This window comes from Lygodium microphyllum, chromosome 3, assembly GCF_053477565.2.
Source record: "Lygodium microphyllum isolate KBCC chromosome 3, Lygodium_microphyllum_v1.1.10, whole genome shotgun sequence".
In the NCBI taxonomy this organism is placed as follows: Eukaryota; Viridiplantae; Streptophyta; class Polypodiopsida; order Schizaeales; family Lygodiaceae; genus Lygodium; species Lygodium microphyllum.
In genome coordinates, this window is record NC_141137.1 from 122010635 (window position 1) to 122082723 (window position 72089).

Here is a 72089-nt window from a genome sequence, read left to right on the forward strand (position 1 = left end):
ATTTGGATACATCTATTAGAAGTTATGGTTGATTTTGTGCAGTAGGGTTTATTCTTACAACCATTTGTTTATTCATTCTCAAAAATTTTTAAAAGATATCAGAATCATGTATACAGCTGAGGATTTCTTTCATAACTTCATTCCAGTCAATATATCTTTAATTCTTCATTCATTTTCTATACTTCGTATAGCTGAAATCAGAGTAGTACTTTGTTTCATCCATCCTTCTTAGCCCTTGTAAATTTGTTTTTGTGGGAAAAATCCTTTGAGCAGGGATGGATTGTAAGAAGCTGGGAAGATATATTTTAGTGTGAAATTGTCAATAACACCTTGGCACACTAACATAGGTATAAAAGGTGTGAGACATAAATTTTGGCATCTTTTGCAATAATACAATTACTATCTCTCACCTCACCTCCTTATTCACGGCTTCCATGACTTCTCTCTCTTCTTTCCTATCATTCTATTCATTCTCTCTCCTCTTTTATCTCTTTTGCTCTTCTTCCTCTCACCTCTCACCTCTCTCCTTGATAGAAAAAGAACTTGATGAGAATATCAAATAAACAATTATGTTGACTTGCTAGATTTTTAAAAGAGCTCTATGAAATACACATAAATATTTGTAGAATCTAAGAACTAAAGTACGTTTATTTATGTAATACACCAAACATGTCTTACTCTTATGTTCATCTAGAACAATGATCTTATCAACAAAACTCTATATAAAAAAGCCAGATATAGATGCACTATATATCATCTAGAAGATCCATCTAAATGGTAAAAAATAAATAGACCAAAGATACTACACATATACCCTAATTAAAAAAGTGTGCACAAAACTCTTACTCATAGATACCTCAATTAGTTAGCATAGATATCTTAGAATCACCTAGAAGTGGAAATCACCCTGTATATGATAATAAATTTAATTGTCCAAAAAGGTCAAGCATCTCTATCAACTTTCCACTCAAGAAAAAAACATTTAGCAATATCATCCCCTTGAGGATATGCCCCAAGGGAGAACCATCTAATGTCATCATCCCCTTAATGTTGCATACAAGGGAGAACCATTTAAGGATATCGTCTGCTTGTGTAGGTGCCTCATGGCAACAATCTTTGGAACTAAAATACTTGTTCTTGGCCATGAGCTACTAGCTCAAATTTTTTTCACAACCAAGAGCTACCACTAGTCATAGCTATGATGGCCTATTTTATTCAAGGAGATGTGGCATGCCTTGTAAGGCATTGTGATAAGTACCAATGTCCTAAGGTGCAAATCAGAAAAGACAATATGGAACTTACAACAAAGTGATTGCCCATCAACCCTTTCAAAAATGGATATAGACTTCATAGAATCCATTATCCTTGTAGCTTAATATGCATAGGCATGATATGTTATTAATGCCACATGGATTACATGACTAAATGGCCATAGGTTAGATCCACTTGCAACAATGATGCAAGGAACATAACCAAGTGAGTGGTAGTGACATGGTATGACAAACCCAAGGTCAAGGATTCCATTCTCATTATTAACAATGAAGACATCATGTATAATGTAAACAAAAGACTATTGCTCCACTTGGCTAGTCACCAAGATGAGCATTGTAATGGAACCACATATTGACTTAGTAGTCAAGGGTTTGAGTGACCCTCCATACAAGTCTTGACACAAGTCCTACCATTCTATTAATAAAAATCCTTTCATGTATAAAAGATTTATTTCTCACTTTAGCTCTACATAATTCATGAAATGATCCAGTAACTCAAAGGCAAATTGCCCCAAATCATTTTTGCTTATAAAGCTTTTACTTAACATTATTACCCATACCTTTTGTCATTGGGATGTATTCAATAAATGCAAAGTTATAGCAAGCTTTTACATCTTTGGAATTAATATAGGTCAACTTAGTAGAAGCATATAATAATATATATTATGGCTATTCTAGACAACAACTAACAAATATAAAGAAAACATATTGATATATAATTTAGATATTGCTTGTATAATTCAAATCTCCATGTGTCCTTTTATTTAATACCACCTTAATAGAATGCTTTTGAGACTTTTCATACAATATAATTAACCATCATCGATATTACAAGAGCCAATATATGAATCGACTAGCCAAATGTGTTATATCTCCATTACGCGACTCTTTACTAATAAAAAGATGTGAAACATTAAAAATTTTAAATTAAGGTGTCAAACAAGTTTTTGTTTAAACGAAAAGTAAAATGTGTAATTGTGCTCACATTTACACATTAGTAAATACTTGCATAAACAATAGAATTTAATCCACAGATTTAAAATATGAGAAAACCTTTTAAAAAATAAAACAAGATGTATAACATTGAAACCACGTGGAAACATTTGCACAAATGTGGTCTCAAAAAACTATTTATTCTACGATTTTACGATACTTATATTGGAAGTGCATTAGACTAATCCCACAAAAAACGAATAAGCCTTTGGTGCAATAAAATATTGACTAGAATAAGAAAATAAGAGTGGTAAAAGAAAACTATTTTCCTTTAGGAAAATGAAGAAAGGGTGAAAAATAATTAGCTTTTGGAGGATACACAACTAACAAAGTAAAAATAAAATTAGCCTTACCTTCTTTTAAAGGGAAAGTTTTAAAAAGTAGAGAAAGCATGTCATACTCTTCTCCCCTCCCACTTCTATATAAACTCTTATATACACTTTGAGCCAACCCAAATCCCTACTACCATATATCCTAGAGCCAAAGACGAGAATATTCGTGCCCTTTAATCAAGCTCTCACAACAATTACCAAAATCAACATCCTCAAGACTTTTAAAGAAAATTGCATCCATCTATTATTATTTTCGTACCAATATCTCTCAAACACTTAAAATCATGCTTTTACAAGGGCACTACAAAACCAAACCATATCAAATCGAGATAACCAAACGATATCAAATGGAGCCACAAAAATTCAAGCATGCTACCAAAGCTTTATTTTACCATGTGCAATGCCAAAACAATTTAAGATATTTTCCTCAGGCACATCCTAAAGACTAGTTTTTACGATCCCAAAACCACAAAGAATTATGCGTGAATCCATTGACAACAAACCTACGACTAAAGCTAGCACACATCCTAAAGCTAAAGTGCAACCAAATGAAGTTATGAAAGCCCAATAAACATATACATTGAACAACCATAAATGCAAAACCCGAGCATTAGAAAACACACAATCAAAAACGAAGATAAAAAGTAAGGGTAAGTTTATACTATCAATAATTAAATGATGCTTTTTATTTATAGAATGACTACTTTTAGTCTTGATTGTGATTGAGGTTTACCCACTCAAAATCTGTGTTTGTAAAAACTAAACAAAAAAGATAATATACTCGCAAGTACTATTGGGATCCCCACACCAAGTCTTAAGCATCTTACAAAATGAAGATCCTACCTTATTTGAGAAATACTAGCTACTCATTTTGCTTTTGACCACTCAAGTATCTGTTAAGACAATAGATCAAGTAGTGAGTATCCCCATGATATTAAACAACTCCAAAGATATAGGAAAGCTTTGTAGACTCAAAGTCCGTAAATCTCCTATGTCATGAAACAAGTATGATCCCATATAACCTAACCTTGTGAGGTTGAAAAGTTCCATCCTAGACACAACAATTTTGGTCACCTTCACAAGAGTGATTATTTCTTCATAAACCATTTTGATAAACATATTAATATTTTTTCAAGTATATTCATGTGCTTAAAGGTTGTGCTAATAAATCCTATATAATGGATTAATCAAAGTCTCATTGTATGATAGTATGCCCTGCTAATTAGATAACTAAAACAAGTCAGTCAAGAAAAATCAAAGATCTCAATTTCATCGATTGAGCATCCATACTTCGATTGACCCAATTAGTCAATTTGCTTTCTTAACACTAGATAAAGCTACAAAAACATAAACCCCCAATTTTTAATGAAATAAAATCAACTTAAGATTTAGAAAAACAGAGTAATTGAGTACCCGTCCTAATGGCTATTGAAGTTTTAAAAATTAAGTTCTCTATCTATGAATCAAGTATAATGTTAATCCACTCTCATCTTTGATTGATTGTAAAGTGACCCTTCTTAGATGGCCTTAGACTGCTCTTAAGGGGACCGTCTTACGCTTCCCCTATGGAGTAGCACCAAAACTCAAATATCTAACTAAATCTATTGTTTCTCAAGGAGAGATTATTTCTCATGGACATAGGATTTTGGCCAACTACTAGAGGACCCTATGCATAATAAAGAAGGCACCTCCCAATTGAGCCACCTAAAAGCCCCAACTTTGATAAAAGATACTCCTCTACTAAGGTATTGATACACTGCATTAAAGGTGAATAAAACCCCCTATTTATGGATATCTAGCAACAAGTAGTTATAGATCTTCCAATGTTCAATGTTCAATCAAAAAGCACATTCCATGAGCGAAAACGTGGAGTGCCCAAAGTGCACAATTAGCATTAACACACCATTCCACTAAATCAAAATGCCCTTCAACAAATGACAAGAGTACCTTGCTTTCCTTATCCTACACACGCTTCAATAAATGACAAGGGATCTCACTTCCCATATCCTTCATCAATGAAGCTTTGATGTGTTTTCTGGAAATAACCACTTGCATGTCATCTCCAATGCTGAGAAGGACGAGTCCTTAAATGCATACCAAGGCAATTGGTCCAAAAAGCAAAAAAAATTAATTTCACTTTCAAGCTATGCAATTGTTGAATAAAGACATCAAACGTTGTTCTAGTTCATGTAGGATATTGTATATCCAATCTAACCACACCAGTTCAAATCTTGATTTTTCTCTTCAACACAAATCTTGTAACAAATTTAGACCCCAAGATTAGCAGCTTTAGACCCCACAACCTTTCAAGACATAATCAAAACAACGTAACAAATTGGAAATTTTCGAAACCTGCACGATGCTGGAAGAAGTGTTTGCCTACAAAGAATGTGACATTTCAGTACAATGTATTGCTGATAAATGGATTAGCACAACTCTCACTATTGTTATGCCTGATAACTCGGTGGCACTCCAGTAGACATGAGGTGGAAGTCATCACTTAGAGAAAGACCGATTCTGTAATAGCGAGTTCAAATGATCGTAAGCCTGTCAGGATAATCAGCATGCCAGTCGAGGAGATCTTTTATATGAAAGTAATGCATTACTTGATCGTTTTGGGCAGCAAGATTCGAAGGACAGATGCACTAGTATCCAAACTCTGGGAGGGTTGCATCTGTATATTTAGTAAATAGAACTTGGTTGCTAATAACAACTCAAAAAGAGCTCAACCTCAAAATGCGGCACCATTATTTATAGGTGCCCATGGCTGCATATAAGCCTCAGATGAATCTGTTTTTGTTTTCACGACTAGTCACGAGCATTCAGTTAAGGAGATGATCTATGTCGTATATGTCTAATAGTAAGGTCAGTAGAAGTAACATGAAGTCTTAGTTCAACTATCACCAACCAGGAGTCAGGACAGTTGAAAGTTCTATTCCCTTCCACCTGACTAACCTTACTGAAGAACATAGTCTTCAGGGCTGTAGTATTCTGCAACTAGCCTGTACACGTATGAGGGATTATGCCCACCACTGCAGACAAAAATGCAAGATTTGCAATCAAATAAGAGCAATTTTAGATCAAAAAAGCCCCCATAAATAATCGAGCATGTCATCATTTACTACCACTGGCTCTAGAAAACGATAAATCATACCATGAGAACATCTGCTAGAAAACTTCAACAGGAGGCCAGTACCAGTCACACTTACGTGTCTGTGATAAACAAGCTAACCAGCTCGGGAGGAATATAATCAAAGTTTGGATTCACTGCATGGATTGAAGGTCCACCAAGTGTCTCATCAAGACAATCTGAGATGTCTCCGAAGTCCAGACACTGTGAAGGCGACTTCAGCTCATTGACAAGAACATACGGGTTGTGTGGATACAACGGGCACAGCTGCATGATAAAACCAGGAAAAGCGAAAAGAAATGAGTAAGGCTTTGCAAAATAAATATATTTTTGTTATGTATTGACACAATGATGGCTATACTCAAGACACATTACAAACTCCACAGGATCTCGCTTCAAATTAGGTACCACCAGTAAAACAAGAGCCTAAAAGAAGTAGGAGTGTCTCGTAAGAATCCCACTTTGCAAAAAAGAAGTTGTAGGCTGTGGAAACAAATGCCGGAATGTTTGGCAGACACAGGACAACCATGTATTACAAAGTGAAGGAGGGCCAAAAGGAATATATGCACAATGCAAGGAAAACAGGTGCTTTATCCTTAGGATAGTGCACATTGATGCAATGTCATAGTTCCTGTGCTTTATCCTTAGGATACTGCACAATGATGCAATGTCATAGCTCCTGTGCAAACCACTTTCAAGTGAATTTACGTAAATAGAATATTCACCATCAGTAGCAGATGGTGCTTAAAACCATCCTAAAGTCGTAAGTATCTAAGTATAATTGATGCTTAAACAAAGAGTGCCAAACCATACAAGGAATTATATGCTTAAAGATCCCTAAACACTCTACTGATAAAAATATTTGAGTGCTATACAACAGCTGTTCCACAAATAGCACCTTAAATGTAATTTCCTGATTTGCAATCATTATGAGCACCCAACAAGCTTCAAAGACATAACATCAAGCCTAAAGACAATCCTGCAAGCAGTAACTCCAACCTTGGATTGTGAAACAAGTCCTTACAAGAATGAAAAAGCAGTTGGGCATATATTGGTGCAATTACATTATTATTTACTGAAGGTCCATGTTTCAATCAAAAAAGGTTCTTAAACAAGAATATATTAACCAAGTCAAAAGCAAGTTAACCTCTGGCAGTTGCAAGTTTGAAACAGGTCCTTAAGGAATGAAAAAACAGTTGGGCACATATGGGTATGATTACATGATTATTTAGTGAAGGTATATGTTTCAATCAAGGAACATTCTAAAACAAGAAAATTATCAAGTCAAAAGCAAGTTAACAAAGTAAGCTGGTCAACCATCACCTTATGCAATCCAGCCAACACAACAAACGGAACAGCATGATGGCGCGCTGCAAGAGCAACCATATGCAAACCAACCGGGGCTATCACTCCACCATTTGCCATGACAGCATGCGCACCAACAATAACCTTCAGGAAAGAAAATGCATCAGCTGTTTAGCTTTCACGATGCAAATGCTCAGAAACTGGGAGCACAAAAGAAGCATCTGTGCGTGAGTACGTTTATATGTGTGCATCAGCATTTCTTTGTTTTGTGTGTGTGTGTTGGGGGGGTTGCATGTGTGGGCGCGCGCACGTGAGAGAGAGAGGGGGGGTGGTGCACGTGTGGGTGCGCACGCACATGAGAGAGAGAGAGAGAGAGAGAGAGAGAGCGACCATGTCGACACGAGATATCATTGCAAATACAGCAGAGTCAGTTATCACAGTTGTTTGAAGATCCATAGCCGCCAATTCTTTAGCAAGGGTGTGACCCTGATACCTTACACAAGCAGGAATGCCTTGTTTGAGAAAAAGTGTGAAACTATTTTCAGTTTAATGCAAAAACTTATTTTACTATATTCCTTACGATTTTCACTTATGAAAGATTCATCACTTTAACAATAGCATCTGAGCAAACCAGGTGCAGCTATATAGGCTCTTACTTGCAAGTTTTTGTTTATATATTGCATTTCCTACCATCTCTTCTTTTGATTGGATCAAAATTAGGGTGGCTTATATCATACTGCTTTGACAGCACAGTCCCTTTACAATTCTTAGAGATTGGTATACCACACTACAAGTTGACACAATCTGATCTTCACTTTCCATTGAGGTGATCACATAATATCATTTTAGATGCAGTGCATGGAGCTTCAGAGCTTTATCTAAAAAGGATCTCTTAATACAGGCTGTCCTTCAACTTTAACACAATGGCAAGATAAGCATTGCCCATAGAACTCACCTGGGGGCTCCTTCAGCTACAAAAACCTGAAAAGATCTCTTCTTCTTTGCTTCACACAGGAACTGGAGCAGTGTCCGTGACCACCCTAATGTAAGTATTATTTCACTGAATAAAAACGTGTCATAATGCATTGCATTAACCCTTCAGCATGAGAAGCTCTATCAACTTTAAATATTGAGAAAAAAACAAAGAGAAACAAGAGAATTACTTTTGGTGAATGTGCTCTAGTGCCTGCTCTGCAACTTGTGCATGATAGTTGTCAATATCTTCTAGAAGTTCATTAATCGATTCAATGACAGCATGCTTTAACTTCCAACCCTTTGAGTTCTTGTCACAAGCTGTAGAAATTATGTAAGACATTAGAAAATTGCATGTGGCATTTGAAAGTACCAAAGGGAAACATAGTAAGATCCTTACATCTACTTCTTCCTTCAGAATCACCCCCAGAAGAGGATCCAACAACAGCTGCAGATGGTGGTGGCACTGACTCCAGCAGATTATGTAAAGATGGTGCTCGTAGAGCACTTCTACTAGCTGCTGCAAGGGCAGCTGCTGACAAGCCAGGTTGACCAGCATTGTCACTGTCATCTTGGTCATCACTGTCTGACCCAGCTTCCACTTCAGCTATTGTGCTAGTTACAACTGAAACCTCCTCTTCCCTTATAATGTGTAATACCCGCCTTACTATGTTTCCAATGGCCAACTCTGAAACAGAATCAGGTCAGACCAGTTGTGAGCAGCTGCCTTCTTATTGCAGATGCCTAACATTAGAATAAATTAGCCCACACACCTCTCAATCTTAGGGAGATTGTTTAGCAGTTTACTAAGCTTAATCATTAAGATCACATAAAGTGTAATATTGAAAAACTTACCATCCCAAAAATTTAATGGTTTTACAGTGAATGAACCTCAGGGAATATCATCATTCATGGCTGAAAATGGTTTATTTTGCAAAGAAACATTTCAGTTCTTGCACAAGGTAAAACAACATAATAGCATAATAATTACATTGGTCTATACAACTGGTTATGATTACTCGTTGGATGTCTGATGGATTCCAAACATTTGCTGCTAACTTTTATGGATCACTTATCCTCATTTCATGGAGTTCTCCCTTAATGTATTTAATCATTGGTCTTAAAGATCAGCTCTATTTTGAGTCCATGCTTAAAGGCAACCGAAAATGAAGTTCGCTAAGCTCCAAGTTTGAAAGACGAGAAGAGAAGAGCGAATAGTTTGTTCAATTTGGGACTGACACAAATCGATCAGGTTCCTTATCCTTCAGAGTAGAGTTACAGGATATTTGACACATTTTTGTCACTGAATTCAGGATCTTTGTCCAAATTCATAGTGTTTGTGAAATTTGGAACATTTCAAGAAAATGCCCATCAATTGTAGAGCTGGACGAGTGGGAAAGGTGATGGCAGCAATCATGGCAGCAGCAGCAGTGGTTTGGCTTAAACAGGGAAACATCCCACACAACCCCCCCCCCCCCAAAAAAAAACGAACAAACAAAACAAAACAATGCTCCAATGATGACCAAATTGCTGCTCTTTTAATGAGGAAATAAAACGGTCCAACAACCATTTATGTGCACAAGCATATGCATTACCACATCCACATCCTTGGACATCCAAGATGAGTGACCACAATATTGGTCACAGCTTACTTTGACTACCTGTGAATGCACTCTTAGACTAGGGTGATCAAGAAGTCCTCAAAATAGGACTGACTCATTTTTATGATACACATGTGATCACTGACACAACATTTCAGACGCAAGGATATCCATCCTCTGCTTATGAACTACCATCACACATCCCTTGGGCCACTCCTACATGAGGATTTCCATCCATTGCTCCACATGTCCCTACCCCTCCACCATGGGCTCCTCATGCCGTTACCATGTCCATACCCAATCCACCCATGCCCATATTTGGAACCACTGTGTACACTTCTCATATGCATGGTGGGCACTCTAGGATTGCTTCCCAAAAGTGTACTCCACACCCCCACCCTACCTCTCCTATCCACCCTACACACTTGGACACTAGGCCCATATGTTGCTACGTTGGTTGATGGTATGGGTGCCAGTCCTCGTGATATAAGAGTGGCCTGTTGTGCTGCTGATCCCATGCTCAAGGGTGGGCTCAATAGCTAGGAGGTGAGTCTTGATGTCAATCTGTCTATGTTTCTTGTCTATGTGAGTATGGCTTGTGTTGTGTCTTGTGTGCAGGTTGGATCTAGGTGGGCCTTTCATCAATAGCATAGGAACAACCTATGGGGTAACTCATGCTGGGAATGGTACCCATCTATTGTAGATTATCAATACCTAAAAGAACTCAACATGATCATGCCATTGAAAAGGACATGGGGGAGCTGCCACTGGCAAACCATCGCCAAAGGTTTATAAACACACTGGTCAACCATCAAATTTCAAGATTTGTTTAAAATTTCTTTATTAATGCATGCAAGAAGAAAGAGAAGAATAGGCATCTTAGACATTCTCACCATAGTCAACAACACATCACTGAATTGGCATGCTGCCCCAGTCCACTAATTTGATGGCATTGCACCAACACTCATATTGGCACAGATCCAAGACTATCAGACTTAATGGCAAAGGTGTCTATGGTTACACATGTAGAAACAATAATCTTACACACCACTCAAGATAGCTACTGTGTGAGTCAAGGCAATGGCATGCCTTTCAAATCACCCTACTGTACATTTATTTTCTTATCTATTTTGAAAAGGCTTGTATCCAACCAACCTAAAGACAAAGGAGGGTAAGGACAGTGTAAATGGGTGGAGAAGAGAACCAGTTTCTCCCACACACACGTGTGTGTGTGTGTGTGTGTGTGTGTGTGTGTGTGTTTTCTCTTTACCTCCTAATACATGAGAGTGAGGGGAGCTTGGAGATCCTCCACATAAGCTCCAAATGTTCACTTGGCAAGCCCTCCTGACCTAGATTCTTTCCATGAAGGAGATTGAACAAAGCATACTCCACTTTATCCTCTAAAATGTCTGCATCCAAAGTTGTAGAGCCCACTCATGTGTGACTTGATTACAAACCAAGTCTAATATGTACCTGTAATCAGCCTTCCATTTTACAAAAGGGCAGTGGAACCCTAAAATGCACTAATTTACAGCAATGTACAGCAAGCAACAAATCTATAGAATAAATGAAAATCAAAAATTCAACATTACAATTTGGGCTAGGTTGCCCACAAGAAAATTGAGACATGCTGACACCCCGATTGGCCCCAAAACGTTGGTGCCCCTTGTGGTATTTCATTTCACATTAATTCCAAACACATATTGTACAATAAGATTTGACTCAAATCTCCAAGAAGAGAAGCCCTACATGGAATCTGAGAGAATTGCTCTCTCCAAGGATCCCCTTTTCCTCTATAGATCAAGCCAATTCTCCAAAAATAGTTGGAATAATAAACTGTCCTCTGTAACCAGCCATCACAAAGCACAAATTGAGCCTTAAACACTTGCATACCGGTCACATATGTCTAGCAACATAAAGCCCTGAATTTCCCTTTGCTGTTGCATACAAATTAGCCCACCTATTGTTGAGCAACCAAAGTCATTAAGAGCATTGTATTACATCAATTTCTATTTTGCTCTCCATTTACAACCCCTAAAAGACAAGACAACCCAGGAACCACCCTAGACAATTCAATGACTCTCCTATTTATGAATAGAGCATGGGCGGCTGGCTCTTGATGTATTCTACGTTGCAACGGGTGCGAAAGTCGGTTGGTTTCCTCACAGACCCAGACTCCAACACGGAGTGGGGCATCCACCTAGGATTTAGATGGGTGAGCAGAGGGCAAACCATCCAATACCTAGGGTTCCAAGTGGGACTCGACCTCACTCCTGCCCAGCAGTTTCTTCCTGTCCTAGTTTCTATTCGGAGGAAATTGACCTACTCGAGCACGGTTCGCCTCTCACTAGCCGGTCGAGCCCTGGTGGTTAACCAGGTCCTCCTAGCGACGGCCTCGTACATCACTTCGTGTTGATGCTTCTCCTCATTGTGCGTAGGGCGGCGAAGTGCGGAATTTCTTTTGGTCTGGGTCTGATGGCTCCAGGGACTCCAAGGCCAAGGTGGCGCGGGCGACCATCATACAACATCGATCAGAGAGAGGGCTTGGGATCATAGACCTAGAATATCAAAGTATGGCCCTCTTGGGCAAGCTAGTTGTCCGCCGTCTCACACCAGGCGGGCAGACCTGGAAGGTCTTAATGCAGGAGGGCCTTCAAGACTGTAAACCAAGGCTTGGCGGTGAGTGGAGGCCGTCCCTGAGATGGATCTTCACTTCAGCCCAAATCACCCCCCCCCCCAGATCACCTTTCTTGCGGAGCCTACTCCGCGTGTGGCAAGGCCTCCGTAAGGCCCTAATCCAGATCCCCCCAGGTTGCCAGGAGGAAATAGACCGTCAACCGGTGATCTGGAACCTCCAGGTCAAAGATAGGGAAGGGGCACAGATAGGTAAGCGCCTCCACATCCAATGGGCTCGGTGGGAGGCCGGCCCAATCCATCAAGACATAGCGGGAGGTATACAGGATGGCGGACGAGGAGGTGCTGCAGCGAGTATCAGGTTGCACGAGAGAAGTGGAGTTGAGGAGAAGAGAGATAGATGCAGCAATACCTCCAAAGTGGCTTGCCCCCCCCGATACGAGAGCCGATAGAGGCCGGGGAGGTATGGGCAGCTAGGTTCTCTCCAACAAGCATCCCTCTTCAGGTGGCAGGTAGAGTGGATGGCGCCCCCCAGGGGACCTTCTTCGCCATTCAAGAGGGGGGACGTCTGGCCCTTGACAGAGGGCACCAGGATGAGGGGATTGCCACCCTTTCATGGAGGAGGATTCGGGTGGTGAGTCTTCAGGGGAAGACTTGGCAACTGGACCCCTATGTTTTCTGGAAGGAGCTCAAGGAGTGGCACCTTTGGATCTGGAAGGGTAGACCACTTGATGAGCTGGAGTGGGATCCAGGAGAGTGGCTATGGCCGGCCTCTACGGTCGCCAAAAAGCCACCCATGTTCCTAGAGTATACTGCCAAGATTGGCAGACATGTACTAATGCAGAAGGATATGGACTGGGCGCCGTCACGCAGCAAGCACTAGGCGGAGCACAGCATCACGGAGCCCTTCCGACGGACCTTCTGGCACCGCCTATGGGATAGCTGAAGGCCGAGGAGGGTGTCGTATTTTTTAAGGCTAGTGGCACATGGAGGCTTGGCGGTGGGAAGCTGGCTTGCCCAGATGCAGAAGGAGGGAGGTTGTAAGCGATGCACACAGCAGCCTCTGGAAACCCCAAAGCAGTGCCTTTGGTCTTGTGAGGAGGTGCAAGCTCGTGTAGAGAGGAGCATGCCATATCCTTCGACGTATAGCGCCCAGCCTTGGGTGTATTTCATGGGGAGCTTTCTATTGGCAGGCAGTCAGCCAGGGCCGTCACCTTTTGTATGAGGCCGGGATGCATGACACAATATTCATGATCGAGGCAGAGTCATGCGCAGTGGTCGGTGTGGAGGCTTTACCCATCCGCCAGGTATTGGAGCCCACAACAGACCGCTCGGAGATATGGGAGATCATAGGGAGTCTTACTGGATGGCATATTTGGAAGGTGCGATGCCAAGTGGCTTTCGGCAGAGAGAGACTTTTAGCACTTGCGACCTTAGCAGAGCTATGGACTTCCATCATCCATTCCCTCCGCGGCCGATGGGATCAGGTGCAGGGCGAGTCCAGGGCTCATCAGGAGCTCCGTGGTCACTTCATGCATACCTGGGGCGGCCAGGGCCTGTTCTTTGTGATGCAGGCAGGCAGCCCCATTTGGCGATATACCCCCCCCCCCCCCCCCCCCAAATGGCTTCTTACCCCCAACCCCCCTAGACCACCTTGAGAGGCTTGTATATATGATGTACTGGTGACTCTGCTTCAGCCCCAGCTAGTGTGTTGAGCAGGAGCACTCTGTTGTAATCAGCTTTTTGAGTAATATAATCAGCCACATTTTACTTGCAAAAAAATGAATAGAGCATGGGCATTATTGATTGCACACACACTCTCATTCATTCTTCATCATTCTCCCATTTATTCACTCCATCACACTTTCAACCTCAGCCCTCTATCATCGTTGTCCACACCCCTACCCTAGCGGATATCTCAATTCGTGGTGTTGTCCAACTGATTGTGACACGGTACACCATACCAATAGGTGACTTCATTCTAGAGGACTTCTTCACATCGCCATCAGCTCCAAACACTCCAAATTGCTGTGTTTTAATTCAACACAGAATGGCAACCCATTCTTCATGATTTCCACTATTACCTATGCTGGTTTTGCTCCTCCCTAGACTGTTCCAACGGATCATCTTCATCATTATTCTATGCTTCCAACTCCTGCTACTGCTCCAACATCCAAGCGAGTGTTCTAGGGTGGTCGGCCTTGAGCTTCCCTCTCGCATATTGATTACCCATGATCTAAAGGTTCAACCTAGATCGGTGTCTTACACGTTTCAGTCATCAGTTGGAAGTTGCACCTTCACATCTTGACCAGCATACAAGATAGTGTCCTCTCCTCAAGGCACAAGATCAAGCATGTCTTCATATTCTTACCATCATGGAGACACAAAGCTAGTGGTTTCTCTCCCGAGGTTGAGTATCAGGAACCCTTAACACACCTTGTCTACTATTCTTCCTTACAAGTTTTCTTTACACGGAATACTTGGATTATTGGTACTTCCTATTAGCAATAATGTTTGTCATGCACTGTCATCTCCTACCTTTGAGCCTTAGTCTAAGTCAAACGAGGACATTAGGAGCTCTAACATGTCTTTCATGTGCTTTGATAGAGGAGGCAGCTCATTTTAGAGTCTACATTTCTTCTTTCAGTCGGTTTAGGAGTGTTTGTTAGTCAGTTTCCAGTCATTCTGCTGCCCCTGCCACGTTGCGAGTGCTCCAAACTGCCACGTCAGCATATTCGGCATGATCAGCTGCTGCCAACTGCATTAAAGGCCTGATTTTTCGGCAGCCTCTGACGCTGATCAGCCAGATTTGGGGGGTTTATGCTATTTATACCCTCCCCCCAAAACTAATTGGCAGATCATTCTTCTCTTTTCCTTGGCAAGTGCTCTATTGGTTGCTACAGTCTCCAATGTGGACAGCAGGCAGGATATTCTCCATCTCGGTCACCGTCACCATCTCCATCACTGTCCGTGCTGCTATCATCATTTCAGCTTGATCCAGTGCCCTCACTGACGCCTCAAGCTGCATGCAGGGACTAATCAGTCCACTCCTTTGTATTCAGCATTCATCTTGAGTCAGTGCATCTCTTGTTGTCTCTCCCTCTCTCTTTCTCTCCATGTTTGCAGTTCTCTTCCATTCCGCACTCTCACATTGTATCAAATCCAAAGTGAGTGCATAGAGTTACCCCTTTGAAAGGAGACCCCCTGGGCTCAAAACACAAATTGTCAACCATCTGCCCCTTGCTGGAAACGCAGATTTTCTGTGGTCTACAGATCCATACAACTCAATCAGGCCATCTACAGTCCTTCCTTCGCGAGTGTGGCTAACTTCCAATGTTCGGGACGATCTACAACAAAAAGCAGATTTTTGTAAGTGATTGCAGATGTTGAAGATGTCTTCCCACCGGTTCAATGGGTTTGATGACTCTGACAAGGAGATCTCTCATCACTCCTCTGAAAGGTGGCATAATTATCATGAAGATCAGAGGTCCCAATCCCTTTCTAAATGGGAACCCTCTCTTGATAAGTCACACAAGTCAAAGCCGCCATCTCCTCCCCCCTCCATGTCTCCCACAAGGCCCATCCTTCTAGCCCTCAGATGCCTACGATGCCACAGTCAATACAGATACATGTTCTTCCTTCTCTTCCCAAAGAAGATCGTTTGGACAAATCAAATTATTTGCTTTGGTCATGTAAGATGAAATGTATCCTTGATGCCTTCGATCTTTGGGAGTCTGTTAACCACCCTATTTCCCATCCCCAGGAGGATTCCAAAGTGGGATCAACAATGGATCATGCAACCCTATTGGATCAGCTCAATTCTAGAGCTTGATCTTTCCTCTGTATGAGCTTACAAGATTCTAAACGCAGGTTGCAGCAAGCAGCAAAAATTGTGGACAAAGCTTGCTTCTTCGTACCATCAGAAGACATTTGCCCCCCATATTACTCTTGAAAAGAAATTCCAGATGCTCCCTATTTATGACTCTCCGTCCATGAAAATCACATGAATAGGTTGGAGCAAATAAGGGATGAGCTTTCTTTCCTCGACAGGATCATCTCTTCGAAGGATATGGCCATGATTCTTTTTTGACTCAACTACCCTCCTCTACAAATTACAATGTCTTCTGCACCAACCTTCCTACATCAAGCCCGCAAGACACTTCTATGGGAGGAGTTTGTTGTCAGAGTGAAGCAGTGCGGAAACGTATGACCAAGACAAAGAGTGAACAAAAAAAGGAGAGAGAGAGAGAGAGAGAGAGAGAGAGAGAGAGAGAGAGAGTGGAACGCAGAAAATCTGCAGTGAAGAATGTTGTATAAGGATGCAGGTATGTACACAAGTACAAAGAGAATGTTTCTGTATGTCTCCACCTCGAAGATCTCACACTCTGTGAACCCCCAAGGCAATCTCCACAATCTATAGCCTAGAAAACTTAGAGCACAACTAAAAAAGAGTGTGGAGATTGGGGCCAATAGATAGGCCACAAAAAATTCATGGAATAATGCAAGTCGGCTTGGACAAAAACTTTCCGACTTGCTGTAGGCTATCGGACATGCCACATAGACCTGCCACATGTCCTATCATCAGCTGATGTCAGCTGCCTGCCACGTGGACTCCCTGATTCAGCTGCTGGAAACTGCTCAAATCTGCACCTACCTGTCCAAGTAATGCCAATCTCTAACACCCCCTCTCAGATCTTGGATATGGCAAAAGGCTAAGGGATCTTGAGTGCTGTCGAAGTAAAGCCTGAGGAAATGTCTTCGTAAACAAGTCTACAAGATTGTCCTTTTTCTTGTAGTAGACCAGGGCAATAGTCTCATCCGGAAACTTCTCCCAGAGGCTCCTAGCCAAGGCAATGCAGCTCTCATTGTCACACCGTAGAACAGTAGGGCCCGTCAATGGGCAGCTGCGCTCCTCAAACACCTTCTCACATGTAGTAGAAGACGCCATCCGATACTCCGCCTCAATCGAAGAGAGAGGGCAACCATAGGTTGCTTCTTGCTACTCCCTGAAACATCACCAACACCCAAGTGAAAGCAATAACCTATCGTGAACCACCAATGATCCACATCGCCAGTCCAATCTGAATTACTCTAACCTGTAAGTACCAAGTCTGGAGCACTTGTAACTCCTGATAATAGATCCCAAGAGCATGGGTCCCCCGAAAGAACCGCAAAATCCTCTTGAGCAACGTGCCAATGCACCATGTTGGATTCACTCATGAACTCAACCAACACACCTATAGCATAACAAAAGTCAACACGAGTATTGAGAAGCCAAATCAGGGAGCCAACCAACTCTCTATAATGGGTAGTATCTGCCAAAGGAGAATTGGAATGAATCATAGCCTTCCAATTCGGATCCATAGGAGTCGTAAGAGACTTGCATCCCACCATCTCACACGTATTCAAGAGCTCCTACACATACCGCTGTTGGGAAATAAAGATTCCCCTCAGTCTAATAGATCTCATGACCGAGAAAAAAATGAAGAAGGCTGGTATCCGTCATCTCAAACTTCTCATGAAGTGTTGCCTTCATCTGCTCAACCATCTAAATATAGTCACCTATCACAATCAAGTCGTCCACAAAAAGAACATAAAGCTAGGGGTCGGCTTTGAAACATCGATAACCCAATTTCTCTTGGAGAAACGAGTCAATCTTCTCATTCCAAGCACAGGGAACCTGCTTAAGGCCATAGAGAGCCTTCCTCAATCCGTACACCTTACCATCAAAAGATCCAAAGCCTAGAGGTTGCTCAACATATATCTTTGCCTTCAACTTCCTATTTAAGAAGCCTGACTTCACATCCAACTAATAGACCGGCCATCTCCTATGGCTAATCAATGCATGGGCGCTATGTAAAACCTTTAGCAACAAGGTGGGCCGTGTGCTTGTCCAACGTGCCATCACTACGGTACTTGGACTTGAAGAATCATTTGACTCCAATGATCTACTTATGAGGAGGCTTCGATGCAAGGTACCAAGTGTCATTCCTCTCAATTGACTCCAACTCCTGCTCCATCACTCTCTGCCAATGATCATGCTGTAAAGTCTCCTTCGGCTCCCAATCTTACATAACATGAGTCATCAAACAGTAATTAGTATACACTAGCTCAGTGTGGTGTGCCTGGTTCCGTCGATAACGCTGAGGGCCATCCTACAGCTACCACTCCTCAAGGACCCCCTCAATCCTTGCATCACAAAGAGTGTCAAAGCCCAACGAGGAGGCCAAATCTCACCTCGTCACTCTCCATCTACTGAAGTTTTTGGAAGGTCCATCGACCTGCTGGGGCGCAATTGGTAAGTCCAAGGGCTAAGAACTAAGCTCCTCATCTGAAGAAGAGTCCTCAAGAGGCACAATCTCCAGAGGAACGATCGTGGGTGCCCATCTATCACCAGGATCTCCAAGAATGGGCTATTCCTCACCCCCCTTTAAGGCTAGAACTTCCACAAACCGAACATCACGGCTCGTGTAGACATCCAACTTAACGGAATTATACAATCGGTAGCCTTGAGACTACGAACTATAGCCCACAAACACTTGTCTTTTGGACGATGCTTCAAATTTGTCACGCTGTGTTTTGAGATGTGAACATAGGCATCACACCAAAAAACCCTAAAATAAGAAACATCTGGCTTTGACCCAAAGTACGCCTCATAAGGTGTCATACCAACAACAATGGAAATAGGGGATCAATTCAGAATGTGAACTGCCATTGCCACAATCTCAGCCCATAGACACTGAGGTGTCTGATGATGCTCCATCATGATACGGGCCATCTCAATCACACTGCGATTCTTCCGCTCCAATATGTCATTCTCCTAAGGGGTGTTTGTATAGGCAAATTCTTGGTGGATACCACGATCTGCACAAAAACGAGCAACCTCGTTAGAAACAAATTCTTTGTCCTTATCCGATCATAAGGTCTTTAGTTTCTGGCCCAATCAGTTATCCTCAAAGAGCAACCAATCCGTAAAGTTGGAGAAAGCCTACGACTTCAACTTCAAGAAATAAGCCCATGTCATTCGACTGTAATCATCCACAATTAGCATGAAATACAAGCTCCCTTGAAGGGACTCCATCCTCATCGATTCACAAAGATCAGTAGAAACAAGCTCCAAGGGTGTTGAAGACCACCTCGAAGCCTTCCTGGAAATAGCATCACGAGTTTGTTACCCACAGATGCAAGATACACAAGGCTGTTGGCTCACCACGATATCCGGCAAACCTCAAACAAGCTATCCTTTAGACGCCTACCGAAGGTAATCAAAGTTGAGGTGGCCAAATCAAGCATGCCAAAGCTCGAACTGAGTTAGAGAGGTAAGAAGAAGAGAAGTCAAGGCAGAAGAAGACCGCAACTTATAGACTCCATTCTCCTCATAACCTAAAGAAAAAACCTATCTCGATCCACGATCAAGAATCCTCATCAAATTTGACCAAGAGACCAAGGGCACAAATCTTGTGCACGGAAAGTAGATGGTATCCGAAGGCCGGCACATAGAGCACCTCAAATGTATGGGCACCACCTCGCCCATCTGGAATAAGATGTATGTCACCCCATCCCTAAATAGGAATAGAAGAACTATTACCAATGAGAATCTGGCCATGCAAAGGCCACAAATGAGCAACACCTATTGAAGCAAGAGTCATGTGTCGTGAGGCACCACTGTCAACAATCCACTCCCGAGTGTATGGGCCGTCAACGCAACATCAGAGGCCTTCAAGGTCAATTTCTCAACCACCTCCAAGTGGAGGAAAGTAGCTGATGAGGGAGCAACCACCACTGCTCCGGAATCCTTTGAAGATTTCTCCTTCTTTTCCTTTTCCTTCTTCTCCTTGTCACGGCAATCCTTCTTCCAATGACCTATCTTGCTACACATGTGCCAAGTAGACTCCTTTTCCTTGTTCTTCTTTGATTTGTCCTCCTCTTTTTGGTCCTTCCCCTTCTTCTGACAAAACTAACCAACCAAGGCCTCACATTTAGAAGCATTGGTCCCTTTCAATTGCTTCTTTTAGTCCAAGACCAAAGGAACCAACTCCTCCCACCGAAAAAGTCTCAAACCGCCCTGAAGCAATCAAGGAAGAATAAAAACCACTAAAATGGAGCGATAACAGTGAAAGAAGAATTATCGCCATGTCTTCAGAAGTAATCACCTTCTGTTTTTTATCTTTTCCATTACTGAATTTGCCGGTTTCACTACTCCCTGGTCCAACTGCACCAGTCAGCTGCCATATGGCAGTCAAACTGGACCTGCCCATTGCCCGCGATCCTGTCCGTACTATCTGCACTGCTGCCTGGCATGACTCGGTGCCCGTTCAACTGTGAGAGCGCAACAAAAGAGGAAACATAAACAAGGAGAGAGAGGGGAAGAGAAAGACTGCAAGAAAAGAAGAGAAAGAAAGAAGAAAATCTGCATTGAACACTAAAAGAAACCCGAATACAAGAAGAGGACTAATCAATCCCTGCACGCAGCCCAAGGCATCATTATCCTTTCGCCATAGAGTCCTCAAGCCTTGCCTTTTGCCACACAAAGCCTTTCAGTGTCTTTATAAAGCATTCAAGAAAGAACATCCACCTATTCTATACCGTCCTTGCTATAGATATCTTATCCATGAGTTGTACTAATAAATGCACTTGAATGATGAGGATGGAGAGTAGGAAAGTACTTCTCTGGTAGCACAACTACTTCAATGGAGTTTTTCTTTGCTGCATCTATGGAGCTTGTATCAATTTTCTTCTATGATATCCATTGCACAAGTTGGCCAAGCTTGTGTATCACTGAGTGGGCCTCTGGGAGTTAGTAACCTTGTAATCCCAATTGATAGAATAAACTAGAAATTGAAAACAAGAGACATAAGAAAAAGGTGAAGTAATGACAAGTCGTGAATAAAATTAACTCCGGATTTACATATAGCAATTAGCTGCACAAAATAATGCAAAAAATACAGATGAAGGCATCATAAATGCTGATAGGAGTAGATGGGACCAATCACAATCTAAGGACTCTGGTCATAGTCTGCAAGGGCTGCACAAGCCAAGAAATGCGCACAAAAAACTTAACTAAAAGAAAAAATGCAAAGAAATGCATGCTCAAATAGTGTTGCCTCCTCCGTCCAAGCACATGATGTCAAAAGATGACGTACCAGCGAGACAGTAGGGTTTGCGGGGAGGAACACGGAGTGAACTCGGCAAACATGGAGAAGAGAAGAGAAGAGGGAAGAAACTCTGATGAATGGAATGATGAAGATCTGAATCATTGAGTGAATATGATACAAGGGAACAAGGGTGCTGTAACACAAGGAAGATGATGATGACAGCCATGAATTACGAACCGCAATGTCCTCCTGAAGGGGTATGAGGGTAGTGGAGAGGCTGGAGAGAAGAGGTGACGGACTGAATGAATCAACCATGAGGAATGAATGAGAGAATGGCTTATAAATAGGCATAGTCAATCTAGGATGGCGCCCCTTTTTGGGGCTGTAAACCCTAAACACAAAACGCAAAAACGCAAAAACGCAAAAACGCAAACTGCGGGTGAAGGGTGAAGGGTTTCTCAACACCCCCTCTCAGGCCCAAAAAGGGAAACAAGAGAAGAGTGAGGTGGAGATGCAATGCTTATGCGGCAGGTGCCACTTGGACAATGTCCCTTGTGGGAAAATTATTCACTTGCCCAAGCGCCCTAGTACAAAGATGATGAAAACATGCAATGCATAGAAGGAATGTCGGACTTTGTGTGGTGTCAAGAACCATAAGGATATGCCTGTACTCGATCTCGAGAGGTGGCTCCATGCTGACCAAGTGACCAAGGCAAGAAGAGAAGAGGAGGAAGAAGATCTAGAGGATCCCTAAGATCCAAGATTTCCACTGGAAAGAGAACCTGCAGTAAAGAACAATAGACAGAGTGAACTAGAGAACCCGAAACACAACCTCGGGAGAGAAGCCACTAGCTCCGTGCATCCATGCTGGAAGGAATACGAAGGCCTTGTCACCAAGTCACAGCTTAACCTCTGAGGTCCCGATCTAGGTGGTACCTAAAGATCCTAGGTATCAGTAGAAGAGATGACTGGTCGAAGACAGCCACCCCAAGAAAGTAGAGGATGGGTGAAGAACTTCATGTGGAGTAGGTTCCCCCTCTGAGGTGGGAGGTGGAGGGACCCCCTACTGAAGTCGAAGAAGTAGATGCCCCCTCTGAGGGCAAAGAAATAGCATCCCCCTCTGAAGTAGATAGGAAATCCAAAAACTCATGGATCACGGACTCTGAAATGTCTGATGACGAAGGAAGTGCCCATGGTCGTGCTGAAGAAGGTATCTGGGGTGCAAAAGAGCTCCCAGAGGTAGCCTCTCGAGCCTGAGTAGTCGAGGGTGGGGAAAAGTGGGGCTCAAAATGAGCAAGAGGTGGGCAACAGTCGCTGTCTCTAAGTGGAGCAGACGGGGTAGCTGAAGAAGAGGAAGGAGTCAAGCAGCCACTATCTCTCGAAGAAGCAGACTGATGAGGAGACGGTATCAAACAATCACTCTCTCTCAATGGAGCGGACTGCAGATCCGTAGGTCGTGGGAGCCACTGTACTTGAAAATAACTGGGAGAAGACTGTTGTTGGCATTGTGACGATCTCCAGGAGGTCCTAGCACCAATCGATCCTCCATGGAGCATGCTCAAAAGGACTTAGTGCGCATCGGATGCGTCTTATTGCCTTGAGCATAGTACTCTGATAGCCGATGCAGAACGATCTCTGTGGCCCAAAAAGAAGAGGTGGCACAAGGACTGCCTGGTGGAAGGCGCATATACTCCGAGGGGGTGGGGAGCAAAGGTCGAAGTTGGCAAGCATTGGTGGTGTGACCGGTGATGCCACAATAGGAGCACCCAGTAGTCTGATCATCTATTGGTAAAGAAGCCATGGATACCAATGTGCCTTGCTGAAGAAGGAAGAGGTCAACTACCATGAACCATGAACCGCAATGTCTGCCTCAAGGGGTGAAAGGGTAGTGGAAGGGCTGAAAGTGAGCTGCCAATGGAAGGGGGATGCGACCAGCAGTAAGAGGTTGCAACCAGTAGAAAAACGCAGGTGAGGAGAGAGAAATACTAAAAATGCACGCAGGACAGTTTGTAGGAGAGAGAAAGACTAAAAACGCAGGTAGGACAGCTTACAAGAGAGAGAGATTGAAAACGTAGGCAGCAAGTCTGTGATGACATGGCAAGCTGTACAGCAGCAGGTCTGCACAGGAACAGCAGTCGCCTGACTGAAATCAGCTCCAAATTGCGTAAAGAGGGCTGAAAATCACAAGCTGAAACACCTGAAATCTGCAAAAACGAGATTTTGATGCCACGGAAGAAGAAGAGAAGTGGATGCCGAACCCGCCACCAGTCTTTGCCTTCATTGGAGTGGAGGATCTTCGCAACTAGGTGAGCTGATCCAGCCCTGATACCATGTCAAAAGATGGCATACCAATGAGACAGTAGGGTTTGCGAGGAGGAACACGGAGTAAACTCGGTAAACATGGAGAAGAGAAAAGAAGAGAGAAGAAACTCTGATAAATGGAACGATGAAGATCTGAATCAAGGAGTGAATGTGATACAAGAACAAGGGTGCCATAGCACAAGGAAGATGATGATGACAGCCACGAACCGCAATGTCCTCCTGAAGGGGTGTAAGAGTAGTGGAAAGGCTTGAGAGAAGAGGTGACAAACTAAATGAATCAACCATGAGGAATGAATGAGAGAGTGGCTTATAAATAGGCATAGATAGTCTAGGATAGCGCCCCTTTGGGGCTGCAAACCCTAAACGCAAAACCTAAACACAAAACGCAAAAACACAAAAACGCAAACTGCGGGTGAAGGGTGAAGGGTTTCTCAACACATTACACACATGTTAGAGCTCCTAATGTCCTCGTCTGACTCAAACTGAGACTCACATGACCCAAGCGGGAGATGACAATGCATAACAAGCATGACTACTAAGTCCACTGCTGCTTGCCTGACTTGAATAACAACCTAAGTGCGTGCTTTAGCAAACATATACCACATCAATGGTCCCATCCAAGATCTTCTCACAGATGCAGTGATACAAGATCTCTATGTGCTTCGTCCTCGCATGAAATACTAGACTCTACACCAAGGCTATGCTTGTCACATAGAAGTTTGGTAGCTTGAGGCTGCAAACAACCAAGCTCATCCAACAATCTCCAAAGCCATATGGTCTCACAAGTGGTAGAAAATGCCTCTCGATACTTAACCTATGTCGAAGAAACGGCAAGAGTTGACAGCTTCTTGCTACTCCAAGGGATAGCAACTATACCTAGTCAAAAACACTAGCCTGTAGTTGATCACCTTTGATCAACATTACTGGGCAAGTCTGAATCCGTCCAACTACAAAGCACCAAAGCTCAGTCACCTATACCTGCTAGATACAATAGGCCAAGGTCAGGGGTTCCCTTCAAAATTTGAAGAATCCTAAGGTAGCCTACCAATGAACCCTCTTGGGCTCACTCATAAGCCCTACAAGCAAAGCAACCGAAAAGCAAATATCAATCCGAGTGTTAAGAAGCCTTATCAAAGACCCAATCAATTGTCGATATCTAGAGGCATGTGTTGTAGGTGAATCAACATGGGCCATAGTCTTCCAATTTGGAACCATAGAAATGGAGATCATGCAACAATCGGCCATCTTGAAAATGGTTAGAAGCGCCTGCACATACCATTGTTGGGAGAGAAAGATCCCCCACTTAGACTACCATATCTCATAACCTAGAAGGAAATGAAGGCCAGCCCATGTTAATCATCTCAAACTTCTCATGAAGTGGCTCCTTAGTCCACTTGATTATTTGGGCATGGTCTCCTATCAATATGAGATCATCCACAAAGCATTCTTATTCCATGTAGAAGGAGCCTATTTAAGGCCATAAAGAACCTTCTTTAACCAATATACATTACCATCTAAGGATGAGAAACCAAGAGGTTCCTCTAAAGTAGGGTGAGAGATGTAAAGTAGATGAATCCAAATGTGAAGTGAAAGTAGGAGGGAAGGGCAAAAAATGTGAAGGTAAATCTAAAGCACCAAACACTTACTCAAATGAAACAAAAGATAAATGATTACCTTGTGTTACATCTCTAATCATAGAGTTTTCTTCTAACCCATACTGGTCCCGACCTAGATCTCCGTGTTGGTTAACAATCGATTCTTGCATAACTAAAGAAGTAATATAGACATAATCAAACACACACAAAAATGGATCACACAAACCTACAGCCCGTCTTGATTGTGAAGACTTTCAATTGTGCCCAAGTGGATAGTCTTTCCTCATTTGAGAGATGATCAATATCTTCAGTAGAGTGCCTCAACTGAGATGCATCTCATGAAGGAATATGAGATGAAGAAGGCCTAGGCCTCGGTGAATGATCCCTAAAAGAAAGATTAGTAGATAAGAGTGTTGTCCTACCATAATGCCTCAACAAAACCTCCATTAAAGGAGTAGCTTGAGAAAGCACTAAAGGATCCCAAGATGAAGTGGCTTAAGCCATCGTGAGTCAGCATGTGACATATAGTGTATTCAAGTCTCAAGAACAAACCAAACAATCCACGATAGCCTAAAGCAACTCTTTAGAAGGCACCAATGCTAATACCATGTGAAGCTACGCTACGCTTTGCCAAAAGAAAACACAGTGTACAAGCATGACCGAAATGCGATGAACTTAAATACTAACACAAAAATGCAAAAATAAAGATAATTGAGCAATGAATCAAAACGTACAGGATGCTCAAGGGGAGAGCTAGCCAATTGCTTTCATGGGAGTGGACTGAGAGAAGTCAATGTGTCATCCACCAAAGACGAATCTTGAGTGCAGTAACCACCACTCGGAGTAAAGACTAGGGAAGGAAAGTGCTGAAAACACAAAAATGACCTACTATACAAATGCAAATGTAGATGCCCAATGTTTCACTGTGTGGTGTGGACATAACTAAGTTAATAAGTTTTGTCACTATTTCTAGAGTTAGCTTAACTCCAATTGAGTTAGGGATAGGTCTAACTTATTTTACACCTATTGCACTTTCATTCTATCATTTTGAGTATGGAATGCTGCCTACTCCAGCTCATTGTCTTGTGTTCACTATCTCTCCCCCCTCCAATTCCAACACTTGGGATCAAAGCCAAACACATGTTCCCTCTCACCACAACTCAGCTGGTACCACCTATACAAAGTCTAGTCAACAAAGAGAGAGAGAGAATAAAACATTGAATGTTGAAGGCAAATATATACAATGGGCTATCGAAGTATCACCAACCGAAGCTCTCAGCTACAAGAAAGTGACTATGACCAAATGGCAATGCTGCCTAAATAGGTAGGAAATAATGCAAGAAAATGACTAGGTTGGCTAGCTACATCTGGCTAACTAAATAGGTAGGAAATAATGCAAGAAAATGACTAGGTTGGCTAGCTACATCTGGCTGACTGCTGTCAAATATGGTCAACTGCACCAAACTGAATAAACTAGTAAAAGAAATGCAGCGAACAGTTGCATGCCATGTGTCTGGCCTGTCCGGCCTGCCCGAAACCCTGCCCAATAGTTAGCGACCGCATAAACTAATGCCCAACCTGATCCAAAACAAAATGTGACTGCATAAACTACCCTAAACTGGAATGTACATTCCAGTGCCCCATCTTGGGGATGACCATATCTCTAACAACAAACTCTTAAAGAGAGTTGTATGGATGCTTCTTTGTCCCAATGTACACGTTCAAGTGCTAGAAATGTAGGGGAGGCACATTTTCTTGATATAAGCCATCTCATTGATCATGAGAATGCATAAGCTTTTGCTAGTACTCTTTTGGATGAAGATACCCCTACATGCTTTGGAAGCATACGCTTTTGCTAGTACTCTTTTGGATGAGGATACACCTACATGTTTTGAGGATGCATGACAAGATATGCATTGGGTGCAAGCCGTGAGTGATGAGATGCACTCTATTGAGAAAAATAGCACATGGACTCTTGTTGACTTGCCTTCTCGCAAAAAGTCCATTGACACTCATTGGGTTTATAAGTTAAAAAGGGAATTTGATGGGTCTACTTTGACAGATACGAGGCAAGGCTGGTTGCTAAGGGTTATGCTTAGCAAAAAAGTATCAACCAAGGAGACATTTGCTCCTACATCCAAGATGACCACCATTAGATGTGTGATTATGGCTACATTTATCAATTGGGATGTACATCAATTAGACATAAAGACAGCATTTTTGAATGGAGATTTGGAAGAGGAAGTGTATGTTGCACAACCTCTAGGCTTTGTTATGCAAGGCCAAGAGCACAAAGTATACAAGCTAAATGAAGCTTTGTATGGCTTAAAACAGGCACCATGTGCTCCGTACTCCAAGATAGATTCATTTTTGTCCACATGAGGTTTTCAAAACAGCCCAATTGAACCCACCCTCTATGTCAAGAAAAAAGGGGGGTATTTGATCATCATCATTCTTTACATAGATGATATGCTACTCGCTTGACCAAATGAGAGAAAAATTGCCTATTTCGAGGCTAAATTGTAGTCTACTTTTAACATGTCAAATATGGGGCCTACTTTTTGGTGATACAATTCACCCAAAACCAGCATGGTATTGTTATGTCTCAGTCACAGTTTCAGAAGTTGCTAGAAAGCTTTAACATGCAAGATTGTAAAGTTATGAGCACACCTATGGAAACAGGGCTGAAACTTTCGATGCATGATGGCAATGATCTATCAAATGTTGTTATTTACAGTTAGGCTGTTGGTTGCCTCATCTATTTGTGCAACACTCATTTTGACATACAGTATGCAGTATCACAAATGAGCATATATAAGTTAGAGATTAGTTATCCCCTGGACTAGTATTTCTCAGGTTACCAATGGTGTAGTCAGCTCTCTCGAAGGTACTTTCAGAGGGCATTATTCATTATTCCTGCCAATTAGTGGGCATTTTTGGCGAGCACAATGTACGGGCAGTTTATCAAGTAAGCGATGATGCAACGTGGCAAATGGAGGACTGTTTGTTGATTATTTTATTCATTTGTGGAACAGTCAACAGGTTTTTGATCAGGCTGATCAGTTTTGCTAGCTATTTGCATTATTTTATGGCATTATTTCCTCCTATTTAGCCTCCAATGGCTGTCTACCCTCCTCACTTGCTTTTCAAGTGTTGGTGGGATAGATACGGCTTGCGGAGATACATCAACAGCCCTTGTATATCTACCCCATAGTAACATGGAACGGGGAACAGGAACGCGAACGGGGTCGAGGACAAGGGACGGCTAAAAGCAAGGAACGGGGATGGGGGGTGGGACGCGGGAGGGAACAACGTACATAAATAGCATTTGAAAATATATGCATGTGATGTGGTGGATGGATGTGTGGGCATGGTAATAGGGGATGCCCATTTTGTAGCTTCCCGTCCCAATCCCATCCCCATGTTAGAGGCCCCTCTCATGGTAACAAGGGATGGCAATTTATTATTCTTGTCCCTGTGGACCCGTCCCTATTCCCATCCCTATCCCCAAAACCGGTCCTGTGGTACTATGTGTGTGGGTGAATGTATATTACCAAAGAGAACATACAAAGAAACCACCCCCTAAAAGACATCCACTCCCAAAAAACAAAAAAAACAAAAAAAAAAACGTCCCCTAACAGGGGACGGTCATGACGGAGGGACGGCTGTTAGGGACGGGACATGGGACGTCCCCATCCCATTTTGGCATCCCCATTCAGCCCATCCATTCGGGACGGCGTTCCCATATTCCGAGGCCTCAAGACAGCCGTTCCCTGTTACTATGATCTACCCTCTTCATTTTAGCATCATTGACTACAAATTTCTGCATTCTTATATCTCTTTTCTCTCTCCCTTTCTCTCATGTTCATTGTCTTTCAATCTTGTCCATGCGCTTCCGCATTCGCTGCACTCTAACATGGTATCAGAGTAGCATAGAAGGGCTGATTGATTGTGGGCAGACCTAATTGGGAGGATTCTTCATAACAAAAGTTTGAGTTTTCACCCTTTGGAGGCTGCAATGAACAGGTGGAGTGAAGAAGTTGTTTTTTGCAGGCCCTTGCTAGCCTTTGGAGGCAGCAATGAATAGGTTGTACGCGGAGAAGGAGAAAAGTTGCTGTTTTTTGCAGGTCCTTGCTGTTTGTGAATGAGGAAAGGCTGCATTTTCAGCCTTCTACTGCAGATTTTGAGTTTTCATCCCCTCCGGCGGATGAAACTCTTTGAGGACAAGCAAAGGAAGCCTTAGTAGATACCGGCATTGTGCACGGAGTTAGAGGGGGCTGCCCTTGTTTTTATGCAGGTCACTCATTCTATTTACAATGTCAACCAAAATTGACATGGAGTTTCAGGCTATTATGGACCATAAGGTCCCCGTGTTACCAACTCTTCCTTTATATCAAAAGCTTGATGAGGAGAATCACCCCATACGACGCATAATTATGCTCGCCATCTTGGAGTCTTATGATTTGGTGGAGCTCATGACCAAGGCTACCGGCCATCCTACAACTCACGATGCCTCCAAGCTTTGGCATTATTCATTATTACCGTCAGTTAGTGGACGAGCAATTTATCAAGCAAGCGATGATGTGACATGGCAACTAGAGAACTGTTCGCTAATTATTTTATTCATTTGTGGAGCAATCAACAAGTTTTTTATCAATTTGGCTAATTTTCCTAGCTATCTACATTATTTTATGGCATTATTTCCTCCTAGTTAGCCTCCAGTGACAACCTATCATCCTCACTTGCTTTTCATGTGCTGGTGGAAGAGAGGTGGCTCGAGGTGATACATCGAGAGCCCTTGTATATCTACCCTTTTCATTTCAACATTCATTGGCTGCAAATTTATGTGTTCTGTTGTCCCTTTTCTCTCTCCCTCTCTTGTACTCGTTGTCTCTTAGTCTTGTCCATACACTTCCGTGTTTGCTGCACTCTGAGAATATATGCATAGTCCAAGGACATTACATTGGCAATCTATTAAACGCATTTTTTGATATTTGTACAGAATAACTTACTTTAGACATGTTGTACTTCTATTCTATCATTCTAGTACTTGCATCTTTTGAGTGTGGGACTATTAACTTGTCTAGATCACTATCTTGTATTCACTCTCTCTCTCCAATTTAACATTCTTGTCTTGAGCCAAGTGTAACAAGGATGTGAAATTTTAATGTGTTGCTTAGCATTTGATGAAATATTAAACAAATGTGCAAATGTGAGGTGCACATGTGATGTGTAAGTTAGTTATTTCACAATGTCAAGCCAAGAACTTTGAGATATCAATTGATGCTAAAGGCAAAAGTTATAATACTTGTCAAGTACTCAATGGTACGTGGTGACAAATTTTCCTAGATTATTATATTAGCCATCTGCAAGGGGCGGTAGTTTTGGGGCCAATAGAGGATCCATTGTTGAAGATTAAGTGGTAACATTTGCATTTCAATTTATTTGAATTTTATTGCTTGCTGTAATTAGTGAATAATCAGGTCATTACTACCCTTGCCAAGAAGGAAGGTTGATTTCAGCTCAGTATCCCTTTCTTGACACTAAGCCTCCCTTTCTTCTTTACACTAAGTCTCAACTTCCCTTCTTTGCACCAAGTCTACCTTTCTTCTATAAAAAGAGCTCATTTCCTCTCACTCTACATTAGTTTTCCTCACTGTAAACTCATGTATAGCAACTAAAGATTGCCTCAAAGTTAGTTCCAGCCATGTGAACTGATCCAAGATGCTGGGAGACTCATTTTCTGAGTGCTACGAGCTGTTTGCGCCATTTCTTCTCCTGGAAACTCTATGTTTTTAACTGCTCAGGCCTTACGTTTCCATGAGTCAACCTCGAAACATAAAGAGGCTCAGCTTTGACCCAAACAACAATGCATGTTGTAGCACATAGTATGTGCTAGTCCAAAATAGAAATACAAAGCTCTATATTAGATTTTAAAGAGCAAAGTTTATACCATGCAAAGGGCAAACTATCAACTATATTTTTCCACTAATATGGAAGAGGTTGATTTATAGCATGGCATTCAATCACACTAACACATTTGATTCCAACTACGGTCACTACTAGGGGCCTTTACTAATGTTTATACTTAGTTCCATCATGACACCAAGGCTTATGAAAGAGTCCAGCGTAGATGCACTCACATTTGGTACAACTTTAATCAATTCTCTTTGCACATATTTTATCAATTTTAATGCATCATGCTCTACTTGCTGTTCTTTGACTTGTTTATGCTCACTATGTGTCAATCACTTTTGGTTGTACTTGCTTCAACAATTTGAATGCATCATGCTCGCCTCACTCTTCTTGTTGGATTATGCTCATTGTAAGTTTTGAATTTCTCCCTCCCACTTCTCAGCAGTATCCTACATCATGACATTTTAATGCGAATAGCGAATATAAACACTTACCTATAGGATTTGCCGCAATGAGACGTACGCCAACAGACTTCACTGCTTCAATAAGTGATGATGCTTGACCAGAATGTGGGGTGCGTTGTTGTGAAACCACTTGCCTCAGTAGAACAGTTGTGAGCCTTGCTGAATCCAAAGACCCCTCAACTTGTCTGATCCCTTCCATAGCATGGCATGAGTTTCATTATGTCCACTACAAACAAAACGTCTTGTACACGCTACTGTACAGCAAAACAGCGATTCAATCTGTTGACTACTGTACCAGAGCTACTGTTGATTACTTTACCATAACGATTGTTGATTCTTCTATCGTAACTATAACCATAACTACTTAGCTCGAGGCATGGCATGATGCAAAACAACTAAGCTAAACTTGGCAAGGTTCCCTGTAAACGAAGATGCAATGGTTCACACGGTTTCGGCCAGATCCTTGTCAATTTTGCTGAATGCGCTTCCCTTTTCTAGACGCGATGCACAGGAGGGGCAAACTGACGACATACCTGCGCTGGAACTTGATGAGGAAATCATCAATGGCAGCTTGAAGATCAGGAGGCATGGTTGGCATCGTCTCGACCCTTCCTCCTCGTGCCTGCCCCGCCGCTTTGCAAGGAAGAATGGAGCTCGTAAGAAGTGATCTCAGCCTTTTCACTTTTCCTGGCTCCTTTCCATATTTCTAAATGTTAATTAAGGTAAAAACTCTTGACATTTGGGCACTTTTTTTTTTTGGCTCTCCCAAGAACATGGACGCACCCACCTTCATTATTTTTATTTTAAGTTTTGCGTCGGAGAGACTCTTGAGCCTTCCACGCCTACATGAAAAATTAAAACCAAGGGGATGTAATCACAGGTTCACTAGGACCTACCACAATTAGCATAGCGGCTAGGTTCAAAGGCTTACCAAAGGTGCAAGAGTTATTTGACCATAAACAAAAGTGACCCATGAAAGGTAAGAAGTAGAGGGAAACTTAGCGCAATAATACATTACCTCTAAAATGGTCACATAAAATTGCAATTCTATCAACTTCCTACTATGGATTCCGAGTGAGAAGTGGATAGTTTGTCCTATTTTGAGCATAATGTGCACTTTAAGCAACAAATGAATCCTTAAGTTTGGAATAGAGTTTCAAAAATGAATTTAGTCAAATTAAAACCTTTAGCATAAACAATCTCAATCCTACATGATATTATTACATTCTACATCATGATATTTTGATGCAAATAGCAAGATGTGAGCCTTCTCAGGTAGAATGTATATACCTTTGGTTAGGATGTACTATATGACAAGTGCGTGGAACGCTAGGCTCCTTTACGACAACGACAATCGAAGTTTCACTCAACAATCCATTTCTCCTCTTTTTCCTCTCTCAATTCCCTATATCTAATTTTTTCTCTCTCTTTGCCTTCTATTTTAGTTTATTTTCTCTCTCTCTCTCTCTCTCTCTCTCTCTCTCTCTCCTCTTTTTTCCTTTTTTCTTCTTCTTATTCTTCCTTTCTCTTCGTTCTCTCTTTAAATTTTTTTCTTTTCTCTCTCTTGATCTCTTTTAAATTTTATATTTCCTCTCTCTCTCTCTCTCTCTCTCTCTCTCTCTCTCTCTCTCTGTGCGTACTTTTCTTCTCTCTCTCCCCCTCCTCTCTTTTCTTTCTCTCTCTCCCCTTTATTTTTTCTTCTCTTTTTTTTAAATTTTATCTTTTTTCTCTCTATAATTCTCTATCCATGTTCCCTCTCTCTCTATCTCTCTTCTTCTTCTTCTTCTTCCTTCCTCCCTCCCCTTCAATCTCTCTTACAGTATGTAAATTTATATTTTCCCTATCTGTAGTTCTCTCTCTTTATGTTCATATTCTCTCTCTTCTTCTTCACACACACTCTCTCTCCTTTTATTCTCTCTCTCTCCCCCCTTTTCTTATCCTCCCCTTTCTCCACTTTTACCTTTTTTTCTTCTCTCCCTCTCTCTTTTAAATTCTCTCTCTCTCTCTCTCTCTCTCTCTCTCTCTCTCTCTCTCTCAAAATGTTTAAATTTAGAAAGGCATTTCTATTTCCTCTTTTCCCCTTTCGTCTTCTTCTTCTTCTCTCTCTCTCCCCCTCTCTCTCCGCTTTTCTTCTCTCTGTGTTCAAACTCTCTCTCTTCTTCTTCTTCTTCTTTTTTCTCTCTTTCCTTTTCTTCTCTCCCCACTTTTTTCTATCCATCTCTTTCTCTCTCTCCCCCCTTTTCTTCTTCCCCCTCTCTCCTTTCTTTTTCACTCTCTTTATATATTTCTCTTAGTTTCTCTCTCTCTCTCTCTCTCTCTCTCTCTCTCTCTCTCTCTCTCTCTCTCTCTCTCTCTCTCTCTCTCTCTCTCATATTTCTTTTCCACTCTCTTCCTCTTTCAAGTTTTTTCTCTCTCTCTTTTCTGTCTCTATTTTTCTATTCCCCTTTCTATCCCCCCATTTCTTCTCTTTCTCTCTCAATTTATATATTTCTTCTCTATCTCTCTCTAAGTCAAAAACTATATCAAAAAAACTTAATTTTAAAATGACTATTCTCTTTCCTCTTTTCCCCTCTCTCCTTCATTCTCTCTTTCTTCTTCTTCTTCTCTCTCTCTTTCTTCTTTTCTTCTCTCCCTGGTTTTCTTCTCTCTCTCTCCTCTTTTTTCCTTCTCTCTCTCTTCTTTCTCTCTCTCTCTCTCTCTCTCTCTAAATTTTTTTTCTTTTTGCGCTCCCTCTCTCTCTCTAATTTTATATTTCCTCTCTCTATAATTATCTCTCTCTGTGTTCATATTATCTCTTCTTCTTCTTCTTCTCTCTCTCTCTCTCTTCTCTTTCTCTCTCCTCTTTTTCCCTTTTTTTCTTCTCTCTCTTTTTTAAATGTTATCTTTTTTCTCTCGACAATTCTCTCTTTGTTTTCCCTCTCTCTCCTCTTCTTTCTTTTCTTCTCTCTATGTATCTTTCTCTTAGTTTTTTGTTATTTCTCTCTCCTCATTTTTCTTTTCCTCTCTTTTTTTCAGATTTTTTCTCGTTTTTTTCTTTTCTCTTTATTTTTCTCTTTTCTCTCTTTCTCTTTCCCTCCCCTTATTTCCTCTCTCTCTCCCTCTCTCTCTCTCTCAAATTATATATTTCCTTTTTTCTCTCTCTCAATCAAAAACTATCTCAAACATTTTAATTCAAAAAACTATTCTCTTTCCTCTTTTTCCCCCCTCTTTTCCTCTTTCTTGTTTTTCTTTTTCTTATCTTTCCTCCCCCTCTCTTCTCTCTTTTCCTTGTCTCTCCATCTCCTCTTTTTTTCTTTTTTTTTTCTCTTTTAAAATTATCATTCCTCTCTATAATCCTCTCTCTCTTCTTCTTCTTCTTCTTCTCTCCTCTCCTCTCTCTCTCTCTCCCTCTCTCTCTCTCTCTCAAAGTGTGTGAAAAACTAAGTCCAAAATAATTTTATTAAAAAATATTTTTAAAATATTTAATTAAAATGTAATCTAATTGTGAGAGAGAGAGAGAGGAGAGGCCTAGGCCTACACATGAGAAAGAGAGGGGGGAGGAATTTAATTAAAAAGGGGAGGGGGAAGAGAAAGGGAAAGATAACATGTGAGAGAGAGAGGAGGGGTTTTTAATTTTAAAAAGGGAGGTAAGAGAGAGAGAGAGAGAGAGAGAGAGAGAGAGAGAGAGAGAGAGGCCTAGGGGGAAGAGAAAGGGAGAGATAGCATGTGAGAGAGAGAGGAGGGGGTTTTAATTTTAAAAAAGAGGAGAGAGAGAGAGAGAGAGAGAGAGAGAGAGAGAGAGAGAGAGAGAGAGAGAGAGAGAGAGCCATAGGCCCTACACATGAGAGAGGGGGGAGGGGGAGAGGAGAGGGACTTTTAATTAAAAAGGGAAGGGGAAAGAGAAAATGAGAGATTCCACGAGAGAGAGAGAGAGAGAGAGAGAGGGGAGGGGGTTTTAATTTTTTAAAATGATGTTTGGAAAAGGGGGTAGGTTCGAAAAGCCCTTTGAAGGTTCAAGGCTTCTCAAACCTATAACCAAAATAATATAGTAGTAAGATTTAAAATACACAAGAGTCTGCATATAACCAAAATAATATAGTAGTAAGATTTAAAATACACGAGTCTGCATACACATACACACACTGAATTAAGGCACCACATGCAAGATATTGAATACTATTTTCAATTTCTACGTTTTAGAAAAAAAAGAGAAGTCTTGGAACTATTATACACTTGCCATGTAGGATTGAGATCATGATGTGTATGAATTACTTTAAGAACCGAATCTAAATCCTATATGGCAAGTGTATGAGACTTCCAAGACTTCTCTCTTTTTTAAATCATAAAATTAAAAATATTACTCAACATCTCTGCGTGTGGTGCATTAACTCTGTGTGTGTGTGTGTGTGTGTGTGTGTGTGTGTGTGTGTGTGTGTGTGTGTGTGTGTGTGTGTGTGTACTCTGGGACATTTTAAAATATCATATGATACATCCAAACCAAAGGTGTTTACATTTTCCTTAAGAGGGCTTTTGCACATAAACATCACCCCCTTCCTCCTACATTCAATGAGAGTAAGTGCAAGTCTTCATACTATAAATTGCTACGTGCAACCCCTTAAAACCTCTTGAAAATTGTACACTTTGTAGATTAATTTTTATAACTTTATCACTTTCCATTAAAAAGTGCACACACTCTCCCATGAGTTCTTTTTAAATACATGTGGGCCTTAGGCCCTTCTCTTCCCATTTTTGCTCTCTAGGCTCCAACACAAGAGGAGGGATAAGAGCAATTTTCCATGGGATAGTTTAACAGGGATTTGTGATCTTTTTCTCTGCACCCACTGAAGCTCTACACATCTTCATGTGTTATTCAGTCAAATCTTCAATTTGGGCCTATAGGGAAAAAAATTTGTTCCAAAGGGTAGAAAAATTGGGCCTCTAGATTTATAGGCATCAACTCCTCCCATCTTGGAAGAAATGATGGTCAGCATTTCACCATTCACAAGTAGTTTTGACCAATCAGTGAGTTGCGGCTAGAGAAAATACGACTAAAGCCTTATACTCAAAATTTAAAAAATGTGAAATTTAAGCTACGATATGTGAATTTAAGATGCATTAGTGGGCGCTAATATTTTCATAGGGTTCGCACATAAAGTATTGCCAATTCAAAAAGGTAACTATACTAAACCCTTTATCTATATGGCGAGCTCGCTTGAGTTAAACCATGAGATGCTTGATAACAATGGGGAGGTTTTGTGTTCCACCATTTCCCAGTTTAACTAGGGAAGTGTGGCATAAGGAGAATAACTAGGACACATGATATAAGAATATGACACCTTATAAGGCTTCCTTTTGAAAAGGTGATTGTAGTGTGGTTGTTTCATGTGTATCAAACTTGAAAATAGTATATGCTAGGGTAAAGGGACCAATAAAGTGACACCCCTCCCCAAAAGGAAAATGCATCTCATCCCAATCGCGTTATAATTTTACAACAAAGATGTGGCTCTTTCAATTACTTAACATTATGATATACATTTTTTAATATCACAAATAAGCTTAACATGAGTGAAACAATTGAGCCATGTAAACTCTTTAATAGTTTTAATTTGATAAAACTTTAAAAGAATGTATCTTTGAGTGTCACTCTATTTGCCCCTCTCTATTAATCTTTTGTGAACCTTTCATTTATAAATATAGCTACTGGATAAATATATCAAAATGTTTCAATATATTTTCTTTGAGCTTCATATGATATAAATGAGCCCCTACACGTCACACTTGCTACAATGTTGCCAGAGCACATGGTGTGTTAAGTGAACATGCCCTTGCTGCTCCAACAAGGGGGTTTGCATTGCCAAAGATTTGGGCGCTGTAGTTATATTAACCATCGTTTTAATTTGGAGTAGAAGCAAACTATGGAGAGATTATCTTTGAGGTGAGCCACACATGGAGATGAGACATGCATGCAAACTATTGCTAGCAAGCACCAAAGAACTAAGGAGATCTTGTTGATCAATCATTGGCCTGCACAAGGTGGCACTAACACTTTCCCTTGATTGTGTGTGTAGGCATTATGCATCCTTGCTTGCCACCATAGTTTATTTGTACTTCATAGGTTGTCCCCCGCCCAAGGATAACTTCTATGGGTGGTTCAATGCAACCTAAAAAGGTAATGCTACTTTGTTCTAGTTTTTAGATTTGTGGGGAATGGTTACATCCAAAGTAGACCGAGATTGGGTTTTGGCTTCTTCTATGGGCTTTAAGGAAAATCTTGTTTATGTTTTGCCCTAGTCTTCATCCTTCTCCCTCGATGGAGTACTCTCTCATGAATGTCCTATATGGATTGAATTCTCTAACACCCCCCCCCCCCCCCCCCCTTAGCTAGTGGACAAGGTTTCTATTGTTGCTATGGCCCTAGGTAAGGTGTTGTATTCACCTAGGTTAGTGACAACATGGACAATCATCAAGCCAAGCAACAGAGCTTGCATATTATGAGATAGACACAATGAGCCACTTGAGTTCTTCCAACTCCTAGATCCAATGGGGAACGGAAATTTTACTTAGTGTCAGGTTTGATACTTTTCCTAATGTATGCTACCTTTGTAAGGGAAATGGGAATTTTTCCTATCACATTTTGGAAACCTCTTGTTCAAATGGAAATTGTGCTTGCATTGACTTTCTTATTATCCTTACATTGTTATGTATTAATTCTCACCTTCAGACTTTGGAAGGCTCATATCTTTCATTCATACAACAAAAGTATACTCTTTCTTTCCTCTCTCTAGCCATGGCAAGTATGCACTATGTGGCAAGCATAACAAGGGAAGTCAATGCTATTTAGCATGGAATATAGTGAGTATAATATCTTTTTGTGGAATGTTGCCTCTAGGAGTCTCCTAACCAAATACAATATATTAAAATCTATAGTTGTATCACCCCTCGTGTTCCCTAAGCTTAAGGAGTGCTTAAATGAGAGAAAGGCTATTCTCCTCCTCTTTTGGCCCTTTAGCAATGTTACTACAATTTGGCATAAGGCCAAATCATGCATGCAAGCACTACCATGAATATGGGCTTTGTGTGAACAAGTAGTCTTAGATCTCAAAGAGTTGTGGAATGTGACTAGAGAAGTTATTCTACAATTACATCAAGCCTTAATGAAGAAGGAGAATAGGCTACGAACACAATTGATTTTCAAGTCTTTTATCAAGGATGTCTTAAATCTCATGAAGAATTTCAGGAAAAAATATAATGTTCAAGATAGGAGACAAGCTTTGAGATGATGGGCTCATCCCCAAAAAGCAAGAAGGACATGGAGAAAAATTGAGAATAACGCAAGAAAGGCCCCCAAGTAGTGAGTAGTACTTTGTGGCAAGAGCCAAACTATGGGGATCTATACATGTCAAACTATGTAGAGTTGATGCCCTCATAGGAGGGGCTCACTCTCACAAAGCTAGCCTTCACAATAATTCCCTACCCCCAAAAATTGTAAGCCTTAGTCCCCAAATCGATTAGTCTATCTAGCTTTTCCTAAAACCTCAACTCCCCAAAACTTAACCCCCTAGGTCTTAATACTCCCCTTCACCATAAACCCTAACACACACACACACACACACACACACACACACACACACACACACACACACACAGAGCATGATTATTTTTACAACATAAATTAACTAAGCCTTGCCTTACTCCCCTCTCCAAATCATAAACCTTTTGCCACCTAGAAAAGCTAGATCCCTCATAAGATCATAAACACCTTGCATTAAGGCTCTAACCTTCACCCTCTCAAAATCCTTATTTCCCTTCCAAATGTGTAACACACACACACACACACACACACACACAAAAAGTGAGTGAGCCTTGAAGTGGAAGCACAGAGTGGAAGCAAGAACTATAGTGGAAGGAGCAAGAGCAAGAGAGAGAGAGAGAGGGACACAAGAAGTGGAAACTCCAACAGTCACAATGTGTGATCGACCTTCCCTTTATTCAAATGTCGCTGAAAGAATAAAGAATAAAGTGATAGTGATAGGCATCTGCTACCTGCAATGTACCGGTGTGCGGGTATGCAGATACTGTCACTGTAACTAATACACGGGTGGCTAGGCACAGGCTCCTTTACCCCCAATAACCTCCCACTTAAAGGGTAATATGCCCTTAGTGAGGAGAGAACAAGAAAAAAGTGACAAAGTACAAATGTACATAAGTACAATAGGATGAGAAAAGACGTCCTGAAAGACTTTTAGTGAGTTGATTTGCAAGATTTTGGTTAGTTGAGATCTTGAAAAGCTCAATGTACTTGTCCTTAATGACCTCCCATATAAAGTGGCAACACACCTCAATGTGCTTTGTCTTTGCATGGAAGACCGGATTTTTGACCAATTTAATAGCACTCATAGAATCCAAATGCAATGCAAGGATTACATCAATAATGCCAAGGTCTGCCACCAATATAGGGACCACATCAATAATGCCAAGGTCTACCACCAGACAGCCTAACCAAAGAGTCTCCTTGCAACAGCCATCAACTTCCTAAGGAAGGCAAAACGCTCCACTAAGAGACTTTTAGTGAGTTGATTTGCAAGATTTTGATTAGTTGAGATCTTGAAAAGCTCAATGGACTTGTCCTTAACGACCTCCCATATAAAGTGGTAACGCAGCTGAATGTGCTTTGTCTTCGCATGGAAGACCGGATTCTTGACTAATTGAATAGCACTCATAGAATCTGAATGCAGTCTAGGGACCACATCAATAATGCCAAGGTCTAGCCTAAACCAAAGAGCCTCCTTGCAAGCCTTAGTGGCTACAACATACTCTGCCTCTCTAGTAGATAGGGTTGTGGATTTCTGCGCCCTGAATATCTAAGAAATAACACCTCCACCAAAAGTGAAGACATAGCTAAGATGGATTTCCTATTGTTTGCATAATCAAAGTTAGTGTATCCCATGACTCATGTATCTTGGCCACCATAACAGATGCACATAGCTATTATGCCCTTCAAGTTTTTCATGATACCCTTGACGGCATCCCAATGTCATCTGCTAGGTGTAGCCATATAGTGTGCCACAATTCCCACTACAAATGCTATATTAGGACAAGTGGATATCATGGTATATATCAGATTACCCACTATGGACGCATAAGGGATCTTGGCCATCTCGGTCATTTTCTTATTAGGGTGTGGACAATTGCACTAACTAACCTTCACATGAGAAGGTAAAGGACAACCAATAGGCTTAACATCCAGCAAATGAAACCCCTCATGGACCTTCTAGATGTACTCCTTTTGTGACAAGTAGAGGAGTCTCTTAAAGTGGTCACACATAATACGCATCCCAAGAATATGTGAGGCTTGTCCCATGTCCTTAATCTCAAAGCTCTTCTTGAGCAAACCTTTCAAAGTATCCAAATCATAATGGGCATTCCCAATAATCAACATATCATCCACATAGAGGATCGAAATCACAAGGCTACTCACAAGCCTTCTTCGTGTATAAACACAAATCCATATCACTGTAGAAATATCCATGTGAGTGCATAAAGACATCAAACTTGTGATACCATTTCCTAAGTGCTTGCTTAAGGCCATGAAGGCTTCTCCTCAATTTGTACACTAGGTGTTCCCTACCATGTTCTGCAAAGCCCTTATGTTGCTCCATGTAAATCTCATCACCATGTATACTTTTCAACTTGTACACCCACTTGCATGGCAAAGCACGCTTGCCATTAGGCAAAGGAACCAAATACCATGTATGATTTTTTTATAGTGAGTAATATTCTAACTACATAGCCCTCTTCCAAGAGTGACTATTACCTCCACACATGGCCTTATCATAAGTAAGAAACTCACCAACATTTGTCGTTATAACATGATCCATAGAGAGCTCAAACCGCGTAGGCTGTTGTCTATCTCTAGGAAACCACCTCAAAGCTAGCAATGGGCCATGTACATCTTGTGGAACATTAGGGACCTCGGCCACTAGGGCATCAACTGATGCTGCTGGGTGTCTAGTTGGTTGCATAATAATAGGAGGCTCTTCCTAAAATATCACATTGTGTACCTCCATGACATGCTCAAGCTACTTATGCATTTTCTCCTTATGGAAAACAACATCATGATTGTGGATAACCTTTTGAGTTTGGGATCCCATAAGTGATAGCCCATCTAACCTACATCCCCATAACCAAGAAAGATGCATTTCTTAGACTTAGGATCCAACTTATTGCGCTTGTCCTTGGGTACATGGTAGAAAGCCTCACAACCAAAGAGACATAAATGGGCATATGAGGGAGGTTTTCCAGACCATACCTCCTCTGCAACTTGATAATCAAGAGGAGTACATGGGGATCGATTCATCAAGTGTATGGTAGTAGTAATTGCCTCAGTCCAAAAATACTGTGGTAAGCCTACCTGGCTAGGTGTACTGCAAACTTGCTCCTAAATTGTCATATTCAAGCGCTTAACCATGTCATTCTAGGGTGGGGGATACAGGGTGGTCAATTGACACTTAATAACCCTCTCATCACAAAGCTACTCAAAGGTGTTAGAGACATACTCACCCCCATTATTTGACCTTAGGTATTTCAACCTATACCCAGACTAGTTCTCAACCAAAGCAAGCCAACACTAAAATGTAGCTAATACTTTTGATTTTTTTTTGATAGGACATGCCCATACCGTATGTGTATAGTCATAAATAAAAGTAACAAAATATTTTGCACCACCTAATGACTTGCAGGGCATGGGACAATATACATTTAAATGAACAAGAGCCAAAGGCCCATCCATGTGTATAATACTAGACTTTTTATGCATATTGCATGTCTGCCTGCCATATGAACAATGATCACAAGACTCAAAGCACTTATAGTCAAGGGGCGGAATATACTACAAATGAGTAAGTGTTTTTATTTCTTTCAAGGATATATGTCCAAGGTAACGATGCCAAAGAGATACATGTGGAACTACATCCACTGCCAAAATATGGTCAACTGACCTAGAGATAAGCAAGGGATAGAGAGTATTGGACTTAGCACCATATGCAATGACAAGATTCCCACGGGTAGACTTCCATGAGGAATCACCAAAAGAGACTAGATAACCTGCATCATCCAAAGTGCCATTAGAGATAAGGCTCTTTGTGAGAGCCAGTACATGACATACATCATAAAGAATAAGGAGAGAATAAGCAACTTGAATCAAACTGCAGCTAGACATCACCAATACCAACTATCTCCAATGCAAGGTCATTACCCAAATGAACAGATCTAGTCAACTGTGATAGGAGTGAAACCATTCTCTATGAGGGGTCACATGAAAAGAAGCCCTTGAATCTATCAACCAACACTGAGTATACCTTGACCAAGCATCAACCATTTATGAAGTATCAAAAGAAGAAGTTTCAAGTATGAAATCATCATCAGAATCCGTCTACACAACATTAATCTCTTCAATCTTAACAATGGACTTGCTAGGGACAATGTTGTGATCATCATTTTTTTCCTATGCTTTACCCTTGTCATTTTCTTTGCATTTGTCTTTGTGCATTTTATGGCACTGTGGCTTAATATGCCTTGCTTTCCCACAATAATGACAAGTCAATGAGGATTTATAGCCATAGGACTTACTGCGAGACTTTCCATGTGACTAAGAACGAGACTACTGAGAGTCTTTTCCATGACGATCATTACCGTCTCGACCATTGTTGCCTCTAACTATCAAAGCATGAGAGGTGCGGGAAGCATCAACATTCTTCTTATTAACCTCTTTGTTCAAGGTGCACCCATTATATCCTGCAAATGTGACTCATCAATAGGTATGTTGGCACACACAACAGTATGAAATGTATCCCTTGATTCAAGCAGTATAACTAAGAGAAACAAGGGAAGAAGAATATCCGACAAAACATGGTCAACAGAGGACCCATCAACTACAAGAGGATAGAGGCTGCAAGCCTTGGCACCTCTAGCAAGTACAAGTCTAACACGGGTGATCTTCCAGGCAAAATCTCCAAATGAAACATGAAATCTAGCATCATCAATGTACCCTGCAGATATAAGTTTGAGTGTAAGTGCAGTTACATGATGTACATCCTGTAACAGAAAAGTACTGCAAGTAGAGAATTGCAGTCGTATATCCCCAATGCCAACAATAGCAAGTGACATGTCATCACCCAAGCGAACTGAACTAGAGATAGTGTGGTAGGAGTGAAAACATTCATAGCATGGTGTAACATGAAATGAAGCACGAGAATTCAAAAGCCAGTACTATGCATATATAGAGTGAACCTCGGTCACAACAACGTAACATCATAAGAACTAGCTACAAGTATGTACTCCCCATCGGAGTCATTAGTCTGCATGACATTTATCTCCTCGATTTTCACATTGGATTTCACAGGCATAATGCTGGATCAGAGGACTTTTCCTATACTTTGTCTTTTCCCTTCTCTTTGTGCTTCTTATTGCGCAACTCATGACATTTGGGCATATATGACCCTTCTTGCCACAATGATGACATGTCACACTAGCATTTCTTCCACGAGACTTGTTGTGCGACTTACCACACGACTTAGACCTAGACTTCTGTGAGTCTTTGCCACGGTCATTCCCATGGTCATTCTTGCCATTACCATCTCTGCCTCTAACAGTCAAAGCATGCGACACACGAAAGGCATCCAAGTTCTTACGGTTGATCTCTTCCTGCGAAGAGCACTCTCTATATCATGCAAGTTCAAAATAGTAGCAAGAGCATATAAGGCAGTGCGGAATACATCCCATGACTCACTCATAGTCCCATGAAAAACCAATGGAATAACCTCATCATTGAAGGTAATGCCTTGCAAAGTCAAGTTCTTGAGAATAGCATGGAACTCGCTCAAATGAGTAGACATTGTCATATTCTCCTTCATGCGTAGGTCCATAAGTTGCTTTAGCCAATACATCTGACTTGTTGGACTTTTCTTGTCGCAGAGGTTCTTAATTTTATCCCAAAGCTGCCAAGCACTCTGTGCTTTCTCAACCACATTGTAATGCACCTATTTAGTGAGAGACAAGATGAGCGTGGACTTGCATAACTCATCAAGCTCATCCCATTCGTCATCAGTCATAGTTTCAGGCTGCTCGTCATGCATCCTTAGTGGCTTGATCTGAGATTTTTACACCAATACCTGCCAAACTTGGGCTCTTCCAATAGGTATAATTCATACCATCAAGCTTAGTGATGTTGAAGGTAGCACTCTGTCAGTGGAAGAAGATGCCATACTGCAGTCCAAAATGGTGCAGACAATTCAAAACTGCTTGTTGTTTTCTATTGTAAACAACCAAAATACCACCAAAACCAAGGCAAAATGACCATGAATTGATAGCTAATGATGCTATCCACCAAGTACCATCAAAAGTACATAAAATCATGATGATTTATCATGAAAATTCCACGTTAGTCCCCATGCATAACTGCTCGATGTAATAAATTACAGCCAGGTACAATGAGAGCAAACTATAGGCAAAATGAATGCACCAAGTCAACCACTGATTGTCAAAGAATAACTAGCATCAAGCGGGCATAAATCAACATGTGACAGTCATACAAACATCGAGCAAACACCCAAGCAAGTCAAATGAATCCATCAGTAAGCCGGCACACCCCCTATGTAATAGGGCAAAGTGTACACAACACTGGCAAGACCTGACACAAAGAGGTGTATGCTCAGGGAGTGCAAAGTCCAAATCAGCCCAAGTACATCTATGAGGACCACCGCATATCAACCATGCAACACCCAAGTGAAGATTCCAGTCTCAAGTATCTGAATGCTCAAGTAGCATAAACCGCTTGCTCAATGTTTGTCAAGTGTATCAAGATGCTCCCATTGGCACAAAAGCCATAAATATCAAGCAAAGAAGCTCAACAAGAGCATGTGATAGAACTGGTGCTAGAAGATCCAAGATCGAGCATCAATAAGACCTCATGAGCATATAGGCAATGTAGCATCCGTACATAGCATCCATAGACATCAAGTACATCCAAACTATAACTTTGGCAAGCCGAGAAACAACCAAAGTAAGCTCCGGGTAATCAAATGCCAAGCCAAAGCAAGGCTTAGTAGCATCCAACTCCAAACAATGTAACGGGCATGTAGTAGTGGCATAGGCCAAGCATGTCAAGACCGGTTAGACATAAGCAAAGTACCTACCATAAGTACATCAGAGATGAAGATCCCAATGCTATGAGAAGTGAGCTCAAGCCTAACCAATGATTCGAGAGAAAATCCAAGCTCTATGTCGATCCCCGAGTCACTACATCAATGTATACATCCAAGACATAGCTCGAATCCAATAGTCATATCCAAACATAAGCAAATATGATTTAGCCTTGAATATTCCAACAACAAATAAGCATCCAAAACTAAGCAAAAAGTGGCTCAATCCAAGCTCAAAACCATAGACAAACCATGGGTATACTTTCCCATATGTATAGGTGCCTAGGCATAATCGGGCATCAAATGATTATGTAGCATGAGCATAAAGTGTAATGACAGAGGCTGCCTTATTTTGGGATGCATGTGGACTATGTAAAATAGCCAATGACTGAGTGAATTCAGCCCCAAAACCATCTCACATCATAGGCATACATTTTCCTAGCATTCGGGGTGCATTCAAGACCCAACCGAGCAACCAATGTCAATGCCAACCAAGCATAAACATAAAGTGCTGATGTAACACTATTTGTGACTGCTTGTGGACTATGGAAAACAGTCCTAGATTGAGGTAAATCAATCCACAAATCAATGCCAATGATAACCATCAATGTTGAGCATCAAGGGGATGTTCCCAAGTGCTAAATGAAGTGTTTTCAAGTTGCCAATGAGTGCCAAGGGAGGACTGAAGTAAAAAACGAATTTTTTTGCAGGTCTTCAAGCTGGCCCAAACTGATTTGGGGCCTGTTAAAGGGCTAGGCAAGGTCAAGGCAAGATTGGGGGAGTAGTCAAGGACCCTCAGGAGCTCCCTCTTGAAGGGCAAAGTCACTGGTAGAGAGTAGGCATCACCGGTAGAGAGTAGGCCTGCGGAAGGGCTGAGCAAGGTCAAGGCAAGGTTGGGGGAGTAGTCAAGGACCCCTAGGAGCTCCCTCTTGAAGGGAAAAGTCACTGGTAGAGAGTGTGCATCACAAGGTTGGGGGAGTATTCAAGGACCCCTAGGAGCTCCCTCTTGAAGGGAAAAGTCATCGGTAGAGAGTAGGCATCACAAGAAGCAAGAGGACATGGTTGCTCTGCTTCACCAAACTTGTGGACTGAAGTAAAATAACAAAAGAGAGATCCAATACCTCTAAAGGAATGCCTTGAGAGGCCCAAATGGGCCGGATAGGTGCTCGGAAAGCCAGAGAGTGACGGGAGCTCGGGAGAGTCAGTTATGGCTGATGGGAAGGAGACCCAATGAGTGTAGGTAATCGATAGGAAGCTGAAGGAGTCACAAACCTAGCTCAAGTAGTCATGAATCCATGCTATGATACTAGTTGAAAGGTGAGAAGGACCGAAGCTTGCTTGGAAGAGCTACGGTGGAAGAGCAAGAGCAAGAAAGAGAAAGAAACTAAATGGGAACTCCAACAGTCACAATGTGTGATCGAGCCTTCTTTTATTCAAACTGTCACTAAAAGAATAAAGAACAAAGTGACGGTGACAGGCGCCCGCCACCTGTAGTGTGCAGTGGTGGGTATTGTTAGTGTAGTAATACACAGGCAGCTAGACAGAGGCACCTTTATCCCCAACATATGGGAGTATACAAATCAGCTCATGAACTTGACAATGCATGTTGAGATTGTTAGTGATGATGCAAAAATATATAAGTATATTTATGGATTAAAGCCTAGGTACTTGACTAATGTAATGGCTGAAGAGTCTTCCACTTTATTTTATACAATTTAATTGGCTGAAAGGTATGCAAGGAAGTACCATAGAAATGAGAATTTTTAGCAAAGTTATGGATAGTACCACACCCCATTGAGATCAGCCCCATGTAGGGGTGTCTTTAGAGGCAAACCCATGCATAGTAGCAACCCCAAAATACCTACTTACCCCCCTTCCATGCTAAAAGAAAATAGGGCACTTTTGGGATAGCACTTGGCTTTAATAGTGAGAGTAAATATACTGAAAATAGACCCTAAACTACAATAGCCTCGAGCGGTCCAAGTGGTTAAAAATTCATCTCCCCAAATGTTGTGAAGGATTATAAATAAAAATACCTATGTTTTAAATGTGGTAATAGTACACGACCAAGCATGCCTCAAAATACCCTTACAAGATAGCCAAAGTCAAGGTTCATAATATGTATATAATTAAGATTGGAACAATGATGAGGAGGAGTTACATGCTAAAAATTAGGAGTATGCCAAGGATTTGGACCAAGAGAAGCTCTATGATCTAGAGGATAGGTTTCCCTTTGACTAGGTGGTTGCCCAAAATCTCATGCTCTAGATTTGATTACCCCCACTACACCCCACCCAACTACCACTTTCCTTTGCTCTATCTCCATGGACGTATGGACTAGCTCTAGGAGTTCCAACACTCTACACATTCAAGGAAATAGTAATGGAAATCATATATTTATCCTTTTTGATAGTGGTAGTATACATAGTTTTATCAATAAATCAGCCATTGGTCGGTTGAAATACACCGCTATGGAAGTTAAGGTAGCAAATGGTCAAGAAGAAATAAGCACACATGTATGCTCCAAATTTCCCCTATGCTTGGCTGGAAATTATGTGGTATCAGTTGATCTAATTTCATTACACATAGGCCCCATTGATGTTGTCTTGGGTTGTGATTAGCTAAAACATTTGGGTAAAAATTCTATGGACTTCTCTCATCTCTACATGTAATTTATGATGCATGAATAGCTCATCTGTTTGGAGGGAGTTTGGGATAATTTTGATTTTTGGCTAATTAGAGTAAAGCAACTCAAAAGGGAGTTTCAGAAATACTCACAGATCTTTGTCTTGCACTTGAATTTGGAAAATTACGATCAATTCTCCAAAGTATCTAAGCATTTATCCTTGATGGCTTTACTTGTGGAGTATAATGATTTATTTCAAATGCATGTAGCCCTTTCCCCTAAGAGGTAAGTGGACCATCCACTTGATCTAGAGCCCCATTCTAAAATAATGAACAAGCCACTTTATAGACTCTCCAAGTGTGAACATGAAGAAGTTGCAAAGCAAGTTTAAGAGTTACTTGAGATGGGGTTTATTGAACTGAGTTCCTCACCTTATGCATCTCCAATCTTGCTAGTTAAGAAGAAAGATGGCTCTTTCCATATGTGCATTGACTATAGGTACTTGAATAAGATCATAGTTAAGGACCGGTATCCCATCCCATGGATTGATGACTTGTTGGATGAGTTGAAAGGGACACAATTCTTCACTAAAATTGATATGGCTATCATCAGATACACACGAGGGAGGTTGATGAGATCAAAACAACTTTCAGACTAATTGTGGGCTTTATCATTTTCTAGTGATATCTTTTGGATTGACTAATATCCTTGCCACATTTCATAGCCTCATGAATAAAATCTTACATCCCTTCTTGTTCAAGTTTGTGCTTGTTTTCTTTGATGACATTCTTGTTTATAGCAAATCACAAGAGGAGCACTTGGCACATGTTAGAAGGGTATTTGATGTCTTGAGAGAGTATAAGCTATTTGCTAAGGAGAGTAAGTATATCTTCATGCAAATATTAATGGAGCACTTGGGGCACATTGTTAGCAAAAATGGTATACAGGAGGCTGACCTTAAAAGGGTGCATTGTGTGAAGAATTGGTCCACACCACCCACCAATACCTCATTACGTGGTTTCCTTGGTTTCTCTTTATTTTATAGATGCTTCATCAAGCATTATGCCACCATTCCAATCCCTTTGACTGATTGATTAAAGAATAAATCATTCTTTTGGGATGCTATTGCTGATTATAGCTTCACACAGTTGAAGAAAATACTTATTTCAGCCCCGATCCTTGTATGCCCTCATTTCTCAAAGGAATTTATCATTGTGTGATGCTATGGGTTGAGGTACTAGTGATTTATTATTGCAAGAGCATGGTGTAATTGCTTTTAAGAATCATATGCTTTGATGAGAAGGAGATGCAAATGAATGTTTATGACTAGGAGATGTTGCCCATCCTCCATGCTATTAAGAAATGGCATCATTACTTATATGGTAGCTGTTTAGAGTGAATAGCAACCATTGAGTCCTCTAGTACTTCATGACTCAGCCTATTTTGACTCCTAAGCAAAGGAGATAGGTGGCAACTTTGCAAAATCATGATTTTGACATCTCCCACACTAGGGGCAAAGATAACATAGTGGTTGATTCACTCTCACGAATGTGAGCATGCAAAGTGTCTTTGATTTCAGAATTGCATAGTGATTGGATTGAGGAACTTTAGGAAGCCTATTTGTTAGATGAGGACTTTAGCCAAATATTTCAGAAATTATAGCATGGGATAATGGATGAAAACTCCTAACATCAGCTCAAACATGGCTTTATATGATCCCATGACAAGATTGTCATCCCCCACACTTCTCCCTTCACATGGAGGATCATGGAAGAGATGCATTCTTGCCCCACTATTGGTTATTTGGGTGTCTTCATCAAAAAATATGATAGGATTGCCAAGAGCTCTCACTGGAAGGGCCTATGGAGGGATGTCGAGGATTTTTTGGCCACTTGTATTCCATGCCAACAGAATAAGGACAACTTGCTTGGACCCACTGGTCTCTTGCAAATCCTACCTATTCTTGAAGGAAGATGAGCACATACTAGTATGGACTTAATTATTGGCCTCTTGTTAACAAGAAATGATAGAATAGTATATATGTGGTAGATGACCATCTCACTAAGGCTACTCACTTTATCCAAACTAAGACCCTTAGGTTGTATCTTATCTATACTATGTATACATTGTATAGCATGTGGAAGAAGAAGAAAAAATAAGTAAGAAAATGATGCTGATGGAGTAATGGTGTTGAAGTGCAAATAATCATAGATTGAGTTGTGAAAGAATGTTAGTGGCCAAGAAAGAGGGTTAGCGGCCTCCCAACCTTGAAATACGAGTCTCAAAAAGCATGTTTTTATGCATAAGCGATCGTTCTACTTGTTTTATGATAGATTTTGGGTGAAATTGTTTGGAAATGGTTGTCTTTGATTGATAAAGTTGTAATCCATCGGAGATGATGAAGAAAATAAGAAAATTCAAACACATAACAATTCATACATACACCCGCAAAACCCATGACTACGCGGTTTTAAAGAAAATGGTCAATTTTAGGGTTTTTGTGGTGTTTGTGTGGAATAAAAAATTGATATAAAATTAATGCTTAGTACACATGATCAATCCAAACCAAAAAATTAGAAAATGTCATATTTTATGCATAAATAAATAAGAGAAAATAGGAAAAAATGGGGAAAATAAGTTTTTTGCATTCGATAAATAAGAAAAAATAGGATTTATGTGTGTGGATGTGTGACATGATCGGAGCATAAGGGAGGAGCCTCAGTTTAGCCTTGTCTTTGTGTTAAAGTGGAGTCTTTATTCCTTATCGCTTTTATAAGGAAAAACTCATAAAAATTTACTTCCTACACTTAACAACGCATGCATAACCTAAGTGCTAGGGATGAGGAGGGGTTTTAAGGGTGATTAACTACTGATAAGATTCTAAATTTTGATATTTTCTTGTGTATGGCATATAAGATGTTTATGGCTTAAGTTTAAGAGGGTCTACCAGCATGGGAATGCTTGGTGTTAACTCTAGCAATGTAGCATTATGTGTAAATTAAAACCATTGAAAGAAATGTCTTTGCACCTCACAATGTTGATTTCTAAATGATAAAATGATTGAGCACTATGGTTCATACAGAGTTGCATTGCACGCAACTCATGGTATCATTACTATATTCATGCAAACGACCTATGTTGAGTATGCGGGATATCCTAAGCTGTAGGATTAGAGGATCGGTTTCCTTGGGAACTATTTAGTGAGAAAAATATCTATATCTCATTGAACATTTGAAAAAAAGAGTGGAGTTTGTGACGTACATTTAAAAATAGGTGGTATGTTTGTCGGGAGTTGCTAATAATAAGTGGCACTTTCCAAATCTTGATCAATAGGGACCAGTTCATTAGTATATGCCAAAAGGGAGTGAGATAGACTTAAAATACCGTCAAGCCAAGCTTCAAAAGCAAGAAAGAGCTGAACGGGCTAGATGGTGGGCCAAAATAATTAGAATATACTCTCCACAAAGGAGTGGTCCAATATCCTTACAAGGGCGGGGACTTAGTAACCCTAGCTCGACACATAGTCCGTTAGGGGGAGGAAGCTCTAGTACTTCCCCCCTTCCAATCAATCCGTCCACTTTGAGTGGAGTGATAGTTTTGATTGTTCAAAATCCTTTAGTGAATCTGGTTGTTACCATGGCGCAACCCATTGCAATCCCAACATGGATGCTAGACTTGTCAATCTTAGGGTTTACTCTACCCAATTTTAATGGGTTAGTATCAACATTATGAGTTCAGAATTGATGGAGAGACTAGGATTAGAATTAAAAAAAGATACCTCCATGATTCTCTAAATGGCTAATGACAATTTAAGACAACCCGAAGGTTGCATTACTATAGTCCATGTAACCGTTTCCAATGTAGAATGCATTCTGGACTTTAGGGTCATTAGGTTTGTGGGGTGACCTAGCTATCAAGTATTGCTAGGCAGGCCATGGATCTTACAAGCAGACTATTAGGTCGATATACCCGCTGGTCGATTGATCTTTGGCCGAGGTGCTAGACATGTAGTAGTAGATGCCTAATATCCTAAATCTCCTCAGAGTGAGAGAGTTCCTTTATCTTTGTCACAGGTTGATATGCTAGATGCTCCATCTACTAGTGAGACGTCATCAAATGATGAATCTAATGAGGGGTCCACTATAGAGGATATCTACCAAGTGACTTGGAATGAGCCAATAGAGGCTCAAGAGAGGATAAGGGATGTGGATGTAATTGAGCTAGTCCTTCGTACGATAAAGATTCACAGCCAATTAAATTAGGGTACCATGCTTAATTCAAAAGAAAGGAAGGATTATGTGTCCTTGATTCAAGAATTCCACAATATCTTTTCTTGAGTTATGATGAGTTGAGAGGCATTCCTCCTAGCTTGGCTATTCATACAATTCCTTTGAAGCAAGGTAGCCGTCTTGTGCAACAGAAAGTAAGGCGCATATATTTTGATTTGAATTAAGGGATGGGCTATTCGAAGAATTGATAAAGCTACGAAAGGCTAGCCTAATATTTCTGGTTCAACATAGAGAATGATGTTCACCTATTGTTATCAAGAAGAAGAAGAATAATCAAATTTGGCTTTGCGTAGATTTTAGAGAGCTTGAAGTAGGAGTTAGCAAAAGTGCCAATCCTAAAAGCAACTAGAAGAGGTAACTTTTCTATATAGTTTCAATAGCCACAATGCATAGTATTAGTTATTGGTTAGCTCAAATTTAGGAGGAGAAATGGTATCATCCAATTGTCTTTGCTAGTAAGAAATTAGGGATGTATGAAGTTAACTATACGTACATGGAGAAATTGTGCCTTGGAATGGTCTTTGCAACAAAGAAGTTTAGACATTATATTCTCTATAAGAAGGTAGTATTCTTTATGAAGGCGGAAGGACTCAGATTGTTGATGAACAACTTGGAGCCACCTGACCATTCAGTAAAGTGGTTAATTACTTTGTAGGAGTTCGATTATGAGATTAGGAGCAAGCCACCGAAGCTACAAGGTATTGTGGAATGTCTTGTGGATTTCAGGGAGCCAAAGGAAATTCTGGCTAAAGGAAGGGATATTGAAGGTCTATTTAAAATTGATACAACTTCTATCCCTTCCTGGTATGCGACTATAACACATTATTTAACTACAAAAGGATTTGGGGCTGCTTTATAAAGTTTGAAAAGAGAAAGATCAAGCAACAAGCATTACACTTTTCTATTATAGCGGGTGTCTTGTATCGGAGAGGAATAGATGATATCTATCATTGTTGTGTAGTACTTGATGAGATACCATTTATTCTTGAGGAGTGCCATGATTCAGCATGTGGGGGACATTTTGCTGGCCGGCTTACCGCCCACAAAGCTCTTCGTGCTGGATATTGGTGATCATCGATTTTCCAATATGCTTTTAGTTTTGTTAAGCACAACGATGTTTGTCAAAGACACAATGTGAGGGAAAATCATAGGCCACCTTTAAATCCCATTTTGGTTATGTTACCCTTTGAAAAATGGGGTATTGATTTTGTGGGACCAATATATCCTTCAAATATGCGAAAGTGGTATATTACTGTAGCAATGGACTAGTTTACAAAGTGGTTTGAAGCTCGAGCAACGGTGAAGGACAATGCTAAGGAGACGGCTAGTCTCATTATGGAGCAAATTTGTTTGCCATTTCGGTCCACCAAAGGAGATAGTGTCTGATAGAGGGATACACTTCTTGAACAAGGTTATAGTGGCCTTGATTGAAGCTTTGAAGATTAAGCACAACAAGACTACCTCGTATAATCCTCAAGCGAATGGTCATGTTGAGAGTACAAATAAACAAATGGTGGGAATCTCATCCAAGATAGTATTGTAAAGCAAGCACGAATGGGATAAGAATTTATATTTGGCAGTGTAGGCTTACAACATGACATTCAAGAGAGCCACAGGCCACACCCCGTTCAAGGTAGTGTATGGGGAGAAGTGCATTTTGCCATTAGAAATAGAGCTTCCCACTGCATGTTTTACCCTCAATTATTCGTTGAGAGAGGGAGAAGTGTTATAGGAACATTATATTTCTCTAGCACATCTTGATGAGATTCGGTTGCAGGCTTTACTACATCAAAAGGTAGGGAAGAGGAGAACGAATGCCCTTCATGATCTTCAGGCTAAGAAGCAAAAATTTGCAAAAGGTTAGCTAGTGCTATATTATGATGCTCATCGGGAGCTCTTTCCACGAAAATTAGAACCCAAATGAGATGGACCATACAAGATTGTACATTTAGGAAATAATGGCTCTATGGCCCTTCTAGCAGATTTCCAGGGGGTAGAGTTTAAGACTAAAGTTAACTTTAATAAGCTGAAGCCTTACTATGTGTAAGGGGGGCTAACGTTGGGCTTGGTGCTTGTGTAGGTCCTTCAGGATTCAACTTTAACATGCACTAGGTACCAAGAAGAGTGGATGGGACGCATCATTCCCTATTTGGAGCATCCGTATATTGAGTAACATTACCACCAAGGTCGAGTGATCTGGTGGAGCAAAGGGTATCATGTTATTGAGTGGCAAGATGGATCATTTACGTGGGAAATTAAGGTCTACTTCCACCATTGTCAACGACTTCTGACTAGCATTCCTATCGAGTTTAGCGAGGAAGGAGGGATTGTGCCTGTTATACATCCTCTCTCTCGACTTAATTTTGATTATCATACATATGAGTGAGCTAATTATTATGTCATGGCCTATTAATGGAGCCTAGGTTTATACTCTATATTAAACACACGAGCGGTGGTGTGGTCATTAAAGATCCTCGAAGTAGGGTTGTCATGAAGATGTGAGTCTACTTAGAACCCTCTTTTACTAATAATATGGCAGAATACAAGGCCTTGATCATGGGGCTGAATGTAGCCCGATGTGGTGATATCTATCGATTATTGATTAAAGGTGACTTGCAGGTTAGTAATTAATCAACTAAATGGGACCTATAATGTAAGGGAGCCCATCTTATGTATGTACCATCATGCAGCCTTAGATATATTGCATATCTTTGAGATGACGACTTGTCAGTTAGTTCCTCGATAATGGAATTATGTATTGTCATATTTGTCAGACACCCCTTGCTATTTATGCAGGGGGTTGGCCAATAACCTAATGCACGTAGTGTAGGGCCTAAGAAGTCTTATCCTTGGTCCATTTTGTGCTTTAGTAGAGTAAGGTTAGGACCAAGGGATTGTTTCAGCAATACACTGTGATGAATGGTAGTAAAATGTTTTATTTCATAAGGCCAAGAGGGCTGTCTCTATTGAGTTCTAATGTTTTACTTCATAAGGCCAAGAGGGCGGTTCTGTTGGTTGTGAAATGTTATATCTCGTTAGGCCAAGAGGGCCATGTGTCTATTTGGTGTAGGTACATTCAATGGTTTTCTGTTTTAGTGATTGCATCACACAGGTTGGATGAAGTGCTTGGAGGAAGCCTTTGCTGCTGCGCAGGAGCTTCTTGTGGCCATTCCAGGTGGTGTTGTCACCTTTCTGAGTTTTTCTTTTAAGCTAATAGTGTTATATGTGTATGTGGGGGTTATTTTATTTTCATTTGTGGGACCGGCAATCAAGGTATGAAGTGTTGAGATTCAAGCTCATTAGTCTTCTATCAGTTGTTTACCTTAGTGAATAAGGTTAAGTCACGCTGACTTAACCATGGTTAGATCTAGGTCATTTTGATCTTTAGTGTGTATTTTACATAGTTGACTTTTGAGACTGTGTGTTGATGGAATGAATGAATGGAAGGGAGCATGTCTGCTTCCCTTACTGCTTGTGTCTTGGTCCACCTCTCTCTGAAATTTAATATGGTATTAGAGCACATGCAGAGGGCATTGCCATTGCTTTTGTTCCTCCTACAAGCTCACAAGCTGCAATGGAAATGATACAGGATGTTGATTGAAGCTAGAGGACAACCTAGTTGTAGGAAATGGTGCTTTTCAATTTGCATATTAGGCAACAACCGAGCTACAAACCTTTTGCATCCATCAACTGCAACACAAATGTGAATATTTTAGCATTGATTGAGTAGTTTTCTGTCTTCATCTCTTCAAGCAGCTGGTCTAAGACATGTGAAAATGCTTGGTTTTACAAACATAATCGATCATTGCACTGTATGACACATTGTTATGCTTATATCCACTCTATCCCAGAGCAAGCTTGAAGAACTTGTATGCAAATTTGGGGTCAGCTTGGCCCTGCACATATGCTTGTATAAGCAAGGGTGATAAGCCTGAGCCATATTTCAGTAATGCCTGTTCCAGGCTCGAGTCAGAGAATTTCTGCTCAAAGACTTGCAACCTGCTGAGCATGTTTGAAGTGGCAGCCAGGCGGTGATGCGACAATTGCGCTTGTCACATTGCTCGATCGTACTAACTTTCCAGTGAGCAACTCACCCAATTTTGTAGCTACAGGCATTAGGAATGCATTTGAGAGGCACTACAACTCAAGCAGAGGGAGATTCAGGAGCAGCATCTACAAAGGATGTCTACCCTCAGAGCAGAATAAGCTAAAAGCAGTAGAGGAGGCTTATGAAGGTATCAAATTGATGGACACGGAGGGCCTTGAATTGCTGCAAACTTAGGTGCATATGAAAAAATAGGTGTTTTTTTTCCAAAGGTCCATCACGACATATTGGAGCTTCATCTTTTGGAAGCTCATGGGTTGTTGGATTCAGATACATTTGGAAAGTCTGATCCCTATGTAGTTATCTATTGCCACAAGGAAATCCAGAAAAGCCGAGTGATTAAGTCTACTATCGATCCTGTTTGGGATGAGCAGTTCACCTTCAATATAGATAATGAAGTGATTGAGGTTCTGATCAAGGTTTTTGATAAAGATGATGCTCGAGTAGATGGTCCACTAGGAATTGTTGTGGTTCCATTACATAAAGTCTTCTCTGAAGGTGGCATTCCTCCCACAAAGTTCAAGGTGCTTGGACAAAAAGGGTAGCCATAGGGCGAGATCAGTGTTGTCTTGAAAGTCTCACCACGCGGTTAGGAAGGCATATGTTGGTCTATCTGCTATGCTAGATGTTCATTTTCATGGATGCAGAAAAGAGAGTAACCCAGAGTGAAGCAACATGCTTCCTCTCTCCATTCTTCTCATTATTCATTCAACACACACTTTAGTGCATATACAACCTAAGGTCATAAAGACTATTCTCACCAGAAGTAGAACTGATTTATTTAATGTACCTAATTGATCTAGACAGACTAGCTGTGTCCAGCTCATGTCGGTCAAACACACATGAAAGAGCTTGATATTCTAACACTCCCCCTCAAGCTCAAGACAGCATCTGTACTCCAAGCAGTTGTCTAAAACCACAGAACTTATCTTTACCCAAGGACTTGGTAAAGATATCCGCAACCTGGTCATCTGTCTTTACATGCATAAGATCAACTCGTCTTGCAAGAACCATCTCTATGATTAAATTGTAGTGTACCTCTATGTGTTTCGTCCTAGCATGATAGACTGGATTCATAGCCAGGAGTACATACTCAGATTATCACATAGTAACTTCATTGGAGCATCTACCTATATGTCCAAATTAGCCATAAGCTTGAGCAGCCATGAAATCTCGCATGTTGCCAATGCAGCACCCCTGTACTCTGCCTTAGTACTTGACAAAGCAATCGTAGGCTGCTTCTTGCTGCTCCAGCTAATCATGTCGCTACCAAATCCAAATGCATATCCATTCGTAGATCTACGGTCATATGAGCAACCTGCCCAATCTGCATCCGTGTATCCAGTCAATATCAAGGGCTTATCTCTAACATAGAACAGCCCATACTCTATAGTGGACTTAACATATCTCATAATGCGTCTAACTGCATCCAAGTGCGGCTTTCTAGGCTTCTGCATAAACTGGCTTATGAGCCCTACAGCATAGCTCAAGTTAGGCCTAGTGATGGTCAAGTAAATCAAGCTGCCAACCATCTGCCTGTACATAGTCACATCCTCTACTTCAGCCCCAGTGTTCATGTCTAGCTTGACATTCTGATCAAGAGGTGTATCCAACGGTTTGCATTTAGCCATGCCATACTTCTTCAGCATCTCCATGGCATAGTGCTTCTGCATCAGCCATAACCCATTGTCAGCTGGAACTACCTCAATGCCCAAGAAATACTTGAGTTCTCCTAGGTCTTTCATGTCAAATTCAGATTTTAGCATCTTCATTACATGCTGTATGCCCAAGTCATCATCATCAATGATTATCAAATCATCAATGTATATGACCAACACTACCAAGCCACTGTCAGTCTTCTTTGTAAATAGGCTGTGATCAGCCCTACCAATAGCAAAACCCAATCTTTGCAAGTAGTTACTGATCCTAGCATGCCAAGCTCTCGGAGCGTGCTTCAATCCGTAGAATGCCTTTTTCATCCTACATACATAATGCTGAAAATTAGGGTGAACATACCCTTCCGATTGAACCATATAGACATCCTCTGCTAGGTCACTGTTAAGAAATGCATTCTTAATGTCCATCTGCTGCAATTTCCAGCCTTTAGCAGCAGCCAAGGCAATCATAGTGCGTATGGTTGCCATCTTGGCAATAGGGCTGAATGTTTCCTCATAATCAAGTCCATACTGTTGGGCATACCCCTTTGCAACTAGCCTGGCTTTGTATCTCTCCACACTGCCATCTGACTTGCATTTGATTTTGTAGACCCATGTGCAGCCAATGGTCTTTTTCCCTTCAGGCAGTGGCACTAAATCCCATGTTTTATTTTCAACCAAGGCATTCATTTCTTCGTCCATGGCTACACACCAGTTCTCATCTTTCACTACTTTAGCATATGTACTTGGTTCTTTAATCTCCATCACTTTTGTCATGTAAGCATAATGCTTTGCAGAATAGCCACTGTATGTCAACCTGTCAACATGGTATCTGACCCTCTGCGAGCGTCTAAGCTATGGTGCACTACTGGATTCTCCTCTCTTATGAGGCGGAATATACCTGCTCTACCTTGTGCCAGGTGTATAGACAGTCGGAATACCAAGTTCGCTGTCTAAAGTATCAGCAGACTCATAGCCAGAAGTCATTCTGCTAGGTGTCATCATACCAGATGTATCCTCAATAACTTTCTCTTTTCCTTTGCTGTCCAAGACATCATGTCTCCCCCTCACTGACATACTGGTGTCAGTGGACGGTGAGCTCCTCAATCTCCCTGTCCATGGGGATACTGTCTGACTACTAGGTCCTGTCATAGTAGTGCTCTGCTGCAAATCAATTGTAGATACATGAATGGAAGGTATATCCGATGGCACTACAACTGGTGATCCATACCAAGAGCCCATCTCATCAAATATAACATCCCTGCTTACCAAAGTCTCCCTGGTAGAGGGATCATAGCATTTGTATGCCTTCTTCTCCTGCGAATATCCAATGAAAACACACTTATGCGCTTTGGGATCCAGCTTCTTCCTTTTCTCATCTGGAGTATGCACATAAGCAAGACAGCCAAAGACTTTCATGTGACTTACATCCGGCTTATAGCCATACAACTTCTCAAATGGTGTCATCTCATGAATACTTGCAGTGGGAGTCATGTTTAGAATGTATACGGCTGCCATAACAGCCTCTGCCCAATAGTAAAGCGGCATATACTTTTCATTCATCATGGCCCTACCAGCTTCCATCAGAACCCTATTCTTTCTTTCAGCTACTCTGTTCTGCTGCGGAGTATAGCTGCAGGTTAGCTGCCTACGAATGCCATTTCCAGCCAAGAAATCATCAAATTCATTTGATACATACTCCCCACCACTATCAGATCTCAAGCAAGAGATGTAGCATTCAAACTCCTTCTCAACCTGTGCTTTAAATTGCTGAAAAACAGCAAAGACCTCATCTTTTGTTTTCAATATGTAAAGCCAGGTATAGCGATTGTAGTCTCAATGAAAGATACATAATATTTGGAACCTCCCATAGATACATTATGAGATGGCCCCCAAACATCAGAGTGCACTAACTGCAATGGACGTGTACTCTACATTACATGCTTGACAAACAACAATCTAGATTGCTTACCGAAGTGGCAAGCATTGCATACATGACCAATATCTGAATATTGGAACTTGGGTAAACCTGTAACCAGCTCTTTCTTTTGCAATTTGCAGCTTTTGGAAATTGACATGCCCCACTCTCTTGTGCCATATTTCCAAATCCCTAACAGTGCCAGAACCATGGGCAAACATAGCTGAATTCAGCTCTGGCAAAGAAGCATCAAGAGTAAACATTCGGCCATTCTTGTGACCACGAGCTATCAACTTGCATTCATTGCCAAACTCTTCAATAAAGTAGCCATTTTTATTAAATCTAACCTACAAGTTTTGCTCCGTCATCTGACCGATAGACAATAAGTTCTTCGTAATTGAAGGGACATGCAAGACATTATGCAAATTTTTCTTCGTGCCATCACGAACCACAAGAGGCACTTTGCCTTTATGCTAAATGCTATGCTGCATGTCATCACTTGTGCATACATAGCCATGCTTTTCAGCCACCATATCAGTGAACCAGTCACTATGAGGGGTCATGTGTTCGATGCCCCTGAATCAATGTACCACACTGTATCATCAGATGATTTTTCAGCAGCCTTATCTTTGACATTATTTTGTGATTTAGATGTAAGAGTATACGATGTTACAGCTTGTTGTACGAGATATGTGTCAGCACCTAACTTGTTAGGTCTTTAATGCCTGCTAATGTCCTAATAGGATGTAGGTAACTACTCAAATCTCACCCAAATATACCTAACCAAACCCTAGGACTTCATATTAAAATTCAGAGAGAGAGGTGGACCAAGACATAGGCAGTAAGGGAAGCAGACTTGCTCCCTTCACTTCATCCATTCCATCAACACACAGTCTCAAAATTCAACTGTGTACAATACACACTAAAGATCAAAATGAACAAATTTTCCTTAGTGACGGACCACAAGAGTCTTAAATGGATCTTCACCCAGAATGAGCTCAATATGAGGCAACGTCGATGGATCGAAGTGTTAACCCCAACACAAAGAAAGAAAAAGGAAATAAAAAAGACGCAGGGCAAAGGCAGAAAAAAGGTAGCTCGGCTGAAGAAAGAAGAGGAGAAAAGGCCAAAAGCGCAAGGGCAACCTTAAAATTCCAAGGCAAATGCAAAAGGGGAAAGGTGCATTTTAAATACAAAGGCGTACCCTGAAATCTTGTAAAAGAGTGCCAGGCTCTCTCCTGTGTAAATTGTAAAGATAGATAGGCAGTGGAGAAGAAGCAAAAAGGATAGGAAGGAAATAGGAAAAGAGGACCTAGGCCAATGGCCGGTCATGTAAAAAGGGGAAGACCGCCCAAGGAGGATTAGGGCATGTATAAAAGCCAAAAGTGGAATGAGAAGCCCATTCTTGTGTGTGGTCAAAAGTGGCTCTCCTCTTCTTCTTCTTCTTCTTGTTCTTGCTTGCTTGAAGCTTGTGCTTGAGAGAGGGAGTGTGAGAGTGTGAGAGAGTGAGTGTGTGAGGGTGAGAGACCTAGGGAGGAGAAGCTCTCCATCTTCTCCTCTCTTCTTCTCTTCTCTTGTCTTGCTCGCAGCAATGGAGCTTGGAGCGTGGAGCTTGAGGATGGAGCTTGCTTGAAGCTTGCACTTGGATCGTGGAGCTACTAGAGTTCGCGGGAGAGGAGGTAACTCGATCGGCATGGAGATAAGCTCACTACACCCATAGATATGGATGGCGCGTCGGCTATGTGAGAGGTAGCCATTAGTGCTTGGCTTGGAATGCTTGAAACAATAAGTGGTCCGAGGGTCTTTGTGGGAGCTTTCACTCAACCGCCAAGACCCACGGACCGCTTATTGTTTCAAGCGTTCCAAGCCGAGCACTAATGGCTACCTCTCACATAGCCGACGCGCCATCCATATCTATGGGTGTAGTGAGCTTACCTTGATGCCGTTCGAGTTACCTCCTCTCCCGCGCACTCCGGTAGCTCCACGATCCAAGTGCAAGCTTCAAGCAAGCTCAATCCTCCTCCATTTCCAAGCTCCAAGCTCCATTACCATGAGCAAGACAAGAGAAGAGAAGAGAAGAGAAGAAGAGAGGAGAAGATAGAGAGCTTCTCCTCCTCGGTCCCTCACCCTTACACACTCACTCCCTCACACTCTCACACACTCTCTCTCAAGCACAAGCTCAAGCAAGCAAGAACAAGAAGAAGAAGAAGAAGAGGAGAGCTACTTTTGGCCACACACAAGAATGAGCTTCTCATTCACTTTTCAACTTTATATACAAAACCCTAAATCCCTTTTGGGCGGTCATCCCCTTTTTCCCTTTTTACATGGCCGGCCATAGCCTAGGCCCTTTTTCCCATTGTCCTTCTATCTTCCTAGCTTCCTTTCCACCGCCCGTCTACCTTTACAAATTGCATGGGTGAGAGCCCGGCGCTCTTTTACAAGATTTCAGGGTGCGCCTTTTCATTTTAAAATGCGCCTTTCCCCTTTTGCCTTTGCCTTGGACTTTTAAGGTTGCCCTTGCGCTTTTGGCCTTTTCTCCTTTTCTTTCTTCAGTCGAGCTACCTTTTTTCCGCCTTTGCCCTGCGTCTTTTCCACTTCTTTTTGCTTTCTTCGTGTTGGGGTTAACATTACCCCCCTCATAGATGAATGCCAGTCCCATGGCACTCACCGTCGGAGGTAGTATGCTGTAGCATGCACCGAAGACGTGGGTAACAAGGACGCCTGTGGTTTCCATGGAGGAGTGTTGGTGGTGGTGTGGCAGAAGGTCCTGGGGCCTGTTGGTGGCCCAGGTGGTTGGTGGAAGGTTGTTGGAGTTGGTGGTAGGGCTATGCTATGTTGGGGATTGCATTGATGGCCAGCACAAGTGTTGGTTTGTTAGGGATTCTGCACATGACGATTCTTTGCGGGCTTGTCGGATGGTAAGGGACAAGCGTTCACAGTTGAGTGTTGATGAATAGCGAACAACACCTTATACCTGCAATTGGAAAACCTCACATGTGGTCTCTCCTTAAGGGGTAGTGCTAGTCTTCTTATCGTGCACAAGACATATTTGATTAGTTTGGGAGACAGGTCGAACTCTAAGCAAGCAGAGAGTATTGTCATGCACTTGAGGACCCAAACTGTGCATATACTTTAGTGTAGATATTATGTAAATGCTTGTGCATACTTAAATATTACGTAGTTAGAAGACTGTGGGCTAGTTTCTCATAACAATGCGTGGATGAAGCAAAGTTGTCCATGTGGAGAAGGAGTACACATGAAGGTATATGAGACATCCTTTGCATTGTGACTGCACAATGTAGCGTAATTGAATAAAAGGACACCACACTTTCAGTAGCTGGAAACTATTGGGCTTGCTTGATGAGTACGGTGTACTTTTCATGGCCAATTGTGCGGTGCTTATCACTACTGATTGCAATGATACGAAGGAAGAGTGCAAAAGAAAATTGTGCAAGTGGGTCAGGGTGACAGGTCTAACCCTAGGCGAGACAAGCTCCCCAGGTATGTCCTGCCCTTGATGTGCCCTGAACAATTGTGGGTGATTGTAAGGGGCTAGGGGACTAGGGATGAAGCCGGTCGACCAAGGTCACTAGATGTACCTAATTTGAGGACCCCTAGGTGCTGTGCTGTGATTGTGGGTGCTTCTTATTTTTTCATTCATTTCTTTTCTTTTTTTGCATGAGTATAACCATTACAATATGTTGAGGCTATCAGCCTTTCAATGGGTTGGAAAATGTCAAGCTTCGAAGGCTCAGAAAATGAATAGTACAATGATGATGGTGCCCTAGCCTCATTGTTAGAGAAGCAGTTGGCGAAAGGGGGAGATACACTTGAGATATTGCAACCTTCCTTGCGGCACATGCGATGTGGGTACAATTGAGGTAACGACTGCCGTGAGCCAATTATGGAGCTTGACCCAGAAAGGGGGCGTGGCCCAGGAATGTTTTGTGGGCCATGCAATGTGGGCGATTGGCAAGGGTGCTTTCAGCAGCGTGGCTTTGCCGCAGCTTGCTGTGGGGTTGTGGGTGTTGCGGTGATTGGGCATTGAGCATTTTCGCACAGGAACCTGTATTATCCTGCATCCACTTGTCGCTTCATGAGAGCATACGCATTGTGTATGCCGCAACTATAATAAACTAGTGCAATGCAAGGAGACATCACTTATCTGAATTCTATGGTGTTGACTAGACATTTATCACCTGCGCTGATTAGCTTTTTCTTTTGCTAAAGGCGTAGCATATATTAAATGTTGATATGATAAGTTCATACAAGTCAGGAACATGTCAACACTTAACAAGTCGGGAACACTTAACCATTTAAAAACAAAAAGTCATGGCCAGTTATCATTTGGTAAGCCCTTCATGCATTATGGGCTACTCGATCTGTACGAGGCGGGGCGATTCTGGATGGCCGGGTGACTAGGGCTCTGCTGGTGTGGGGCTCCCATGGGGGTGAGCAGGGAACATGTCGGCCGGGATATGAATGGTGTAATCCCGACTCGCTACCGTCTCCAAAATTTCTTTAAATAATTCATTAAATTCTTCTCGTTCCCGAGCTGCCTTTTCTGCCTTTGAGCGTCTGGGGCCCAAGCGGGAGCTGGGAGTGCATACCACTAGTGCTGCGGCCTGTTGTGGGTTTCGAGTCTCGACTATCTTGACTCGAGGGTTCTTCGGCCTTCGCCCTAGGCAATGTCGCTTAGGGCCCCGCTTCTTGGCATACCTCTTGATGGTGGGCACATAGCGCTTTGGTGGAGGGGCGCGTGCCACATGCTCTCGCCTTCTGCGAAGAGCGTCTTTGCAAGCCAACTCTTCATGATTCTCCATGTGTTCCGCCGCAAAAGGAAACTTGCAAGATGCAATCCAAGGGTTTAGACCTTGATACAGGATACAACTGTTTGCATGGAAGGGATTTTAGTGTGGTTTATGAAGTGCATATGACAAGATGGGGAGAGGTGAGGCATGCGGTGATTGTTGTAGAGGAATAGCCCCCATGCTGATGTTCGCGTTGCCTCTAGTCATTAGCAGAGCTTAGTTTATGCTAAGCTGCGTGGACTGGTTGTCGTGGAGTGGGACAGGGTACATCCTCGTAAGGATAGACCAAAAAAGGGAAGAAGGTGTATAGGAAGGGACCACACCCTGTCTACACGATCAGAGTTGTTGGTCAAGGCTTCCTATGATGGCAATATGGGTTGCATGCCCTTCACTTGGAGGTGGGGCTGGTCACATGGCTTTTAAAAGTGTGATGAGAGGAGGACCTGAGGAGCTTAGCCTGTCAAACCTAACTCTTCTCCCTGTGCTTGACTATCATTGCTTGTGTGTGTTGATATTGTTTATACATGGTGACACAAAAATCAGTGTTTATTTATATACATATCTATGAATCCATGTCACATCACGAGGATAAGAACCAAGTGTAGAACTCGGGGTTGTACCGGAGCATGGTACACGCATCTAGTATTCGTGGCAGTTGACTTAATACTGATAGATATTTTGCCATGTCGAGTAGCATGGAACCTTGACCGAGTCTACTAGCAATATGTAACTCCTCCTCAGTGAGAACCTTATCGATCAAGGGGCCCTGTAGCCTAGTCCCAGCTAAGTCCGTACCTCGAATGTCAGTGAGCACTTGAAGGGAAGTTGGTGCCACGTAGGTTGGGTCTCTTTGAGACCGCCATTTGGCCAATCGCTCTTCTGAGACCGTCATGATCTGAGCCCCTAGTCCGGCCATTACAACGCGGCTTTCGCACCAACACTACTCAAATTGACTCTGGCCTGCTGATAGTCGCTTTAGTAGCTCTATGTCTACGAGGTTCGGTCGACAGAGCACTTCATTGAACGTGATGGTTAAGTGTAGTTCGTCAGCCTCCTCGTCAGGGATGAGTCGCATTTGTTCATGCAGGAGCTTGTTGTAGTGCTCGTTAAGATGTTCTTGTTCTTCCCATGATAGAGGAAAGGTCAAGTAATCTCCAAGCTACTCCTTGGGGATGGTGCCCATGTCCGCAAGGATGTAGACACGTGCGACCACTTTGAGCTTAGCCTCCAACTCAGTTAAGCATTCTGCGACACTTCTATGTTCAACGAGGGCTTGCTCGGTTGCTATCTCATGCAAAGTTCTAAGAGTTTCCTTCGGCTTTAGCATGGCTGGGGGCTCAGGCCTAGATGAGCAAGATTGGTCAACGCTAGGATTTCTTATGCTCTTGGGGTTCTCACGTTTCTCCTAAGGTTTTGCTGTTATTTCGTCATGGTTCTTCTCGGATGTGACTGGTATAGATTTGTCACCTTGTTGTGACAGTGTTGTATCCACTCTTGATTGATCAATGTGAGTTCTATTGTCAGTGATAGAGTGTTGCAAGCAACTGTTGATGGCAACTGTTGCTTTGGTTTCTCAGAACACACGGATGTGTCTGGGGTTTCACCGCTATTAGGAGAGGCATCAGTGGGTTCATTGGTGGATGGAATCGATGCTTTATTCATCAGCTCTCGAGCGCCCTTCGTCTCAATGTTCTTTGGGTCCACAACCACCTACATCTGTTGCTGTTTTCTCTGCTTTCTCCTCTTTTTCTTGGTCAATGAAGGTGCCTCTCTCAACGACTTAGGACCCTGGGCTATGTCGACCGTTGATGTGCTTGGTCGGGCCTCAGCATTTCCCTTCTCTAGTGTGTTCTTATGGGACATAGCCGTGGTTTGCTGAATAGCCTTGCCCGGTTGTGATGGCACGACTACTGCTCTTTTCGGAGAGCCTAGCTTTTCAACCAATTCCCTTGCGTTTAACTCCTCCATCCTAGGCTTTAGGCACTTTGAAAGTGCTGGAGTTTTCGAGGGCTTTGGTTGCGACACCTCCTCCACAGGTAAACTACTAGGGACATGTTCCACAAGGGGCATTGTCACAGCCAAAGGCTGTGACTGCTGTGGTCCCTGATTGGAAGTAGTAGTAGCTAGTTTAGTGGGCTGGCTACCCTTGGTGGATTGCGGTGTCAAGTCCCTAGGGCGATCAGAAGTGGTTGTGTCTTTTGTTGGCCTTTGAGCACTCATTTGTGTAGATCGAACATGAGCTGTTCTAGTCACATTAGGTGGCTCAGGCACATCCTTGGGTCGAGAGCTACAGATGGCATCATGTCCCACCTCTTTGAAGATTGGAAGCTTAGATGGAGATAGAGATTGGAATGGAGCAATCACCCTTGACAACTGCTGTGGTGCTTCCTGTGTTTGTTTGGGAGAAGAGGGCATAGGAGATCTAGGACTCTTAGGTGGGCTTGGCACTGGCTGAATGATTTGCTCGAGGCTATTAGACGATTGTGCCATTTGCTTTGTTGAGCGATCAGCCTTGCCTTGAGCAATGTTGTGCCTATGATGCTTGTTCTCCCCTTGGGAAATCAAAGGCTCCTTGGGCACTAATGGCTTTTGTGCACGCTCAATGGTTACATATGACATATGCTTATTAAGCATGCTAGATTGAGGCTCTTTCTTTCGAACACTCATGTCTGGTTTCTTGCCTTGAGACCTAGAGTTTCTCTTAGATTTCCTCCTGTGCCATGCTTTTGAGGCACTCTGACCTTCAGTTGATGGTGGCGGTTTAGAAGGGGATTTTGGTACCCAAATCCATTGGTTACCTGCGTAGTATCCTTGAGCACGTAGCAACGCTTTGGATATCCATCGCGACATTGTGCTAGCTCTCCATCGATGCCTTCGCCTATAAGGCTTGGGCTTCTTTCGTGGTCTTCTATGGTTTTTGTGAGTCCAAACCCTGTCCTTGGCCTTGTCTCTTGACCTTCTTGTTTCCGGCATGGCCTCACTCACTGGTTCTCGTTGTTCAACCTGTGCTTGTATCAACTCTTCCAACAAGTCCTTGCCCTCGTTTGTAGGCTTGACTGTTATGTCATCACCTTCCTTGCCTTTCCCTTGAGGTTTGATGAGGTCACCCTTGCTAAAGGTGGTGACTATCCTCACACCCGGTAGTGTCAAGTGTATCCTCTGTGCCACATAGTCAGCCTCACATTTGGTCGCCCTTTCGAAGGGTCTTCCTAGGAGGGTTTCTTTCCTGCAGCTAGCACTTTTTGGAGGAACATAAAATAGGATAGGCAAGCTTTCTGTTTCAATTGTCGCAAGGATTTTGCACTTCCCCATGAGTGCTTGTGGGTGTTCCCCATAAGGGCTAAGAGTTGCACTAGTCCATGTGAGCTCTGGTTGGCCTAGTAGGGTCCATGATTCATAGGTCAAGATGTTAAAATCTGCTCCTTCATCAATTAGAGCATCGATAGTATGCTCTCTTTTCCCGGTGAGTTTGACCCTAAGATAAGCAGGTGGTACTATGTCTTCATCTTCGGGGTCCTGGCTTGTAAATTTAAGCCTTCTGATAGATGCCCTTGAGTTCTCGACTGCACGACCAGATGTGGATTCTCCATTGCTGTCTTGGATCATCAGTGCAATGCTATTCAAGGTACATCTCTCGTCAAGAATGTCATGTCTAGTCATCTTGGCATTTGTAGCTTGCTGATGTTGCATTTCGCTCTGACTAGACATGGCATGAACACAATGTCTTTGTGTTCTCGTGGTGTGGCCTTTTTGCCCTTGATGGCTAGATTGGCCCATTGAGGTTCTAGGGTCTCTGTTTGTCTCTATTCGGGTATGGGCTTTTGGCTGCTCTTTTGCAAGTGAGAATCCATGCTCATGTAGAGCCATCACTTCACTAGGGTCCAATTTGGAAGACCTGTCACACGGCGCGCATTTTCTCTCCAACCTACTTGGGGGAGGTGCGGAGGGGGCAGAGCCCCCTCTGCGGGGGTCCGGGGGGGTAGTCCCCCCGGCCTGCAGGGCCGTTACGGTAGACGCCATATGCAATTTGGAGGACCGTTTATAGCCAAATTTTGGACTTCGTGCTCTAAATTTTAGCCCAGTTATGGATCTGTGATGTGCCTTCAGCTCTATGTAGCCTTAGGGGTCAATCTCGGGGTTTAGATGTATCAAAATTTGTGTTCTAGACACGTGTCCGATTTTGACAGTTTTTTGTCCGATTCTCAGATGTCCGACTTTCAAGAGTCCGATTATCGGAATCGGATGTCCGATTTTGGGTGGGTCCGATCAAACCAGTGATCCGATTTTGGTCACGTCCGATTCTAGGAGTCAGATCAAGAAGTGGTCCAATTTTCAAGTGGTCGGATTCTGGGAATCGGATCGGACAAGTGGTTCGATTCTGGGACTCATCCGAGTGTCCGAGTCGGATGGATTGGTCCGAGCGTCCGATTCTCAAAATCGGACGGGTTGGTCCGAGTGCCACGTGGCATGTCCGATCGGGCTGGTCCGATTCTGGGAATCGGACGGTCCGACTCCTGAACTCGGGTGGTCTGATTCTGGGAATCGGACCACAGCGAGTTGGTCCGAGTGCGTCGGTGGTGGGCGCAATTCCAGTGCGTTTGACCCCTCCTCACTGTCTGGTGCACACAATCACCACAAACTTTCTAAATTTGATCAGGGCACTTGTTGGAAAACATCAGACTCACCTGGAGCAGCACGAATCACCGATGCCTAGGAATCGGGCAGCGCTTCCTCGTCCTGTGAACCAGAAGTTCTCTCTCTCTCCCACACAAGGCAAACCAAGGAAATGAGGTCTGTCCTGGCCTCCTAGGCCTCTTAAGGTCCTTTCCTAGCACTGCAGAACCTTACAGCTAGTTTCCTGTCCCTATCTTACCCAGAAACTTTAATCTGGTCCCCTGTTTCCCTGTTTTAGCGTGTTATACAGCAACAGAAAACCCCACTGTTTGCCTGTTTTTTTCTTCTTTTTCTTTGTTTTTTCCTACCCTAAATGCATCCAAATCACAAAATAAATACCTATACTACTCCATTCCACAATATAAATATCAAAAAGCAACAAACCTACTTGCTAAGGAGATTGAATACCATCTTCAACCCCCTCGCTTCCTACCTATCTACCTCAAGCACTGGTTTGGGGAAAACCCCACTCCAATGCTCGATTCGAAGCGCGCAAGCGCTCAAGGCTTGAATCTGTTGGTCCCGGCATCGGAACCAAAATGTGAGAGCTTTCACTCAACCGCCAAGACCCACAGACCACTTATTGTTTCAAGCATTCCAAGCCGAGCACTAATGGCTACCTCTCACATAGCCGACGCGCCATCCATATCTATGGGTGTAGTGAGCTTACCTTGATGCCGTTCGAGTTACCTCCTCTCCCGCACACTCCGGTAGCTCCACAATCCAAGTGCAAGCTTCAAGCAAGCTCAATCCTCCTCCATTTCCAAGCTCCAAGCTCCAAGCTCCATTACCGCGAGCAAGAGAAGAGAAGAGAAGAGAAGAGAAGAGAAGAAGAGAGGAGAAGATGGAGAGCTTCTCCTCAGTCCCTCACCCTCACACACTCACTCCCTCACACTCTCACACTCCCTCTCTCAAGCACAAGCTCAAGCAAGCAAGAACAAGAAGAAGAAGAAGAAGAGGAGAGCTACTTTTGGCCACACACAAGAATGAGCTTCTCATTCACTTTTCAACTTTATATACAAAACCCTAAATCCCTTTTGGGCGGTCATCCCCTTTTTCCCTTTTTACATGGCCGGCCATAGCCTAGTAGGCTCTTTTTCCCATTGTCCTTCTATCTTCCTAGCTTCCTTTCCACCGCCCGTCTACCTTTACAAATTGCACGGGTGAGAGCCCGGCGCTCTTTTACAAGATTTCAGGGTGCGCCTTTTCATTTTAAAATGCGCCTTTCCCCTTTTGCCTTTGCCTTGGACTTTTAAGGTTGCCCTTGCGCTTTTGGCCTTTTCTCCTTTTCTTTCTTCAGTCGAGCTACCTTTTTTCCGCCTTTGCCCTGCGTCTTTTCCACTTCTTTTTGCTTTCTTTGTGTTGGGGTTAATAGTCTTAGCGATTGAGTGAGAGCTCCCACATTTTGATTCCGTTACCGGGACCAACGGATTCAAGCCTTGAGCGCTTGCGTGCTTCGAATCAAGCATTGAAGTAGGGTTTTCCCCGAACCGGTGCTTGAGGTAGATAGATAGAAAGCGAGGGAGTTTGAAGAGATATTTGATCTCCTTAGCAAGTAGGTTTTTGCTTTTTTGGATTTGGAAAAGCGTATTGGAGTAGTGTAGGTGATTACTTTGTGATTTGTATGCATTTAGGATAGGAAAAAACAAAGAAAAAGAAGCAAACAGTAGGGTTTTCTGTTGCTGTATAACAGCCTAAAATAGGATAATAGGGGAACAGATCCTTGGAGTGCCATTTGATTCGAGCACCACAGTGATTCCAGGCATGTCTGGCATTTCCTTGTAGTGTTTTGTACCTATCTGGAAGGCGCTGGATGATTCCATGGAGTAGTCGTTGACCTTGAGGCATCGTGTGCAACCCGCAGGCCGTCGTCTGCGCCGTCGAACCAATCTGTCCGAGTCCCGAAATCGGACCAGTCCTAGAATTGGACCGTCCGACTACTGTAATCGGACCACTGTGAGAATCGGACCCAGTCTCAAAATCGAATCACGTGTCAAAATCGGACCATTGGTCCTAGCATAAAAATCGGACCACTTTTTCGATCCAACTCCCATAATCGGACTACTTCGAAAATTAAACCACTTTTTTGATCCGACTCCTAGAGTTGGATCCGTCCGACTACTAGAATTGGACCACCCTGTCCGATCTGATTCCTAGAATTGGACCACTGCGAGAATCGGACGTGACCAAAATCGGACCATTGG

The 72089-nt window shown here is 42.1% G+C and overlaps 1 protein-coding gene across 4 annotated transcripts; it reads right to left on the bottom strand.

The window, feature by feature from the left end:
* Positions 1 to 4924: 4924 nt before the first annotated feature.
* Positions 4925 to 32324, bottom strand: LOC148038839 (uncharacterized). Of its 4 annotated transcripts, none has more exons than XM_087674727.1 (9): positions 32164 to 32324; positions 31661 to 31815; positions 8404 to 8691; positions 8195 to 8324; positions 7987 to 8091; positions 7422 to 7524; positions 7050 to 7175; positions 5806 to 5993; positions 4925 to 5628 (listed from the first exon to the last, which is right to left on the bottom strand). In XM_087674727.1, exons 1-9 carry the CDS (start codon positions 32226 to 32228, stop codon positions 5553 to 5555), a joined length of 1236 nt encoding a protein of 411 aa, XP_087530853.1. In that variant the 5' UTR covers positions 32229 to 32324; the 3' UTR covers positions 4925 to 5552. The 4 variants fall into 4 exon arrangements, with proteins under 4 accessions (XP_087530853.1, XP_087530854.1, XP_087530855.1 ...); XM_087674728.1 differs by having other exon boundaries at positions 31661 to 31822; positions 32164 to 32320; XM_087674729.1 differs by having other exon boundaries at positions 31661 to 31884; positions 32164 to 32308.
* Positions 32325 to 72089: the final 39765 nt, after the last annotated feature.

What these genes read in the sequence shown, in the direction of transcription:
- LOC148038839 (XM_087674727.1), bottom strand. Translation starts at nt 32,228, where the DNA reads ATGCCAACCATGCCTCCTGATCTTCAAGCTGCCATTGATGATTTCCTC. An exon ending in TTCTGAAGGAAGAAGTAGAT is followed by an intron (nt 8,325 to 8,403) that starts GTAAGGATCTTA and finishes TAATTTCTACAG; the next exon opens with CTTGTGACAAGAACTCAAAG. An exon ending in TGTTGGCTGGATTGCATAAG is followed by an intron (nt 5,994 to 7,049) that starts GTGATGGTTGAC and finishes TTTATCATGCAG; the next exon opens with CTGTGCCCGTTGTATCCACA.